Raw genomic sequence first — 72,089 nt, forward strand, 5'->3', positions numbered from 1 at the left:
TAAGGAGAAGGGGTTATACTTTTTTTCTGTAGTAAACATTTTCACTGAATTCTCCCACTTCTACAATAAATTCTTTTTTGACATGGATATAACAAATTTTCTATGGAATGTATTACAGTTATAACTGAATGTTCTCTCAATATAATCATCTTTTAAAACATTTTACCACTTGTTTTCTCCCCCAAACTGAATGAATGCCTACTCTATGAGATATTATCTTAGTGCTTGGGACATAATAGTGAACAATATAGACATAGTTATTGTCCTCATGGAGCTTAAATGGAAGAAAAATGTCATTATAAATTAATCACCTCTCTATTAAATGTACTTCTTATAATAGTAAAATAAAAAACATAATTTTAAAACAAATTTAATGTGATTTTTAGTCCCAATTTTTTTTTTCTAAATTATTATAACTCTACTCAATTAAAAGTCTGCATTGGTTAGCTGGGAATTTATTATTTGATTTGTCCATAGTAAAAGGATTGATTAGAGAAGAAAAAGTCATTGTATGATGAAAAAATTATTTAGAACTTTTGATTCAGTTAATCCCTGCTGAAATGTCCTTCTCCTGTTATTAGGAGTACCTAGCCCCTTCCATGACAGCAACGTCTTTGCCCATCTAAGCTTTTAATTACCATATTTGTGTTGTGAAATCTGATGTTGTATGCAACATGATTCAAATCAACTATGAATAAAATTAGAAATGTCATTCTTAATATAAGATTTAATGCAATTGATGAAAATAATGTTGGAGAAGAATTCTAATCAACTCCCATAAAGAAATGAAGATCTGGCAGAATTAGAATTGTTAAAAAATAAAGAAAAATATGTAAAAAAATCAGAACAAAATAGATTATTCAGAAGTGGGCTATTAAGGAAGGTGCTTCAGAAACCATATAAGCCCTCAAATATATTTCCAGAAATAACTCCTTATGGTCACTCCATGAAAGCCACATAGGAAGGCTGTCATGCGCTATAATTATTCTATATTGTTTTTGAGAAATACTATACCAAAAGAGTCTACTTGCTCTACTCTTTGTTCAACAAATTAGAGCATGATTGAAATTATAATCTAGATTTTGTTAAACATAAGACAGCACACTTATTTTTAGAATTTTAAGTTTCATTTTCCAAGAAAACACCCAGTCAACCTTGTTTATCGTTATTTATTACATATTTTTCTATTTTAAGGGGACTTTAAGATCCTTTCCCCTACCAATTATTTTCAGATAATAAGGATTTCCTGCACTGGTATTCTCCTAAACATATATCTAAAAAGTCACATTGACGTCTGGAGCCCTATTTTCTCAGTGAGTTCCTGATTCTGGTTTTGGAAATTAAGTTAGCTGACTTAACCATGTGTATGAGATTGTTAAAATATTGAACCTTTCATCTTTAATAGGATAGTGTTTGGGTCTACACACTATGCTCTTGATACCAGGGCAATGAAAGCAATGAGTTTCTGTGGTAGGCTGAATTCTGCCCCCCAAAGATGCCTATGTTCTAGTTCCTGGAACCTGTGGATACGTTACTTTACATGGTAAAAGGGACTTTGCAGATGTGTTTAAGTTCAGGAACTTAAAATGGGGAAATTATCCCAGATTACTCAGGTGGCCCCAATGTAATCACAAGGGTTCTTGGAAGACAGAACCAAGAAGGTCAGAACATATATTAAAAATGAAAGGACAGAAGCAGATATAAGGGAGAAGAGGTTAGGCTGTGGGTTTTAAAGATAGAGGAAGGGACCATGAGCCAAGGAATGTGAACAGCCTCTAATAGCTGGAAAAGACAAGGAGATAGAATCTCCTCCACAGTCACCCAATGATGTGTGGTTCTGTGGACCCATTTTAGACTTCCGACCCCCAGAATTTAAGATAATAAATCTGTATTGCTTTGAGCCACTAGTTTTGTGGTAATTTGTTCCAGCAGCAATAGGAAACTAATAATCTTGTTTGGAATTTTGCTGTTTTCTGCTCTGCAGAAAACTAAAGGGCAATTTAGTTTTCGCACTTCCAGTTTTCTTTCAGGAGGAGCTTGGCAAGGAACAGAGACATGGCTTTCCCTCTCTACCCCCGTTCTCTTTATGAGTTCGTTCACAACTCTTTTTTTCCATGAGGCCTTAAGTCCATCTTCTGGCCTCTCATGTCAGGTTGCTTTTATTTACAGGTCCATAGGTTTACTCTGACAGTGCAATGGGATGAAGTTAATAATTATGCTGGGACAAGGATAAACTGGAACTGTGCTTGGACAGATGATAAGAAATATCACCCTACTTATATTTCCACTACAGTACCCACTTCGTTTTGCCTTCAGTTACAATTAATTGCTTACATCTCTATTTCCCTATGGGTTTCCTCGTTGTCTCTATTTTTCATAATATATTCATCTTCATTAGCATCACCATCTCTATCATGAAGATTATACAGCTTCCATCACACTATTATGTGTTGGGCGCATCATGTACTTTACATTAATAACTCATTTAATCCTTGCATCAAGTGCAGGAGGATAGCACTAATATTATCCCCATTTTATAGAGGAATTATTGAGTTACGCAGAGGTTAAGTAACTCGCTCAAAGTCACATAATAGGAGGTGGCAGGGCCAGGATTTAGTTTCAGACAGTCTGGCTTCATCACTACTCCAGTGTTGCCTTCCTAAATTGAACTTTTTGCAGAGAAAGTGCTACATAGTTGTGTGAAAAATAAAGGACACCTAGGTCCACACACTTACACCCCAATCCTAAATATTAGTGGAAAAGGGGTTTAGGACACAAATGATGTCAGTGTAAGACTTTGTGTTCTATCCAAACCTCTGTGGCAAATAAAAAAAAAATGGTATTCACACAAAATGTTGTCCTTAGTTTTTTTAAACTTGAGTTAAAATTATTAGAATTGACTTCGGGAAATAAAAGTTATTGAAAGGAACATATATATTTTAAGTTGCTTTTTCATTAGCACTTAACCACAGTATCTATAAGTAGAGCTGGCACCTGTATTTTCCTTAACAGGTCATGCTTTCCAACTGTCCTTGACAGTAACTAAACAGAAAGGGCATTTTTGCTAAAGGTGCATGGAAAAGCGGGATAACATTTAATTAGAAAAGATGGAGCATTTACATGGCTTCTTAAATGAACTCTTTTGCTAAATTTAAGACATACCGTATTGAAAAACAGCTGGGCTCAGACTGCCAGCCAAGTGTTTGAAGTCTTCTGCTACTTAGTAAATGGAATAACCACTGACTTTGATTATTCAGACACTTAAGCCAAGAAAAATCACAGGCCTAAAAGATAAAGTGGGACTCAGAGACATTAGGTAGCAGGATTGATACTGCTTCTTTTCCATGGAAAGCTCTGCTTCCTATGTGAACAATGATGCATTTAGATAAAGGTAAATAATTCCACTAATTTAGTGATAGGAGGGGTAAAAATAAGTGGAATTGCCTGAATGATAGGACTTGTGTAAGTATGAGTATGATGATTTGATAAAGAACAAATTATTTTTTTCAAACAGGTTCTTTGATATAAAATAATATGGAATAAATTTGATATAAAATAATATGGATATATATTTACTTAAATCTTAATGTCTATTAGATACATAATTGTTTAGTCAAATGACAAGTTGATATAAAACCTAGTCTTTTTCTTCATAATTTTTAGAGCAACTTAAATCAGGTTTAATCATTTAGGTGCTTTCAAACTTAATAAAAAAGTAATAGGACATTCTTCTAAACTATGTCTTGACAATTTCAACTAATTACAAATGAAATTATTCACATATTCCAATATAGTTAAATTTATTTGATGCACATTGTGCCAAGAAGAATATCATCATAGTTCTCAGGGAGCAAGAGATACACATACACACACACTCACTATGGGCAAGAATAGCTAAAATATGCACATATGTTTAATAACCTTTCTCAGACTGATTCCATTAAACTAATAAACTCAAATCATGACAGAAGTTTGAGAATCCAGTAAGCTTCAATTATACAGATTAGCAGATATGATTTTATCAATGCTTAAAGAGCAAACCATTTTCAGTCTTTATCAAAAACAACATATGCTTCTAAGGCCTTGGAATATTTGATACTCTATCCTTATTGAAGTCCTGCAGCATATCAAATTCCTGTCCTCCTCCACAGCTCCAGGAAGCTACTCTTTCCAAAGAAAAGTTCAGAAGCTTTTTTAACGCATGACTGTGTTCAGCCCAGTCCTGTGGGAGGTGTAAAGGGAGAATGGAATTTGGCTGGGGGAATTGAAACATATTAAGAAACAAACCACAACACAATAACAACATTAGAAAAACGAATCTTGTGATTTGGCAAAAGAACACTGAAGAGCTGGGTTTTGAAACCAGGGTTTAGTAATTTTCCAGTGAGTGCCGTGATGGGTCTGCTCCTCCTCTGACTATTGGAACTAAAAATAAAGAGACTGCTAATTTTAAAACTGTTTTAGAGTATAGATTTTAAAATGTACACTTCTCTCTTCTATTACAGCTGACATTTATAAGCTGAAGTGAAAATGAGATGAATTTTTCACCTCAAAGGAAAGACCATATTACATCAAACCAAACCACGCATAGCATTGGAGAGCTGGAACAATCCAACCCTTCACTGAGGACTGCCATTTTCCAAGGGAGTCACTTAAGTAGTGATTTATTCAAGGCAACAAGATTCACATCTTCCACATTCAAATTTTTGCTTTCTATCCATAATACCTCTCTCTCTAAAACTTGTACTTTTCCATGGTATGCAAATAGTTGCTGTGGAATAAAAAAAAAGTGTTCCACTTCCCAAACAGAAATATAACCCAAGACACATGAGTAATTATTTGTTTAAGTCTTTGAACTCCCATGTGTATTTTTACAATATATAGCACATCTCAATTTGGACTAGCTATATTTCAGGTGCTCTATAGCCATATACGGGCAGTGGCTGCTGTGTTAGTGTAGCTCCAGTGTCTGAGAAACAGAGGGTTAATTAATACATATAGATTTCTTTACTGCAGGACTTTTCATAGCCATTGACATGCTAATGTACCTTATGCATATGTATTAACATCTGCTCAAGTACCACCACTGGACATGTTGCACTGCATCACATGGCATCCTTAGAACAAACTTCTTTATGCCACTGGAGTGTGAAGATATGGCTGACAAATGACATATAGACCTGGAATTTATTCCCAGCTCTGCCACTTATTATGTAGCCAATATTGCACAAAATACTAACCTCTCAAATTTGTCCTCTTATCTGGAAAATAGAAATTTTCCCAACTTTGCAGAACTGTTCTGATGACTACAAGATCATCAGTAAAGCACCCAAAAGGGTACCTGGTGCACTGCAGGCACTCAATAAATATATTATATATGCACTTTCTCTACATATTTATGATATTAGAAGGGACACAGTATATTCAAAACTATGTATGAGTTAATGGTTTTGAATGAATTCTACTGTATGAGTAAATTTTTCAGGGGACTTGATTTAGAACTATGTTGTTTCAAATTTGCACGTAGATGCCTTACATACATGAGATCAGAAGCCCACGTCAGACAGAAGAAAGGGCTCTTTATGCTGGCTCCAAGCTTTCCACTCCAGCCTCAGCCAGAAAAATTCTTTATTAGACTTTAGATAAGCAATCTTTTGAAGAAAAAGATCCACAGTTAAAATTAATTTGCAATCTACTATAACAGGGAATTTAAGAATGAGTAAAATCTACACCCAAGTCTGCAAAACAAGTTCTATTTATTAGAGGTAAATTGCCTTGTGAAGTAGGTCTCTAGGAGAACTGGTCACTTACATGGAAAGATACTTATATTTGTAAATAAGAGAAACACAGTTTACACTATAGCAGAGCACTGCAAAGTGAGTGCTATGCAAATCATGAATTTGCTGCTGGGACAGTCCAGATTCAACAAGCTACAAAATTGACAGTTCAGTACTATTTAAAGACAGAATTGTTTGGAAGTAGTTTTTTTTTTTTTTTTCTTCAGAAGTTTCTTTTATTAAAACTGGGTGAAACAGATAAGGAGGACAGTACAAAAAAATTTGGCCCATGAAAAAACATAATTTGGAGGAAGTAGCTTTGACTTCACTCTCTGGATTTTCACCAGTGAGGAGAGGATTAAAGCTGAAATTCTGTGAAGTTTCCACAGAAAATAATTAAAATGTTAAGAAGGCATAACAGAAAATCGCAGATAATATCCAATCTTTACAGTGGTTTATTTTGAAGACTAGCTTTACACTGAAATTGTACAAACACTTGTCAATTTAATAAAAATTAACTTCAAAACTGTAAATCTAATTCAGCAAAAACAGAAAATCCTGGTAAGATAGAGATAAATATATAGCATGTTTGTGCAAGGATAAAGTTAATTTGAAGAATCCCTTTATAGACACAGCAGTTGGAAAAGGAATTTATTTGGCCCTTAGGTGCTCGAGGGTTTTACTGTTAAGTATAGACAGTCTCGAACTCACAGTTTTTCAACTTAAGATTTTTCAACTTTATGAGATGGTCTGGAAATGACATGCATTCCATAGAAGCCAAACTTTGAGTACCCATACAACTATTGTTTTTTACTTTCAGTACAGTATTCAACACTTTATTACAAAATAGGCTTTGAATTAGATGATTTTGTCCAACTGTAGGCTAATGTTAAGTGCTTTGAGCTCGTTTAAGGTATGTTAAGCTAAGCTATGCTGTTTAGCAGCAGGTTAGGTGCATTAATGCATTTTTGACATGATAATCTCAGCTCACAATGCTTTCTTTTAGGCAATGCACTACAGCATTCAGGAAGAAACATCACCTTAAGTGGCACTCTCATCTGCTAAAATAGTCCCTGCCAGATTGATCTTTTATGCATGTTTTCCTCAACACTATTATCTCATTTTTAATCAATTACAATGCAGTCTTAATTTGAAGAACTATCTTTTTGCAAAACGATGTTTCCATTCATTTCACGAATGGAGATCCACAAAGATGGGCAGTAAAATCAAGGAAGCTGGAAATATCTGACCTCATACATGGTGCTTACAGTGGGGCTGCTCCAGTTCTGGCCTCATCGGCTCTGGCCCAGACAACTACAGCTGATTCCTAACTGGGCATATTTGGGTGCCTTTAGACTTGATGAAATGTTTCATAACTTTTAAAGTAACTAAGAAATCCAAGTAAATATTAGAAATCACAATAAATACCAAAGCAACCAGTTATTCGTTAAGTAAAAACATGCCTGGGAAACAGGCCAGTGGAGTTCGGAAATATAAAACATTTGATATAAATGCATTTCAGCTATTAAGGTAGGGCTTTGAAAAGCAACTAAAAGAAAAAAAATTCCCAAACTAACTTTAAAATAACAAATCTTTGATATTTTTGGTTACATTATCAGAGAAGTGTCCTGAAGTTGATTAAAGTGGATTTTCTCATTTACATTTTCCAGTATCAATATCAATGTGACACTCAGAATTTTTAACTATAAATTATGATAGCTGTTTTGTTTTTGAGGCATTCCATCGAAAGCTTGTATCAACTATGTTGGGTGCTGATTATGATTTTAAAGACACTCTAAAATTATTCTTTATAATCACATAACAGCAAAATTTGAGGGCTTATCACATGCCACACCCCCTTCTAAGTGCTTAACATGTACTGTGAATTTATTTAATGCTGACAACAACCATTAAGATTAATGGTCTGATTATTTAATCCCTATTTTTTTCAGATCATAAAAAGCAGGCAGAGCAAGATTAAACAACTTGTCCAAGTTAATAAAAGGAAGTTAATAAGAGGAAGAGCTGGGATTTGAACCCAGACTGGGTGCCAGAGCCTAGGATTTTCACCATCACTTTCTATTTCTCTCTAAAATAACATACTAAATAATGACAGTGCTAACACCTATAGTAGTGTGAAGGAAATGGTTAATGGACTTCTGTGGACAGCACCCAAGGACATGTTCACTTGGTCAGCTCGCAAACGAGTTAGCCAAGAAATGTCAAGGATTGCAAACAATCCTTGACAACGCTTGAAGTCGTGAGAACACTTTCTTGGGATGTTCCCAGGAGACACAATATAGATAACCAAGTGCTTCAGAAGGGAGGTAACGGCCTTCTGTTCTTGAGAATAGCATAGCAGAATTTATGCATTAATGCTTATCTTGCATGCACTAGCTTGCTAAATGTAATAAAAGCTGTAACAGCGGCTGGGTCGGTGCTATTTGCGTGAGAGAGCAGTAGCCCCCCGCTCTTCACCTGCATCTCGTCTGCTGCGTCTTCCTTCGCGTCTCTGATCATTTTAATCAACGGTAGTGATTACAGTATTGGCTAAATTCATTTATACAAGGCATCATGAGTGGTTAAGCAGACAATAAATGATGTAAAAATGCACATAACTGTGCCCTTAAGTAGTTTCAAATCTAAAAGGTGTTAAGGTGTTAAGATAACAAATAGCTTTGATTCAAGGCATAATATATATATATATATATATATATATTTTTTTTTAAATTTAAAAAAGCAAATTTTGGTTCAGAGAAACTCAGAAGGGTAGAGGTGATATGACTACTTAACACATTTTTGGGAAAGAAGGTAGCATTCTTTGGAGTCCTATGATAGACATGGGATCAGAAGTCCTAAGCTTGAAAGCTTGATCTGGTCTTGCTCAAGTTAACCTCTCTGAACCTTTTTCGATCTATCTCGCAGTTACTGCCGGCATTCAATAAGAACATATTCATTTTAGTCAGTACTTTTGCAGTAAAAGAATAAACCCAATTGAATTAGATAAAGCATAAAAGCAGTTTTTTTCAGAAGGGTATGAAATGAAGGGAATTTAAGGAACCACAGGGAGGGATTTGAGGAATGGGAACTGGGACTATGATTGACTCAGATTGGGTCACTTAACTGTCCATGGGGAATGAGGACTGGGCAGGTCTGAGCCAATAGCCAGGGGAGGGAGAAATGTGATTGGCAGCCCTACCAGAACCATCAAGTTCCCAAAAGGGCAGAATGAAGAATAGATAGATGCCAGTGGAATCTTTAAAAGGTATCACAAACAAAAGTGCTAATCAATACAGGATAAAAACATTAGCAGACACAAACGAACACTTCCCATGTTCCATGCACACGCAGTATGCACTATATTGCTTGCAGGAAAGCCCAGGCTATGCCCAGGTCACTATTTGTGTGTAGGGTGGGGTAGCAGAAGAGAAGGAGAGCAGTGAAGTGGGCCCAGATGATAAAGAGGCTTTATGGGAGCCTAAGTTATCACTGACAAGTTAAAATCAATGCAGGTAAATCACAGAAGGCAACAAAGCCACAGTTCTATGTTAGGATAACTAACCTGGATTAGAAGAGGGAGAAATAGGAAGTGAGGAATTTAATTAACAAGTCATTTCAAGTGGAAGTTCAGCAAAGACCTGAATTCAGTTGGTGGCAGTAGAAATGGAAAAGAAAACAAAACAAAAAAACAGATATGAAGCACTGGGAAAGTAGAACTACCAGTAAACAGAGATGGAGATGAGGGTTAAGAAGAGATCCAAATGGTTAAAATATTATCCATTGAAGGAGTAAATGATGATGGTACTTAGTAGCCAAAACGGCAAGGTTAGGGGTGAGAACTGGTTTAAGGTGAGAATGATGATGAATTTGGTTTTGGTCATACTGAGGTGGAACAGGCTATGAGTTGTCAGAAGCGGGTATCAAAGAGGCATCTGCAAATGGGCATTATCATATCTCAAGAGAAAACTTGGGACAGGGAAAACTCAAGCTTATGGTAGATGAAACTGCAAAAAGGGCATAGAGAAAGAAGAAATGAAGATATAATAGACTGATACTTAAATTCTAATGCAAAATGTATCTAACCAACAGGTTTGTAAAATTTTAAAAATTTAAATTTATTAGGATTTATTAGTAACACAATTACACAGAATAAAGTTCAGAAATTCATCAATGATGGTCACCAATATGTGCTTCTTTGTGGCTTTTAAAACCATATTTCTCATGATTCAAATTTATTCATATTACATTTAAGTTTCATACACAGCTTCACAATGTGTATATTACAGGTCTTCCATCAGTGAAATTAATGAAAACATATCTTTCATGAAAGGCACATAAAGAATCTAAACTAACACATTTAAGGGATTTTGATAGCTTTTAATTTCTTTACATTACAAAGAAAAAAAAATCCCCCAAATGAAACATACAAATGTAGTTTATGGTTACCTATACACACACACACATACACATACTTCAACAAAATGACCACACATAACTAAGAAACTACTCACCAGCAAACCTTACTGAAAGACTAATTGTTTCAAGATGAGTTAAACAAAAAAGGGGAGGTGGGGTGGGAATGCTGTTCATTTTGCGGAAAGTCACAGAGACATATCGTGAATAATCAAAAGAAAAATGATTCTATCAAAGTTCAATATCTGCTGATATGTAACACTTTTCCGAGCATACAATCACTGACCTTATTAAATTCTATTACTCATTTTCTAAGTATAATTGTCCATTTGGTTCTCAGAAATAATAGCATAACTTAAAAAGAAATATAAACTGAAGCAGGTGGAGGCAATTTGAATATCTAAGGGAAAATAATAACTTTAACATAGTGTGATAATTAAATTCAAAACAAGTTACATATATCAATTTAAAGATTGAATTATATCAGCAACAGAGTATTGAAAGATCTTTCTTGTTATTTTCCAAACAAGGAACTATCATGCATGCTAAGTACAAGGGATTTCTCAAAGGAAATACGCTAATGAATGTCTCAAAATTCATTATGCTGACATGTTTTTACCCACAAAAATGCTCTCAACAACCACCTAAACTTAGTTATAAATAAAAATGTAGTTATCTAAAGTGTATAAAAATTAATCTGGCACCACCTTTAAGGCAATGCATCAATACCATCCAAATATTAAAATTCAAAGTGAAAACAAACTGAATAAAAATTAGCACTTATAGTAAGTCCAAGATAGTATATCCTTAAAAATCTGAAATTTTAGTTTTTCAAACCAAATCTAATGTAGAATCTAATGTAAAATCAAATTATTTTATTTCCTTAAAATGAAACAATAATTAAAATGTTTAAATAATTGATCCAAAGGCAGTTATATTCATCCTTTTTAAGAACATTTCAGTAAAACACATTAAATTTAAGGAACAAATCATGTTATCAAAATAGTCTGTGCAATGTTTGTACAAATAACATTTTTATGAATACAAGTGCGCATATAATCAAAATAAAGGCTGCCAGATTTCCCAATATTACTTACTATACTTAAAAATTTACAGGACATGAACATAAATAAAGCCATTTTAAACCGGCAAACACAGTAATAGTCTGTCACTCAGTACAAGGTACTTAATATTTGTTATTTCCAATGCCATCATGCTAGAGTCATAAGTTGCCATTCTTAAAATGTAAACGTAATGTAATGTTGAAAACTAAAGTTATAAATACATGTATACATACATTTGCATATTTACACTTATTCCAAAATCATCAATATACTAGAGCCAAGCTTTGTCGTTCAGTTTCACACTGCAGGACCATCTTTCACATTAAGGAAAGGTCTTTCTATTACTTTCAGTTAAAAAAACAAAACAGAACAACTTGGGTCAAGTCCCAGATGCATTTGCCATATATTACATTCTGTGTTGCTGCAAGACTCTAGCCTAGACAGATCCATATACAAGCACTCTTTTGGTTTGAAAATGCATTTCATCATTAACTACAAAACTTAGAAAAGACCACAATCTTTTAGATTATTTTTTATGATGACATCTGTTACAGCATCAAAAACAAACTGCACATTCTTGGTATCTGTGGCACATGTAAAGTGGGTGTATATTTCCTTTGTGTCCTTTCTTTTATTGAGGTCTTCAAACTGACACTGAATATATGCAGCTGCCTCTTCATATGTGTTTGATCCTGAGATGGGAAAGAAAACATAATGCAAAAAGTTTAAATAAGTATACTGCAAAGCAAAATGGACCTTAAAATACTGAAATCAGTTTCATACACATAAAATATGTGGATTCCATAACTGCATTTTCCCTTCTAGAATGGGAGAAACTATTCTTCTAAATGAAGAAAACACCCCATGTTTACCTCTTAATGGCTATAAGTTATCCCTAAAAGAAAAAAGAAAACAAATCTTCCTTGCATGGCATTCCACCTTCACCATAACCTCTGTTCCTGCCTCAGTCTCCAAATGCCAGATCTCCTTTTTTCTCTTATCCCCTATCCTCTACACTGTTAACAATGAATTGCTCATTTGCCTGATGGTGGCATGCTATTTCAGTTCTAGCCCACTGGGGAATCAATAAATGTTGGTAGAATGCTGATCAGTATTTTTTATTTCCTTTTCTATATACACATTAATATATCTCACTCATTTTTCTTAATTCAAAAACTGAGTAAGTGTCTACAATGTGGTTTAGGGCTATGAGGGTATTAAAAAGTGAATGACACACTCCTGATTTCAAGTTACTAACTAAAGTCTTCCTCTGAGTACAAACACTCCAGAAATTGTTTGTCAGTATCTAAAGATAATCATAGGTGTACTCTGACTCAGCAAATCAGTTTCTAGGTGTACACTTGACAGAACTATATACATATTTCGCCAGAAGATATATAAAGAATGTTAACAGCAGCTCTAACTTCTACTTTAAGAAACAACCTAAAAGTTCATTAACTGTATCTGGCTAATAAACTCCAGTATTTTTATACAATGAGCTGCCATATGGTAAGTACTACTGCTACACACGGTAATAAGTATGAATCTCATAAACACATTGTTGAACAAAAGAAGCCAGACACAAACAGAGAGCATACTGTTTGATCCAACTGACATCTGAAAAATAATCCAAATGAATTGATGAGGACAAAAATCAAACTAATGATTACTCTGTGTGTGTTGGGGTTTGTGTGTGTGGGGGGGGAGTGGAAGGCTGGGTGTGTGGTGCAGGGTGGGTGGTTTGATTAGTTAAGACTGGAGGAGGCATGATGGGGCTTCTGGGGTCCTGGAAATATTCTATTTCTTGACCTGAGTGGTAGATACCAGTATGCTCACTTTTTAAAATTCAATGAGCTTCACACGTGCTGAGTGTGTGTGTGTGTGTACATACGTAACAAATAATAATATATATTAATGTAAATAATGCAATGATATATGTAGTACTGTAATAAAATGGTCATCTGAAAAAACTGCCAGGCTTTCAAGGTCGTCTAACTACCCAGCCATGAAGACCCAATATATAAACTGCCACCTGTGCTACTGCAACACTTCCTCTCTGCTGCACTCACTGGCTAACTCCTTGGACCGCCTTTACATTTGCTCAAAATTGGCACTCCACATAACTTTTCCTAATTAACCAAATCCAGATGGGTTCTCCACCGCTTAAAAACTTTTTTCCCCTCCTATACATTTTAGAAACACTCCACTTCAGTTTTTGTTATACTCTTTTACATGGTCTCAAATTCCTTTATGTCACTATCAGACTACCATGTACTTTTAGAAATCAAATTTTACTTTGTTTTATAATAAGGTTGGTGCTCTGAAATTCTAAAACAATAAACACTGTCTTGTTGGCCCACAGAAACTAATGCAACTCCTAAATTATGTTTTAGGGAAACAGCTTACACTGAGGGCATAGCTCAATTTGCTATATATATTCTGAGTAGCTAGCTTGATTACTGCACCCCAAGAGCAACAAGATATATGAATGGACTAATGAGCACATTCCTCAATCTGATTTTAGGTCTTAAGAAAAGAATGGCAAAGGGGAGGATGCGGGGAGAGGAAATGCGACAGACATTTTCTAACGTGATGGAATTGTCCCGAATAAAGGTAAGTATAAATGATAAGCTGGCTCCAGAATGGAAATTGGGAGGTCGATGATATAATCAAAAGAGAGAGAGAGATTTCAGGGGGGGAAAAAAAACCCAACATGAGTATAGTCTGAGTTTCAGGTGCTAAAAACACATGTACATGTTCAACAAGCAGTTAGTAATACAAGGCTCCCGGAAGAAATTAGAGTTGATGAGAGAATTTAGCATAGTTAACATATGACTATAAAAGGAGAGAGTGCTAAATGATTTCAGGACTGCAGATGGAATCTGGTGAAATGGCCACAGTCAGGAAAAAGAAGAGGAGGAGGAGGAGATAGAAGCAGACAGAGGCAGGAAGGATAAACCAAATGAGTAGTCGGAGTGCTACACAGGGTTCTTCTCTAGGAAGCAATAGCCACAGGACCCGAGAGTAGAGGTGGAAGCAAAAAGCAACTGTATCAATACTTAAGGCATGCAGTGGAGATTTTAAATTATAATCTTAACACTGGGCATGTGAAAGAATTATGTAATACTCATTTTTTGCAAAGATTCTGAGATCAGGAATCCTTATTATCTTGACAACATAAGCAAAAGTTCTTGAACACGCTATGTACCTGGCAAGAAAAGCGCAAATAGTTCCTGGTTGCTCTCAAATACCTGTAGGTATACACTATTTAAGGATGCATTTGGGGATTTTGGTAATGTAAAGTAGTAAAAAATGGCTATTTTATCAAAGAAAGTGATAAACTGAAAGACAGATTCAAGTAAGGGAAAAACTGAACCACCCTGATTCTGGATAACTTCAATCTCGGAATTAGAAAAATAAATGATTTTATTCCTAATAAGCATGAAAAATATTTCTGAATAAGGTGATTTAGGATCCTATGACTTTCACTAAAAATCAAAAGTTTTTAAGTGAGCAACTGTGTGAAATTATTTTGAACTGAAGTACAACTTCACAGTACCCAAAAAGGGCTGTAATGATGAGTAGCATGATAATACTTATCAAATAACTCTCCTTTTTTGGCTCCAAAATAAATTTAATTCAATGTAGCCTAATTGTTAACGGTGTGGGTGCAAGCATGCAATGGACTTGGGTCTGGATCTGTACTCTGTGGTGGCTTCATTAAGCCCCACTGTTCTCACCTGTATGTGGGGATATCCTAGTGCTGACATCACAGGATTGTCTCAACATGGCCTGTGAAAAGTTCATCATGCAATTGACTCAATACAAGACTGACTAAAATGTTGTTTATAATGAGACAAGTTCTTGAGATTTTTTTTTTTTAAACAGGAAGAATGGAGTGAGGGTAAGTAACCAAATCAACTAAACTCTTCAGAATATTTATATTTAGACATCATATAAACCATGGTAGTCGAATTCTTTTTTCTAAGCCACAGAGTTCTCTTCTCTAAAATAAAACCTTATTCACAGGCACAATATGTAAAACAGATGAAAGCTGAGTTACTCTGCTTTAAAGAAAGAGGAGTTTTTTTTGGGGGGGGGGGCAGAGGGAGTTTAGCAGCTCTGTCTCCCATACCTTACCCCACTTTCAGTGACAGCCCAGAAGGTGCTCCAAGGAACTAAAAGAAACTAAAACCAGTACTTTAGCCCAACTACTAATGTTCCTGATGGGGTACTGAGGCATAGGTAAAGGAACTGCCTTGAATTATGGAATAGCCAGGACTTTACCTTCAGTCTACTTTTCTCATTCCAGGGCATTTTCCACAGTAGTAAAAAGTACCATTAACAGTCTCAATACCAAAGTTTAGATTTCCTGGGAAACCTTCCTGGCTCTCTGGAGGGGTTAACTGCCTCACTGATTTCTTCTCCATTTTTCCCATTAAGATAACGAGCATGTTCATTTTTTGTAGAATGTTTTACTGCTATTGTACGTTGTTTGTTTATTAGTAGATTTGTCTTTGAGATTAGACAATAAGGAGAGACATGTCTTATTTAATGTGCATCATACAATATCTGACAATTATCTAACATCTTTTTCATAAAATGAATATGTTATTTTTAGTAATCTCATTCACATATTAAGGAACTATTTGTGCCAGAACAAAGTTTGATAAATAATGCTCCTTAAAGACATAAGAATTACTAAGCTAAGACAGTCAAATCAGCAACTAAAATCTTGTCTTAGGGGAAGCTGCACTTAGAAATATGTTTTGGTAAGTTATTTTCAGAAAGTAAAATACCTGCATATTCTGGATAGCATATAGTGAGAGGGCTCTTTTTGATTTTTTCTTCGAAGAGATCCTTCTTGTTTAGAAAAAGTATAATAGATGTATCTGTAAACCATTTGTTGTTACAAATGCTGTCAAACAACTTCATGCTTTCATGCATTCGATTCTGTAGTAGAAAAGAATAAAGCAAATTTGTCACTAACAGCAAGGATTTTGTGGAATATTTTAAAAAATAACAAGTGTTGTAATAAAACAGAGCTTATTAGTCAGTTGAACAATAGGTAATATACCACAAAAATACATCTCTGCCATGTCAGAACAAGCACACTTAAATGAGATAAATGTCTAATCATCCATCACTCATCCCTTTCAGCATTAGACCCATTACTTGCTGAATGGCCCGTGTGTGTCAGGCACTGTGCCAGGGAACATCCTTCTGCAGGACATTAAAATCTAGGGATGCCAAGTGTGAACATTTGAAAAGAAATGTCACTGTTATAGAGTTCACCTAAGTTCCCATTAAAAGATAAATAAAGGTTTTAAAGATTAAATTAAAGTTGAAGCTCAGTTAGTCCAACACTCTAAATATTAGGGGAGGAGACTTCCAATTCCTGTTCCCTATCCTTCCAGTATCTGGGTTCAATAAGGGCACTGATATTTACAGTGCTAAAATGAGAAAAATGAACGTGAGGTATCTACCACATTGCACCCGCTGCACTAAAACTGTACATACCTGATTTTAAAAATATGAAACTGATATTTCTATCTTTTTGTTTCCCACCTTGTTCTAAAGTTATTTTTAAATGACTGAGTTTAAGAATATTTCCCGCAGATTACCAGCACATTAAAACACATCTAGAAATTACATGGCATTAACAAAATGTAACATGTATCAAAGTTTACTAAACTAGCAGAAGTAACAAGTGAAGAAAAATGAGCCTTGGACTACTATGAAACTAATTTTATTTTCTTTCAGGTTGCAGACATCAGATGTAGGAATGCATAGTTAAACACACAGGGCTGGGGTGAGATTGAATCCATTTCTGCTTCTTTAATACTTTGATACTTCTCTTTTATTATGCAAACAGAGAGGTTAGAAGAAAGAACTTAAACTTCCAAATAATTCAGGCATTAGCAATAATTTCCCAAAAACTTTTCTGAGAAAAACATCTCCGGCTCTTCACAGTTCATGCTCAATCCTTAAAAGGGGTTCTACCTACCATCTCTTCATCTTCAGCTAGAACCAGATCATAGTCACTCAGTGCTACACAGAAGATGATCGCGGTCACTCCTTCGAAGCAATGAATCCACTTTTTCCGCTCAGATCTCTGACCTCCCACATCAAACATTCTGTAAAAGAAAAAATAATGAGGTGACAGTCACATTAATGTTCACAAGCACCAAGAAGTTCTGTAATGCCAACAGAAAAGCTCCAAATAGCTGGAAAAATGTGGGATGGGAAGAAAGGAGAAAAGGACTTCATGGGAGGAAAACAATGTCACAAATTGCTTTTCTCAAAGGGAAAAAATGTCTGCTTGGTTTTTCAAAGTTTTGATTGAAGAGAGGGTATCTCTAAAACAAAAGTAGAACCAAAAAACACCCTCAGAAAACAAGACATTCATTAACATGAGAACACTTAGAACATTAAAGCAAATACAAATAGAAGCGCTTTGTGCTAGTAAAACTGAGTAGTCCCATGAAGAAACTGGAGAGTGCAGAGATCAGAGTAGACATTCAATGTGCCACAGTCACAGGACATGGCTCCCTTCCTACTACAAAATACTCATTTCTCTCAGTCAATAAGCAGGACTCTGAGGAAAAGAAGAAACCATTCCAGGCTAAAAAGAAAAAAAATAATGCAGAGCAATTAAATCAAATTCAGATAGGGGCAAACAGGCTTGTCTAAATTAAAAAATAAAACCATGGTATAGAGAAAAAAATGAGGGGACTGAAATATAAAATAAATGGATGGCCCTACTGAATAGCTTTATAATTTAGAGTGAAAAAACGTTATTTTTACACAATATACAATTGTGAACCATTGTAGGTTAGTGGATGGGGTAGTAACACACACAAAAAATATAAAGATAATGGTCTTTTCCTCTTTTTTCTTAAACCAAGAGTATATAAAGTTAAGCAAAAGCTGAAATTCGCTTAGACTACATCAGGCAACCTAGAAATTACCACTTATGTAATGGAAACACTATAGGAACCAGTACATTTTTAAAGGCTCCATTTATCTAGACAGTGCACTAATTAAAATAGTCCCTATTTAATTCCCAGGCAAAAAGAATTTTCCCTACAGAGCAATATTGGCCTATAAACCAAATCTGAGTACATCAACTTGTATTGCTACTTTTATCATCATTCGAGTGGCCTTCTTTCTTTTGGTTTAGCTAGTAACCTGTTCATTAAATTTAAGAATGCTATATAACAAAATGGGTCCATCACATAATAAACCAAAATAATTAGGATACAAAAAGGACAGCTGGTAATAAAGATCAAACAAGAATAAAAGAAAATAAAATGATATGAATTGGGTAACCATTTGTTAAACTGCCTAGAAACAAAATTTAAAAATAACTTCATGAAAAAGATAATTTCTCTGATCATATGTCACATATTCCCTGTCCATTCAATATAAAATAACCCAACTCACTCCATCCCACATTTTGTCTCTGTGATGGTTAGTTTTGTGCATCAACTTGGCCAGGCTATCACACCAGTTATTTAAGCAAGCACTTAGATCAGGTGCTGCTGTAAAGTATTTTATAGATGTGGTTAACACCTATAATCAACTGGCTTTAAGTAATGAAGACCGTCTTCAATAATGTGGACAGGCCTCATTCAGATAGTCAAAAGACTTTAAGAACTAAAACGGAGGTTTCCCAGAAGATGAATTCTTCCTCAAGACCTCAATAACTCTCATGTCTAAGCCTGCTGGCCTGCCCTACCAACTTCAGATTTGTGAGCCTCCACAATCACATAAACCAATTCCTTGAAACAAACACAACCTACTGGTTCTCTTTGTCTGTAGAATACCGACTGACATAAATTTTATACCAAGAGTCAGGTGCTACTCTAATACATACCTAAAAATGTGGAAGTGGCTTTGGAACTGGGTAAAGGGTGGAAGCTGGAAGAATACTAAAGCACTTGACAGAAAAAGATCTAGATCACCTTGAAGAGATGCATGGTAGAATAATGGACATTAAAGGCAATTCTGGTAAGAGCTCAGATGGAAGCAAACAGTAGAAAAGCTTCTCTTGTCTTAGAAAATACATATATTGTCATGAACAGAATGTTAAAGGTGCTTTTAATGAGGACTCAGAAGGAAATGAAAAACATGTTATTAGGCAGTAGAGGTAAGGTAATCCTTGTTACAAAGTGGCAAACAGATGGCTGAACTGTGTCCCAATGTGGGGTGGAAGGTAGAACTTGTAAGCAATGAACTTGGATATTTGGCTGAGGAGATTTGCAAGCAAAGCGTGGAAAACTGCAGCCTAGTTTCTCCTTGCTGTTTATCACAAAATGAGAGTGAAAAGAGATACTGAGGAATTACCAATTAAGAAAAAGGAACCCCTCACACACAGGGTAGAAAGACATGCGACAACAGAGGTAGAGACTGGAGTAACACAGCTACAAGCCAAGTAACACTATGAACTGCCAGCGACCACCAGAAGCTAGGAAGAGGCAAGGAAGGATGCTCTTCTGAGCCTTCAGATGGAGCATGGCCTTGCTAACACACCCATCTCAGCTTCTAACCTCCAGAACTAAGAGAGGATACATTTCTACTGGTTTATGCACCCCGTTTGTGGTAATTTGTTACAGCACTCCTAGGAAATGAATATGTTCTTCTACCATAATTTTATATACATATATATTTTCTATATATTCTATTTTTCTGTACAGCAATTATCATCCCTTAATATTAAATAGTTATTTCATCTCCTCCACCTTAACCCTATTCTCCGCCAAGAATGTAAAGACACTTTGTTTCTTTTCCTTTTCTTTATGTCCCAAACAGTGGACACACTGCTAGTACTTCATAAACACTTATTGGATAGATGAATACAGAATATTTTCAAACACTTTGAAAAAATAATGGACTAACTTTGCCATGTTCAAGATCTAGATCTACCAGTTATGTTGTGGGTTTGTTAAATATAAAAGAGCTTTAATTGGATAATCAAATTATTTAAATACAGAAGAAATCTCTTCAATTTGTTTAAATTATGAACTATAAATGAATGAGGGCTGTTCATATACTGTTAACAAACAAAGAACATATGGTGTAAGCCAGTGGTTCTCAAACTATGGTGTGCATCAGTATTACCAGATGGAAGCAAAAATTACTTAACTGATACTATAAATGACCAGACTGTGCTTAACAATTTACTAGCATTTAGAGAGAGCTACGTGAAGATACTATCAAGCAGAAGAAACTCTAATTTTTATCACCACTTTCATATTTCATTAAAGGGTAGTTAAAAAAGAACAGAGCACTATTCATTGTTCCATGCACACATTAGAAACATCTTAATTACTTTATACTGTTCTTTAAATTCTAAACTTCTATTTTTCAAAGAATAAACACCAAAAATACCACCCCACAACAAAAAAATATATTATGTTCTCTTTCATATGAAAAGATGAGACTTTTGACTAGCATCAAATAGGGAATGAATTTGAGTTTTCCAAGAGGCTTTTTTGGAGAGTGAGGTGGAAGGGAATGCCAGAGATCCTGAGATGTGCTGACTTACCCTAGACTGTCATCTAATATCACTGTGACCAAGATTGATTAGTACACAGCTAGCTGACCATATATGGATAACAAACTCATAAATGGGACACCGTACTCCAAAATCTATTACACATTTATATTACTATAGAAAAAGAATAGAAATTTGTTTTATGATAATTTTATATAGAAGGGATGCTTTGTATCTGGCAAAAAATATCATAGTAAAATACAACTCTGATTCTTTAATTGAAGCAAAATAATCCACATAGACACTGGCCATAATGCCTAGTGATGGAGATGACAATATAAATTCTTAAATTATAATGCCCTATTGCCTCACTTTGAATTTGTTAAGAGCAATCATACACACACAAAAAAAATGGAACTGAAATTTTACTCAGCAGTTAAAATAACATAAAGAATTACAACACAAAATGCACACAGAACTACAAAATGATGACCACACTCAAGAATTTTCAGCAGAATGATTCTAAATGCATTTCTGCCCTCATTCGTCTGGTTTCATTTAACATATAAAAAGCAAAGTTGGAACCGACTGTTAGAAATGATAGTAATTTAACAAATTTCAACTCTAAAATAAGATAGTTTATCTGAAGTTCCTGACAAACCTATGTTTATCTTTAAGTAAGCAAATGAAAACAGTAACTATATACATCCTGTGAGGTTCTGCCTCACCCAATGAGCCTATAAATGGAGTAATAAGATAAATGGACTTCCTGGAAGGATCATGGAGAGAGTCAACTTTACTGAATTCCAGTACTTGCTGAATTTTGAAATAACTTTGAAAAACCCAGGTTGGAAGCGAAAAGTATGGTCTGGAAGTAAATGTTTAAGAGTGCATATAACCAAAGTTAAAAGTGAATTTTATATAGTCAGAGTGCCTTAAGTACCAGTAATTGATTTAACATTCGCTATTGCTGTTTCTCACCATTTACAGAGTTCTCACCTTTACAACATTGTTTTCTTATGGGAAATAGCTCCACTCTATCTTTAAGCCTCTGACAAAGGACAAGACTGTAATAGTCTCTCTGTTAAGAGAGTCTTAACCAAGTTTGCCCAGCTACTTAATAGGGGGAGCCTAGGTTTAGAGTCCTTTTGCTAGTCTCAACTCCATGCACTTTCTCCTCAGACTATATTGGGTAGAAATAGCCATTACCTGAACATAATGATATCAGTTTGCTTTAGAACATGGTTTTTAAAATAAGGTACACCAAAAAACAAAAAAATAAGAATCTAAGGTCCACTAGGTTTAAAAAACAAACAAATTTTAAAGTCTCATTCTAACAGTGAATTTTCTTGTAATTATAATCACTTCCCAGTTTTAAGACAAAAGTGAAAACAGTTCCTATATCAGACATATCACATTATTCAAAATCAGAGTACTGAGTCTGGTTATCTAATATTCTAGAAGTAATAATAATAAAAGAAGGTAAATGATTTCAATGCCAGCAGCAAAAAATGTCCCCCGAGGGCTTAAAAAAGAATGAAACAGAAAAAAACTAAAAGCATATGCAAAACCATGAAAAATTATTGTATTTTAGTATTAAAGCATAACATTAATATTGCCAGATAACTAATTATGATCTATATATTCATTTAAGAAAGCAGGGCAACATTTGAGTTTTTTGGGGGGGAGTGGCCATGGAAATTAAATTTTAGTTGTCTGGAAAATTCAATTACAAGAACCACTGACAAATTAGTGAAAAATGGTAGTAACAAATATATTATATTTAAAATACTTATGGAAACAATCAGAGTTAGCTGAATATATTTCACCGTGCTCACAACATATAATAGTGAGTTTATCAGGTAAACTAATAATTATTTGTTTTTTTATCTCTGAGTAGGAACCTTTTATTTAAGATGCTTTTAGAAATTCTGCTTTAGCTTTATTATCATTACCGTTTCAAAACATTAGAGTTAACTGAAGCATAGTCTAATCCTTAATTCATATGAAAGGCTTATTTACAATGATTATCTTGAATCATGACATTTTTAATCAAAGTAAAAGAGAAAAATTAATTTTAATAACAATATTGCAATACTCCATTTGCAAACCAAATGTATATACATTACTTCTTGACAAATTCAGACTGGTTACAGTTTGTTGCTTTTGTTTATCTTCGTCTTTTTTTTACTCTACTTCTTTGGTATAGTGGGGATGTAGTAGGGTAAAAGTTAAGGGAATATAGACACAGTATTGTGAAGTTTAATTTCTGCAAAGAAACCAAAAACCTCCACTAAACCTAATCTAAAAAAAAAATCACAAATCATTGATAACAAATCACTTACCTAATCCCTTTTAGTATTTAAAAAATTAAAACTTGGAGAAGTATAGAGTATAAAAATCATAAAAATTTTCATAAAGAATAAATATCTCATAAATGCCTTTTCTAATCGAATTTTCTCTAGGAACAACTGGAGTGTGTTCAATTTAAGTCAACATGTGTATAAAGCTCTGCAGGTGTGATCTGAAGGACACCCCTGACTGACCCCAGTTGCAATATGCCTTAAAATCAATTTTGATCTTGTTGGTTTAAAATACAAAAAAGACCTACCTGTTAAACTAAGAAAAATGAAAACGAAAAAACTACAAATCTACTACTCATTTAATTCTATCTAGCATTTTAAAATTTTTATTTCCAAGAACATTTATTAGTGAATATTCACATGGTGTAGGGAACGCATGGGTTTTAATATAGCGTGAATGATGTAATATAACGTATGACGTTGATATTATTAGGCACTGCCCCTTACAAGGGCCTCGCAAGCTGTTCAAGGGCTTTGTGTTCAGTGTTCCTCCTGCTGCATACTCAACTGGCACTTAGGAATTGTGACATTTCAAATGAATTTGAATTATGAGAAACTAGGAGTTTTTAAAAAAAGAACTTCTGCAAGCTCCTTTATTTAGCTTCAACATGCTAAAAAAATAAAATTAAAGGGAGAAAAAAGGAATATCTGTAAATATTATTTTAATCAGTATTTTTTAAGATCAAGTAACACTACAGTGGTCTGGGATTTCTATAAAAACACAGTTTTGTTTCAGTAGTAAATCCTGTGATGTTAAATTACCTTACTCATGTATATACTTTTACATAGGATATACAACCTCTTTTTTAATAAGGTGAACAGAAATGACGAATAACAATGCACAATATTCGATCAGGTGGATAACAGAATTAATAAGTGGAGCATTTAGAACAAGCAAGTCATGGCACCTTAAAATCAGGTAGCAGATGATCTGGAAAGGAAAAACAGATTAAAGCAACTGCAGCCAGGAAAGCTGGAAAGATAAAACAAGAATCTGTAAACTGAAATATCTCATTATGTTTAAGTCCAACAGTTTTTTTCATACCTTCAAAATTGTTATTTATTGGAAAAAGAGAAATACAGTTCTCTAAATGTGAATAATGTTTTACTGAACTTCTCTGAGCCTGGTTTCCCATTAAATGAGGGAAATGGAGAAAACGAACTCCAGAATCCCTTCTATTTCTAAAGGCAACACGTCAGTCCTTCTCTGCTCAGATCTCAGGAAGTTAATATTCAGTACACTTTAAATTAAATGAACACTTCTCATCATGATACAGCGCAAACATCGGTTCAGTATGAATAAAAATAGTTGTGAAAAAATTTTAAAAAGGTATCCTTTTTACCATTTTCATAAATAAGCATATAACCCATCAAAAAACTTTATCTCTTTTTTATCTAAAAATGGATGGCAACACATTTCTAAAATACACTATATTATAGCAGTGTTTTCTGAAATAAAAGCCAAAAACTATTTTGTTTAAATCACTACAAAACTATAGGCAAAAAACTATAAGCAAAATTTGGCTGGCAATTTTTCTTAAATCAAAAATAGTCTTTCTAAGAATGCCTTTTTGCCCACTGTCACCCCAAAATTCGTTTGTGCAATCATCTGAGAAAAGTGTTTTCCAACTGTAATTTCCAACTGTTAAAATGTCAGCTTTTATCATTGTACCTTTTATTACAAAAGCAATGTCTTTTATATCTAAATTTATAAATTACATGTTTCAAAGCTACTCACTTAAAATGAAGATCTTTGAAAGTAAAATGGGTTTCAACAATTCCAGTTGTTTTCACTCTAGTTCTGAGAACATCTTGTTGAGTTGGGATATAATTTGGTTGTGCTATTCTGTCCAAGTCATTCAAATAGCTGAAAAAATAAACAACACAACATGCTAATAGTAAATATAGCCAATAAAAATAATCTAAAACAAATAAAAACATATTTCTCAATGCATGCAATATTATGAAGTCACCAGAAGTCTCAAAATTTCTGTGCAATAATATTGGACAACCAATTCAAATTCTATCTTACATAATTCCCACTGAAATAAAAATGTTTATACTTCTCCAGGCCACAAGCCTCTTTTGGTATTTTTAAAATGTGTACTTTGTTTTTTGAGGACAGTAATTCGAAGGAAAGAAAATAATAACCTTTTAAAATTATTTTTAAAAACTAATGCACACCATGAGTTTCTTTCTTAAAATTATTTATTACACTCTTTTGATGTAGTACTGTGTTTATGTTCCAGACATCATTCTTTTGTTGAAGATTTTTAAAGTCTTAATTTTGGAACAAGTAGTGAGGAGACCTCTGGCCAAAGCCCAAATGAGATATTTCTTTTCAACCAGTATTTACCCACACAGGAAAATACAGCCCATGCTCATTTATTCTGCATTTTACTGCTCTCCTTCAATTTTAGCCACTCATCTAATAGTGTGCCAATAATGCCGAACATGTTGTGATATAACAGTGTAGTGGTATCATGCCATGCAATGTAAGAGAGTAAAATATTTTGTCAAGTCATATGGTAAAGTCAGTAATTCACAGAAAGTACAGGTATGAAGAGATTAACACAGACCTAGGTGATTAAAGAAGAATTCATGGATAACGACAATTGTAATTCTTAGAAACACAGACATGTGAATAATGGAACTGAAAAAAGGGAATGTCATTCCCATCAGAAGAAGCTGTAAATCAGTCTGGAGACAGGAACAGTCATGTCTTGCTTCTTGGAGAGTAAGCCCACTCGCAGGACATGTATGACCTTTAATGAGAAGTCTGGAAAGAATTCTAAGGTGAGCTGAACGTGGGGGCATATCACTGCAGTGCTTTGTGATACTATAATAGTTCAGGATAGAAACTTGGAAAATAAATCTATGTACAGAGGGGCACCAACTATTGCAACTTTAAATTGGTATTATCCTCTGAAACTGATGCTTAGCCATTTAGAATGTGGTCTTGCAAACAAAAGGAGCTCAATAAATGCTTGATTTGTCAGGAACAGAGTTGGAAAACTATTCAAACACTGAATTAGTAACAAAAATATTTTAGACAGTCAAGCATATGTATGCTGTGTTGACACTAGAACACGAGGAGAGATGACAATTTGGGTTACATATATTGTATTTACTGAATTTAACAGAATCTTATTATCACATTAGTGATAATTCCCCAGTACTTTATCTGTGCTTTTAATTCCACAAATATAATGTTATACTTTATTGTAGAAAAAATCTGGCTTAACAAACAAAAGAAGCCATAGTAAGATTTTACTAACTGCCCCTTTAAAATAGTGAGCTACTCTTATTTAAAGGTGCTCTCATTATTAAAAGATCCATTTCTTTGCTTAAAAATGCTATAGATAGTTCTAACAGTTTCTATAAATAATGCACATTTATATTTCAACAAGGCAAAAAAATACAGGCAGTGTAAAAAACTCCAATTGTTTCAAATGATCATGAGTTTAAAGTGTAAACTGGTAATTAGACAGTCCCAATGAGCAACTTGGCAGCATCCCACCATCTCCAGTCAAGAACTCAGAAATCAAGATGCCCTCTAAGCACTACGAAGAAAAAGGTTTCTGTGGCATTCTTCATCCTTGAAAAACAGCTGCATTATTGCTATCTTGCAGTCAGAATTATAAATAAAATAACGGAATGCCAAAGCAACACATTTTTCTCAATGCATGTTCAAGTAGGGTGCACAGGAGGATCTTGCTCAAGAGACATAGGGGATCTGAAAGTCCCCCTATATGGTGAGGCAAACGACTTCGACCTATCATCCCCAAGTAGCACTCCTTAACTACTGAAATATCTCCTTTTGTTGGGCTCAATTCAGATCAATCTTCTTACTGGTGATGCCAAAGCAAATATTATCATTTAACAGTTGTGTTCTTCCTCTTAAGTAATTTTTCTAATTTGTCTTCTAGTCTCTGTGAAATCTGTTTTATTAATTCACTTATTATTAAACAAGATCATGCTGAGTGATGACTATGTGTCAGGCTATGGGAATACAACGTTAGGCAAAAACAGACATTATTGAATTTACAGTGTAGTGACAGAGAAAATAATCAACAGTAACAACATAAATATAAATCAAATAACCCCAAAATAATTGTAAATCTGAAGGAATAGTACATCACATAATAAGTACCTATAACTGGGAAGCAAGGACCTACTTAGTTGGTCAAAGACTATTTCCTTGTAAAAGTGATGATACCAGTTGGAGAGATGGGCTATATATTCAACAAGAATATGTGCATACATATATAAACAATATACATAATAATATATATGTTTATATAAGTATAAAATATTAAAACAGATTAAGAAATACAGGATTATCAAGACTGCTATGGGTGATACAATGATGTGTATTATTTATTCACTCATACTAAATCATGCAACCCATACTGAGTACTCTGACATTCAGCAAATGATGTATTATAATAAGATAATTAGGTCCTCAGGAACCATACCCCATTTGTTGGTTTTTCTTTGTGGCAAAGTGCATGCATTTACCTAAATGTTCCAATACCTGTCATCTATTATCTAGTTCTTACTTGTGTCCCTAAGAGCCAATAACTGTCAAGAAAATGGAACAATACTAGAAAGTAAAATGAGTGCACATGTTTTAAAGACCAATTAATGCTACACATATCATATCTGACATTTTTGTGTATATGTGCCAAATTATGGAAACAAATACTTAATTTGTTTTTTATTCTATGTAGAGATCACCAAACAGAAAGCTCCCTGGTTAGCTTTTATCACAACTTGCTTTGTAAACTTTCTGGGGTCACTACCTAGAAAATGAGGGCAAATCTTTCTTTCAAAAAACTGTACTTAAATACCTGTAAACAGTGTCTAATGCAACAGAGCACAGACAATTGAAGATTTTCCAGTGTAGAGAGCTATTTTACTTAGTAAGAAAATATCTTTGTATCCCCATACACCCCTTCAAAAAGTCCCTACTTATGGTGACTGTCATTGAAAAAGTAACTCTTCTCAGCTACCATTAGTATAATAATGAAAAGAACCCAAATCAGATACCCTCTCCTTTGGCTAGCTCTGAGTAAACTAGAGATACACCCAAATTGAGAATGAATTTTGGGAAGTTCCAATTACTTTCTTGGAAACATACTGGAAACAGTCCCATTTTGCATGTTTCAATTAGAGTTACAAAAACATGAGTCCCTTGAAATACTATTGAACACATAGAAAATAACAGTATTGCTTATCTACCAACACACAGAAAAGACAGAGAAAATTTTAAAATGCTGTCAGCCTGAATATCCTGAATTGTAGAAGAATGCATCAGCTAATTCAGCAATAACATTGACTTGGAGGTATATTTGACTAGTGAGTAATTATTCATGATAGTTTAGTTCTGAAGTTATGATTACTTACTATGCTGCAGAATCATTAAGCTGGTACTCTCGGGATCTGTTGAAACAGGCTTGTACACCACTATCTTTCCATAATCTCTTTATAACTCCAGCAAGTTCTGCAGTCATAAAGCCTTCTTCAGCTGCTCCAGCAAGCACAAAGAGTTGTCGAGCATCATCCTGAACATTCAAAAACCATTTTTTAAAAAAGTATAAAGGAAGACATTACAGAAAAAAGTACATTAGAGAAAAAGGGGGCACTATAGATTTTTTTAAATGCAATAGTAAATTTCCTTTATGATTTTTAGAAGTGTCATACATAACTTTTCTTTCTTTAAAGTACCACTTAAAAACTTGGCTTAGCCAGAAGAGCATAATCATAAATCATAAGTCTATTATTAATATCCAGTAAGGCACTAGGAAGCGGGAAGAATGACTAAAGTTACAGCTCATGAAGGATACATTATCCAACTATTCACTGACAGTTTGTAGTGTACTGAAGATGATCATTTTTCAGAAAATAGAAGAATCTGAGTCTTATTCCTCCCTCTTCAAAATGCTTCTAATATAAGAAACACATAACATCTTTAAAGATAATTTTAAGGTAGAACCTAATTGTTAGCTTTCTGATATACTTTGTAGATGCAAAATAAGTTCAGAGAAGGAAGAAATCAATGTGCAGTAAGCAAGAATAGCTGTACACCATGGTCTGAGATTGTCAGGAGACCTTAAGGTATATATACATTAAAATTAATGCGGCAGGAGTCGGGAGCAGGTGTTTGCTAATCCAGGCATAGAAACCAAAATGAGCACAACTCTGGAGTAAGAAATACTCAAGACGTATATAGAAGATGGCATGCAAAAATTTCTAAATAAAGGAATACTGTACATATGATTAAATTTTGCCTAAATTTTACAGTTACTCTGATCCACAAGTAATCAACCACTCTTGACCAGCCCGGTCCAAGAGAAATATAATGTGAGTAACTAATGTAATCTCAGTTTTCTAAATAGCTGCATTAAAAAAAAAAAAAAGAGCCAGGTGAAATTAATTTTAACAATATTCCTAACTTAATCTATATATAAATGTAAAAGTAATATCGTTTTGACATGTAATCGATATAAAATTACTGAGATATTTCATATTCTTTTACAGTAAGATTTGAAATCTGTTATATTTTATACATATAGCACACTTCAATTCAGACTAGACACATTTTAAGTACTCAATATCCATATGTGGGTAGTAGCCACCATATTAGATAATATAACTCAAGTCCCCAGGTAAAAAAAAAAAAAAAAAAAAGGACAGTTGTGAAGTTGCTACCTTCACGGAAATTGTTTTTAGCATGAGACATACAGCTTCTTATTAACTGGATGGACAACTCCTAGTTACTCTCAAGGGGCATTCTTCCAAAGTACTGTAGTAGATGGTTATAAAGTGATAGCACACGTTATAAGGTGTAGAGAAAGGCTAACAGTATTAGCAGACAATATAAATTCATCCTGTGGCCAACCTGTGAAACAGCTTCTCTTCAGCTGGAACCCGTCATGAAAAATAATTAAGTCTCTCAGCATGGGAACATATTATTCAAGCATATGTTTCCCTTTTTAGTAAATCACAAGAGAAATGCATGCAAGCAGGCAACATGTGCACTGTATCTTTCACAAATCACAAATACCATGGTTTCAAGTCATTCTTAACCTAATTCCAGTAAAAAAGTATTTGATTTTCCTAATAATTGCCTACACATGAGAAATTTCTAAATTTGACTATTTTTATTTATCAAACATAAGTACTTTTCACTTACGTAGGTTTTTAAATGAGCTTTCATTATATCTTTATTCAATTTCAATAAAATTTTTTGACAGAAAAGACTAATAATGCCCTACAGTATGGGTCATAATATCACATTCTCTTCAAATTTTCTAGAAAGAAGCCTGAAGAAAAAACAGAAGAAACTTTTGGAAGATGTATTTATAAACTGCATTCTCTTTGTGGCATTCAAAAATGTCACTTATATGTAAGTGAGATCATGCGATATTTTTCTGTGTCTGGCTTATTTCACTTAGCATAATGTCCTCCAGGTCCGGGGGTCACTACAGGGGAGGTCAAATATACAGACAGAATAAAATAGTTGTTACCAGGGGCTTGGGGTCACGGGGAGGGGGCCTAGGAGAGGAGGTAGAGGAGGAAATGAGGAGATACAGCTCAAAGGATACACAGTAGCAGATATGTAGGATGAACAAGTCTAGAAATCTAATGCACAACATGAGGACTATAGGTAACAAAATTGTACTGTATTAGGAATCTTTGTTAAATAGATTCTAGCTGCTCTTGTTACAAAAAAAGGTAATTTATATGAGATGATGGATATGTTAATGTTTCACTATTGCTGTGAGTTAAATGTATCACTCAAAATTCATGGGTTGGAAACTTGACCCCCATTGTAACAGTGTTAAGAGAATGGAAAATCCAATGATGGTATTTGGAAGGTGGGGCCTTTAAGAGGTGATTAGATTGTGAGGACTGTACCCTCATGAATCCACTGATTCATTAGTAATGGGCATGCATCTGATGGCTTTAAAAGGAGAGCAAGTGTGAAGGTTCTTGCTCTTGCCACTCTCTTGCTCTTGCCCCTCATATGTGATAACCTCTGTTGCTTTAGAAAGTCACTACCAAGGGCAGGCCCCGTGGTGCACTCAGGAGAGTGCAACGCTTGAGAACGCAGTGGCGCTCCCACCGTGGGTTTGCATCCTATATAAGGATGGCTGGTGAGCTCACTGTCTGAGCGCGGTGCGGGTGACACCAAGCCAAGGGTTGCATCCCCTTACCGGTCACAAAAAAAAATGACAAAAAAAAAAAAAAAGAAAGTCACCACCAAGAAGGCCCTGCCCAGATACATCCTTTGGACTGTGAACACCCCAGCCTCCAAAACTGTAAAAAATACATTTTATTTCTTTATAAATTACCCAGTTTCAGGTATTCTGTTATAAGCAAAATAAACGGACTAATACAACTATAGTAACCATTTTAATCTATCTATATGTATCCTATAACATCAAGTTGTAAACCTGAAATATACATGATAAAATTTATTTTTTTTAAAAGTCTCTTCTTGGGCCGGCCCAGTGGCGCACTGCTACAGTGTGCCGCTTGGGAGCGCGGTGGCGCTCCCGCCGAGGGTTCGGATCCCACATACAGACCGGTTCCCGCTCACTGGCTGAGCGAGGTGTGGGAGCAACACCGAGGGTTGCGATCCCGTTGCCGGTCCCGGTTCGGTACGGGTGCAACACTGAGGGTTGCGATCCGTTGCCGGACACGAAAAAAGACAAAAAGGAAAAAAAAAAAAAAGTCTCTTCTTCACAAAATGTAAAATAGCCTCTTCTTCTTGAAAAACTAATTGGAATATTTCCCCTCCATGTCATTAGCAGGGCATTCAGATGTCCATAGATGAGCTTTCAGGTAATAAATTTGAGCAGGAAGGCATTGTAGAAATTATTTTACCTAATGTTTTGTTTTGCATTCAAAAAACCCAAAGCACGGACAGATTAAGCCATGTATTTAAAGTTTCATGGCTAATCAGTCACTCACTCATGTAAATTAGTAAATCAATTAGTAAGTAGCCATTGTTTAAAACATAATAAATTTAAAAACTGCAGAATGATGCAATGATTTTATCTTGCCATGGAATGACTGCAAGATTTATGTAAAACAAAACTACTTCAGAACACACAATATAAACGTGAATTTACCAAACAGTGTCAAGGGGTAGAAAAAGTATAGTGATTATTGAAGAGAAGACCAGAGTTTGGTCAAGACGGCTACAAGTTAATAAAGCAGTTTACAGGAATTCTTTCATGGTGTTAAAAAGAAAATGTTATTTTGCCAGGCAATTATTTTAGAGTAGCAATAAAAAAATCCTTGGATGTAGGTAGCCAAGTTAAAATGTTTTAAAATTACTGAGAACTAAATGAAAATAAAATGATTTAGAGAATGCAAATTCCAGTGCATATAATTGTGTGTTTTGGGAACTTGGAAAGGAGCAATGAGACTCCATTGGGTCAAGAGACACATAATAGGCCCTCTTTCCCCAGTAATGGTCAGGGAACACCTAGCAATCTGTAGTTATTTAGTAACAGCACATTTTATTTGAAGCTGTCATCTACTTTATGAGAATTCAGAAGAGTCTGCCCAAGATAGAGAAAAGACTGAGGGGCCATGATGACTATCTTCTGACATATTAAGGATCATAAAAGGTGAGAAAGAGCTGACTTCCTGTTTAGGCACAGTGCAGAAAAAGGAGCATTCTTAGGGCAAAGACATCAGATTTCAACTCAATAAGAGGAACACTTTTTAACAATCACAGCCATCTATAAAACAAAAAAGGGAGGGGGAGTGAGAGATGGAGGTTTTTAAGCAAAGGATAGATGACCATTTATTGTGATATACGCAGACAGAATTTATGAATGAGATTAAGAGTTTAGATAAAAAACATCAGAAAGAAAGCCCTTACAAGACAGACACTAAATAATATGATAAAGGAACGTTAAAAAATAGTGAGACCTTTGAATTTTTAGCCATAGCAATAATATATTGATGTCATGACTGACACATGTATGGAAATCCTATTTCGATGGCTTAGCTTAATTGTTTCATTAATAACATTAGCCAGCAATACTGAACATCACATACAATGAAAACTTCTCATATATTTAATCTACCACATTTTATAGCATGCATTATCATTCTTATAAATTCAAGACAGCTATATAGCACTTATCAGTTATTGTGCCTTTAATGAAACCCTAAGAACTTAAGTGGATTCATCACTCCATGGCTCATGCTGCCCATTTCAGGTGTTAAAGAGTTGCATTAAGAAATACATAAATGTGAGTTGTTATCAAGAATTATGCAAAGGAGGACTCTACTGCTCTTCTCTCCCACAATGACAGACTAAACAATGGATAAACAACTACACTTGGATGAAAATAACTAAAGGAAAGCACTGGAACACATCGATAAAGTAACAGAAAATGCTAGTGAGCACAGAAACTCAGAAAAGCCACATAAAGAACACCCAGCCTCCACCACCCCATCTCTCTGACAGAAGCAGCAGGGAACCAGGAGGAACTTCTCCTTGCAGGAAAAAATGTAAGTGAGAGGAACTTAGCAGCCCTCATCAACACCTTGGACACCTACTGTCCTCACCACTGGGGACCATGGCAGTCCTCACAGGCACTAAGACCAGCGGAAGGAACTGCCTGGAGGCAACACAGTTGTACTCCCCCAGAGGAGCAGACACTGTGCTCAGCATGCTGAGGCTGGCATGGCTACTGTGTTATCTTGGAATTGAAACTGTTGCTAGAGGGTGTCTTACCCTGGGGGTGAGTTGATGCCCTTTTATCCCAGAGACTAAGCTACCACTGAACTGACTACCCCAAGCCACCTGAGAGTAGCTGTTACACACTGCCTTGGGGGGGGGAGCTGCTCCACCCATCCCTCCCAGTTGCAGCTGTGCCCCATCCCCTCAGGCTTGAATTGAATCTGAGAAGCTGCACACTCCCTCTTGGTGAATCTTTAACTATCGCTCCCAGTCATGGCTGGGCCCCATCCTCTGGGACGGAGCTGAAGGGGCACATCATCCTGTGGGTAACTGCTATCTTGGCTGAGAAGTTGTTTGGCTGATAAGTTGTCTGGCTAAGAAGCTGCTTGGTGGAGCTGAGCAGCTATGCATGCCCAGGCTGAGGAGATGTAGTACCTTGCCTCCTTGGGAAAAAGAGCAGTGGCTGAGCTGAGATGCCCTACCCTAGGGGCCAAAAAGCTCTAATACTCTGCTTCCCTGAAGCTGAACTATTTCCCCTAGACACTGAGCTGCTGAAACACCCCTTCCCTGTGAGTGAAGTCGGCACTGTGTTGCTCTCTACCCCCGAAGGCCTAAACAACAGCTGCAGCGCACTAACCGCCTCCCCCCCCCATTCTGGGTTCTTGCAGCTGCTGCACCTGACCTCACAGAGACTGAGATACTGCCAAGTTCCATAGTTCCAGGGGCTAAAGGCACCACTATAAGGTACCTCATCCCTTAAGAATCAAGTGACAACTGAGCCACATTTGCTCTGGTTCCAGAATTGCAGCCATACTCTACTCCCCAGGCCCAAATCTCCAGAGCAATCCTTCTACCAAATCAGGCCAGTGCTGTGCTCAGGGTCAGAGTAACAGCTGTAACCTGGCCCACAGAGCCTGAGCTGCCTGGGGGCACTCAGAGGCACAGACCCTGGCACTGTGGGCAACTGACATGTAACCCTACCACAGAGTGAACCTGCACCCCAAGACCCAGGTGCCACAATAGGTTTATAAGACACTGAGCCCAGGATCCCAACTCCACAGCTGCTCCAAGGACCTGCACCTGGAACCTAGCACCACTGTAAATGCTTGTAGGTCAGGGAAGACCCAATACCAAGAAGAATCCTCTTGACCAAGTTGCCCCACTGTGGGAAAAACAAGAATAGAAGGATTCCAAAAGCCCTTGCCAATGAACACCTTAACAACCTATGCCACTGCCATTACCATAGCCTCAGACTTCTACAGCCTAGGGCACTGAGACACCCACAGTTAGTGGCAATGTTGACTACAGCTGAAGAACCTGTCCAAAGACTAAACCACTGCCTCTGTGTGGAAACAAAACCATCACATCCTTGTCAACCAACACATTAAGACAAACTGCAGGTAAAAGACTGTTTATGAAGGCCATTCTGTAAAGGCTGGAAGAGGCAATCATTTCACCATATGCACAGACATCAATGCAAGGACACAAGAAACATAAATAACCAAGAAAATATGAATCCACTAAAGGAACACAACATGTCAATGAAAGACCCCAAAGAAAAGGAAATCATTGTACTACCAGAAAAGGAATTCAAAGTAAAAATCTTAAGAAAATTCAGGTGAAAAAGAATACAGAGAGACAATTCAACAAAATCAAAAAACCAATTCATGATACTGACAAGAAATGTAACAAAGAGACCCCGTACAGCAAAAGCATCACACTTCCTGACTTCAAAATATGCTGTAAAGTTATAGTAACCAAAACAGCATGGTACTGGTATAAAAACACACACACAGACCAATGGAACAGAATAGAGAGTCCCAATATAAACCCATGCACTTACAGTCAACTGATTTTCAACAAAAGTGCCAAGAATATACATTTGGTAAAGGACAGCCCCTTCAATAAATGGTGCTGGGAAAACTGGATATTGACATGCAGAAGACTGAAACTAGACCCCCTATCTCTCACCATACACAAAAATCAACTCAAAATGGATTAAAGATCTAAATTTAAGACCCGAAACTGTGAGACTACTACAAGAAAGCATAGGGAAAATGCTACAAAAAATTGGAATTGGCAGTGTATCTTGGAACAAGATTACAATGGCACAGGAAAATAAAGCAAAAATACACAAAGGGGACTACATCAAACTAAAACTTCTTCTGCACAGCAAAAAACACAGTCAACCAAGTCAAGAAACAACCTACAGAATGGGACAAAGTATAGCAAACTAAACATCAGACAAGGGGCTATTATTCATAATATGTAAGTACCTCAAAAAACTCAACAGCAGAAAAACAAATAACCCAATTAAAAAATAGGCAAAGAAACCAAACAGACAATTCTCAAAAGAAGACATACAAATGGCCAACAGGCACATGAAAAAATGTTCAACAGCACTAATCATCAGGGAAATGCAAATCAAAACCACAGTGAGATATAACCTTAAGTAAGATAACCTTACTCTGGTTAGAATGGCTGTTATCAACAAGAGAGAAAATAACAAATGCTGATGAGAATGCGGAGAAAAGGAAACTCTCCTACATTGTTGGTTGGAGTGTAAACTGTTACAGCCATTGTGGAAAACAGTATGGAGGTTCCTCAGAAAACTAAAAATTGAGGGGCCGGCCCGGTGGCGCACTGCTACAGTGCGCCGCTTGGGAGCGTGGCGGTGCTCCCGCCGAGGGTTTAGATCCCACATACAGACCGGTTCCCACTCACTGGCTGAGCGAGGTGCGGGCGCAACACCGAGGGTTGTGATCCCGTTGCCGGTCCCGGTCCGGTACGGGTGCGACACTGAGGGTTGCGATCCTTTGCCGGACACGAAAAAAGACAAAAAAAAAAAAAAAAAAAGAAAACTAAAAATTGAATTACCCTATGACCCAGCAATCGCAGTACTGGGTATATTCCCAAAGGAAATGAAATGAATATATTGGAGACACCTGCACTCCAGGTTCACTGCAACACTACTTACAACAGCCAAGAGATGGAATCAACCTAAATGCCCATCAACAAGTGAACAGATAAGAAAACTGGCATATATACACAATGGAATAATACTATTTAGCTATTTAAAAAATAATGAAATACTGTCATTTACAGCAACATGGATGGAATGGGAGACCATCATGTTAAGTGAAGTAAGTCAGGCACAGAAAGACAAATACTGCATGATATCACTCACATGTGGTTCTCACAGAAGTAGAAAGTAGAATAACAGTTATGAGAGGCTTAGAGGGGAGGAGAAGTTGCGGATTAACAGGTACAAAGCTATGCTACTTACCGAAGTGAATCAATGCACAGTATATGTATATATTAAAACAACACACTGTACCCCACAAATATGTATAAATAAATGTTAAAATTAAAAAAGAAATACACAAGTGTAAAACACATTTCCTCTAAAAATACAAATGTAATCAAAGTAAAAATGACTTGAGGTAAGGAAATATGTCATTATTCTTTTTTCCTATATGATTGCTTAAAAGAGGGAAACAGACTAAAAATAAAATAATTTAAGTTAATTTTAACTAAATTGCAGTGAGCAAACATTTTGACTAAATTTCAGTGAACACAATTTAGCGTTAAGCATGTGCTTCTTTATGTCAAGGGAAATTACCATTACATGTATTATGGAAATATAACTTATGAATATATTTACAAATCTTATAAGTGTACAGATATGTTTTTCAAATTATTTAAATGAAGAAATACTGACATTTTAGTGTTCTTTGTATGGACAATAGAACCTGTTGTCAAAACAGAGAAATATAACTGATAAATGAATTGAGGTAAGTAGAAATATACTGTGCTAGAAACACATATTTCAAATGATAGATAATATTTTGCCACATACATCAATATTTCTCAGAATCAAAACAACAAAAAATCATAAGCTTCTTCATCTAGTTCTCAAACATAAACTAGAATACAACTGTAAATGATTCAAACATTCATGTGGAAAAATAACAAGTAAAAATAACTAGGAACATTTTGAAAAAGACTTGGGAAAGAGGACTGAAAGTTTTGAATATTAAAAGCCTACAATAAGCAGAACAGTCTGGTATCAATGTAGATCAATAAGAAAAAAATCCCAAATCTAAATATATTATATAATAAAGGTGGCAAGACAAAACAGTAGGAAAGTACACAATTATTCAAAATACCGGTGGATAATCAGATAGCCATCTGAAGAGAAATAAAATAATGTAGATCCTTACTCCATTCATACAATAAAACAATTTTCAGAGGGATTAAAGAACAAAACACAAACAAGTGTTAAAATTTACTCCTCTAAAAAAACTTTTAAAAATAGCATGAATAGGTAAACCTTTGGTTGAGAGAGGATGTTCTACATTTAAATGTAATGGAAAAAATACAAGAAAAAATTTTAAAAATTTAGAAAATATGTTACCATAAAATTAAAGGCAATAAGCAAAATATGAGAGAACATGTATATTAGTGGGCAAAGGGTTAATGCATATGTACATGCAAACAAGTAAATAATCAAAACACCAAGACTCCCACAGGTAAATGAATAAAGGACACAAGCCACAAATACAGAGAAATAAAAGTATGGTCAGTAATGATATGGAAAACTGTACAACTAAACTAAAAATTGAAAATTCAAATTAAATTGATATAAGATGTTTAACAAGTTAGCAAAGCTTTTTGTAAACATAAGACTCCTAAGTTTTGACTTCCCAGCACTCTCATAAACTGCTGCTAGGAAGATAAATTGATATAACCTTTCTCAAAAGCTATCTGTCAAATCTGACAGACACACAAAAACTGACTGACTGAGTAATGAAAATAAATCACAAAATTATTGAAACAGAGAAGTGGCCATTGTGCTGGAGCATACTGAGGCTTGGGGGAGAAAAGAAGGTTGTTTAAGTCAATTCAAGGTAAGGTTTCCTGTTCCTCAGAGCCTAAGGTATTCCAAGTAAGTGATTCTCCAACTATCTGTGACAAGAAACCAGTCTTGTGTTTTGTTTTATTTTCATTTGTTTTCTATCTATTTAAGAACTAATATTACTAGAAAAACAAAATTAAATGACGTATAAAAACTAAATCCATATTTTTAAAACTATCAGAATTAACATATAAATTACTCTGTCAATTGCTATAAATCTGTCTAAACCCTAACCCTTCATTTCTGCACTTATTTTGCACACATTCATGTAGACACACACTGGTTCATGGACCACATTTTGAGCAGTAATGCCCTAAACAAACTATGCCTAAGACATGCTAATAGGTCCCCAAAGAATGTTTGCCTAACTTTAAATTATTATTAGGAATGTTATAACCAAAATTATTAATATATTACCATACACAGATGGACTACCCTCATTCAGAGAAAGTTTTAAAAAGACATTAGGTATAAAATTTGATTGCTCTATGCCAGCCTTAAAAACAATTTTGTTTCCCCTACTTTTAAATAATGTGTAATCTGCTTTGCAAATCTGGTAACTGCCAAATATTAGTTAATTGCCAAGTTCATTTGCAAGAGAAATGAATGATAGATAGCCTTGATATTTGGTAAAAAAACAACAGAATGAGGTAATTTTACCCTACCAGACACCAGTTAATCCTAGAAAGCAACAGAAATCAAAATAATGTGATTCTGACAAGAATAATAATACCAATATAATACTAATTATAAAAATAACAATAACATCAATAAACACTTATGGGGCATCTATTATGACTAAGGCATGTAGTAAATGTTTGATATTCATTTTGTCATTACTTCTCACAACTCTACAAGGTAGATGTCATTGTTACTTTCATTTTATTATGGTGAAACAAGCTTAGAGAAGTAATTTAATTAGTGACTGATCTGGGGGGGGGAAAAGATTATATCAATGGAAAAAACAATGGAGTCCAGAAACACTCAATTTAATGCTTAGGGTGGCACTGTCAAGTAACTGAGGAATGAACTAATTATTTAATAAACAGCTGTAAGGCAAGAGATGATAGCAACAAACATAAATAACATTTCCAGGTGGATGAGGAGATAAATATAAAAAATAAAATTATAAGCATTCTAGAAAAATAGAAGTTTGAAAAATAATTGTAAGGTGAAGAATCCCTTTCTAACAAGACACAAACAGAGAAGAATCAATTGCAAAAAACTTAACAGTTCTGTAGCATGAAAAGTACTATTTCAAAAAAGTGAAATAAATATGCTGGGCAAAAATGCTTGCAGTATATATTGAAGGCTTAATATTCCTAATACTCAAAGAGAATCAATGTGAACAGAACAAGTAATTTAACAGAAATGAGTAAAGAATGAGGAATTCACAGGAGAAATACAAATGAACAAAATGTTCTAAAACTATTCTCAACCTCACTAAAAATCAGACAAATAAGAATAAATAAAAAGAAGAGACATTCATAAGCTATTAAAAATTAAAATGATAATATCAAAGTTGGTGAGACTGAGAAAACACACATTGTTGCACAGTTGCTAGAAAAGATTATTCATATGGCTTTTCTTTGGAAAGCAAATCTTTGGTAGCTATCAGAATTAATATCTGGTTTGCCTTCAACTCAGGACTAATATTTCAGGAACTGATACTCCAGAAATAGAAATATATTCAGACTGCCTTTGCCTATACTGTTTCTATTCATAGAATGCTATTTCTTCGATTTTGTCTAGAAAACTCTTACTCATGTTTCAATACTCAGTTCAAATGTCCCTTCCTCATGTTCAGGCCAGGTTTAATTCCTCTTTGTATTCTTTAGCACAATCCAAGAGCCTAGCAGTATTTTAAAACTTACATAGAGGCAAGGCAACACAAATCACAGAGTAGGCCAATCAGAAGCAATGTGAGAACATAAAGACATCTGTGTGGACGGCTAAAGCAGACACAAGTAATGGTCTGAAGGTAGGAAGAAAACAGTTACTGGGATATAGCCAGAGAGAGTCTAAAAAGTGGGTCCTACTAGTGAAACAAAATGAGCAAACCAGGCCCATACATACATTCCAAAGCAAAACTGATTTAAAAAAGAAAAGCTTGTGGTGGGAGAGTAGTTATTACCAGTCAGCCAGTCAGTTCTGAAACTAAGCCCAAGTTATATTTTGCTTTTTTTTTTTTAAAGCAAAAAATGACATTCCTTGAGAGAAAAATATGAAAACAGACTCCATAAAAAGCTGCTTGTATTGACCTTTCATTATTTCCTAAAATGGAAACTACAAAACCTTTCTCTTTTACAACCACATATAAGACCTGAAAGCAGAATACTGTACACGTGAATTTGATAAAAGGTTTAAATTACAGTAATCAGAATTGGTGTAAAGTACAATTTTAATTCCTTCTTAATCTAAGGGTGGTTCCCTTCCATATAGTTCTTTTAAACAAAGATTAAAAAGCTTCTTAGTGTGACTGATCAACATTTCCAAGTAGACTTCAAGATTGTTTTTAAAAATAATTCAACCATTGTTCTAAACTGTCTTTTCTGAAACAAGATTTGATCATATCCTGAACATTTTTTTGCCCTATCTACTATCCATTCACTCAGCAATACACATTTAAGATTTATTTATTCAACACTTTTGAGTTCAGAAAGTGCTTGTTGATGAATAAATGCATAAATTATTTAAAATGATCTTGAAATCTACTTGAAAAATTTAATCACACTATGCTTTTAAATCATTGTTTAAAAACCTTAGTAAAGGGCCGGCCCGGTGGCGCACTGGATAGGTGCGCTGCTTGGGAAGCACGGCGGCGCTCCCGCCCGAGGGTTCGGATCCCACGTACAGACCGGGTCCTGCTCACTGGCTGAGCGAGGCGCGGGAGCAACCCCGAGGGTTGTGATCCCGTTGCCGGTCCCCGGTCCGGTACGGGGGCAACACTGAGGGTTGTGATCCGTTGCCGGACACGGAAAAAGACAAAAAAAAAAAAAAAAAAACCTTAGTAAATTATTATGGCCCAGTAACTTATAAGAAAATCTTAAAGTAACTAATAAAAATAAACAGGTTTATTTTATAGATTTCTCCAAGGCATATTCCCTAATGTTGCTTTCATTAATTTTTCTTTCCTATTAAGCATAAATTGAGCCTGTGTGCTTAAAAAAAAAGAAAGAAAAAAATTATATTCTCTATACACCAATTCGTCATATTCTTAGCAGGGAGACAGCACGCACATACATATTGAGTACACAAAAATTCAAAGGAACTATAAAAATCAACAGTAGTAATAATATAATAATACATCTATATTGTACTAAAAATTAACCTAGGTTTTCAGTTAAAGGCTTCTGGTCAGGTCAAATTTTACGTGAATTATTACAAAAAGAACCGGTGAAGTATGAATTATATATACAAATAAAAAACTTGAAACAAACAGATAAAGCAATCAAACGGGGCTGGAGGAAAAGAAGAAAAAGAAAGTGTCCTATTAGACCAGGGCTGCTTCCAATCAAACAGAAAACAAGTTACTGGACCAAATAAGGAAGCACAGGCATAGTGGCCTGGTTACCATTAACTGTGTGGTAATCTATCATGTATTTCCTGGGTTCCAGATTCTTTACAGGTAAAATTAAGGGGTGGAACTTGATTTTCTCCAAAGGTCCTCTTTAGCTCTAAAATTCTGGTACATGTTTTTTAATAGCCAGTATTTTCCTATTCCAAAGATAGGCAAATCTTTATACTGTTTTCATTATTCGAAATTAGATCACTTTTTCATCTGGGCACAGATACAAATAACAAGATCATTTCAGTATCCCAAATTACAAAAACAGATTTTGAAGAGTGCCAGTGTAAGCAGTTCACTCAGTACTAACTACTAAAAATTATTACAGGGATACAAGGGTACCTGATATAAACATGTTATATATTTCTGTATATATTATACAGAAAATATTGTAGTAATTATTGAGTTGTCCAAATCATGTGATAGATAAGAAAAGTATAGCTATAAAGGGAAGATTATATAATCCTGTATATTCTTATTTCACTCACTTATAAAACTCCTGACTCACTTCACTCACTTCTATCACTTTGACTGCTTTTATAAAACAGTCCTGAAGGTGGCAAGCCTATGTGATATAGCATGGGATCATTATGCAAGTTACCCTTTTTACTCATCAGGCCTGCTCCAACACATTTATAACTTACCGCCCGAGCTGAGTCACCAAAGTCTATCTTCAACCTCCCCATGGCCCTAATGATAGCAATGATTGACTGGATGGTGTTACTGTAGACCACTGCTTTGTACTGTTTACATTCCTCTTCTGAATAACCAGCTTCATGGATAATTCTAACGAGATGAAAGGAAAAAAAGAACACTTACTTCCTTTGATAGAAGGGCACACTTGTACATAAAAAAGAATTTAATATTTTAAATCTACTTACTTCATCTGCTTCACAATTGTACTTTTCCCAGATTCACCAGCACCTAAAAAAAAATAAATAAAATAAAATAAGGGATTTATAACTTCATCATCACTTAAGTATATCCAACTCCCAATACACACACACACACACACACACACACTCTCTTTTACAGCTGAATTCTGTTTTATATTAAAACGAGATACAAAGCAGCAAATATGTAGGATAAACAAGTCTAAATGTCTAATGTACAATATGAGGACTATAGTTAATAGTGTATGTACTTAGGACTTTGCTAAATGAGTAGATTATAGCTGTTCTTGCCACAAGGGAAAAGAAGAAGTAAATATGTGAGATGATAAATATCAATTTTTTCCACTGTAGTAACCATTTTACTATACACATGAATCTTACAAGATCATACTGTATACCTTAAATATATACAATAAAATTTATTTAAAAAATTAAAAAGATAAATAAAATGAGCTTTACTGGTTTCCAAACACAGAAAAATTCTCAGAAATAAGTCCATCTGCCTATTACTTCATAATACTTTCAATTCAATAAACTCAACTGAAAAAAAAATGCTTTCAATGTTGTTTGTGTATATTCCCTGAAGTATTAAAAAATTCATTCTTTAACTTAAAGTAAAGCACTATAAGTTAGTTTTATTCAAACTTTCTCTCCCCATTGTAAGATGTTTTAACTGCTTGACCAATTACCTTAACTGTAACCTTTGGCTCATGTGAAATAGACAGCAGTGGTGCCAAGAAGCCACACGAAAAATAATTTTAAAATATTATATGTTAAAATAGCTATGTCTCATGCAATACATGTTCAATTACCATTCTTAAACACCTAACACATAGGCAACATGGTATGCTAGCACTGAAGATGCGACTGTGTGCTGAATAAAAATGTCTCCTTCCGAGTATTTTCATCTTCTTTTTCATGCAAGTCATAAAGCCATCCTCAGAATTCTGCATTTTATTCTCTACATATGCAGGGTCTCCTGCTGACTAGAGTCCCTAGCATTATACTACCCAAACATGAAAATATTACTCACAAAATGACCACGTATAAAATTGGGGGCTTCTTAAATACCATTCCCACTTAACACTAGCTGCTATCTTTATATCAAATTAGGTTGATTATTTGTCAGGCTCCTCTTGATTGCTGGATATTGAGAACATTTGAGCATAGGACAAAAGACAAGGAAGATATGACAAATCTATCATTTGGCTTCACATTCTTTTTGGTCAGGCCTACATATCCTGGAAGAATTTATTACTGCTTTACAGAGACAGGCCCCAGGATTTTCATTACCTAGGCGCCATAATCCCATTTTCTCAGGGCTATAAAGCACTTTATGGGCCAGCCTGCGGCTCACTCGGGAGAGTGTGGTGCTGATAACACCAAGGCCACGGGTTCGGATCCCATATAGGGATGGCCAGTTTGCTCACCGGGTGAGCATGGTGCTGACAACACCAAGTCAAGGGTTAAAATCCCCTTACCGGTCATCTTTTAAAAAAATAAAAATAAAAAAATAAAAAAAATAAAGCACTTTATGCTTAACATCACTGAACAACTTACGGTTCCAAGAACACCTGCTGCTGATCATGTCACACATCTTCAAACACATTGTTTTCCCTGTGAAAATGCAATTTGCTCTGCTTCCTCTGGCAACCCTCATGATTCTCTATTACACATCAAACTTATCTCCTTTGTCATCCTCTCCTGACCTACTTCGCATATGATTCCTACGTCCTGTCCTCTCACTTTGCATATGTTTCTGTTTAAATTCTCAGCAGCTAGCTATGCTACAAACACAGTCAACTAACCAGAATTTCAATTGAATTTATTTAAGCGAATTGTGACAGATACAACTAGATGGTCAACTTCTGGGCTTCATCTCTTTTCACCCCTTTCTCCCTCCAGCCAAACGTGGACAGACACACACCCACATCCAAATCATCAGAGGCAACTGAAAACATGTTGTAGTCAAATGGCCTATTTAAAAATCTAGGGAGAAAACTGCCTAAATTTTACTTGTGGTTTGATATTCAAGAAATTTTCTCAAGATACCCTTATATTAAATAGAAAAGCAGGAACTGAATAAACAACGAGGGCATTCTTCATTTACACACAGCCTTTGAATCTCTCAGAGCATCTGCCAATAAAAACAATTCTATGATAAACCATCCATTATTTATTAATCAGCAACAGTGTATTTGGCTCTGTCTAAGCACAATTACAGGCATTATGGCTCACACATCTCTGTAATGCAGGGGCGGTCCACCCAAGTAACACACCCTAGGCAGTTTTCAGCAGGGCTGACTTTACAAGGCAACTCTGGATTTCTAGAGTACAGCAAGTTGAGTTAGCCGCTGCCACGCTGTGATGATGGGGCATTCCAGATCCCAGTATCTATACACAGGGGTGGTGATTCCACAGGCATAGTGAGCTTCAGCCAATGGTCCATTCTGTTAGTGAAACAACTTAAAGGCTCAGAGAAGGGTTCAAAGTGATATAAGGTAGTTAGGTTTGAGAGCCATGCAAGGAGAAAATTCAGAAGTAGTAAAGGGTAAGACCGCTCCCAGCTGAACTATGTGCGTGTTGAACAAGATGAGATTTTTTTCAAACCTTAGTGAGGAAAATGCACACAGACACACACATTTTCCTGATGTTAGAAGTTATCTTTAAAATTGTAATTCACTTTATATCTCTTAAAATAATTGGTGAGGTGGGATACTTAGCTTACTTTGCAAAGAATATCTAGTCAATGGCTCATGGTTCAAAAAATCCTTAAATCTGTTTAACATTCAAGAGTGGGATGGCAGTCTTATTAAATGAATTTCTATTTTCTTTACTAGTCACAAGATACTCTTTGTGGAATAGATATCTAGGGGCAGAAACCCTACACAAATCTTTCAAAGCTCAGCAATTTATGTAATTAGTTCTCAATTCTTACTTCCATGCAGAGAGATTCCTAAGAAGAAAATTTAAATGCTACATGGTTAAGATTTCAACATTCTAAATATTGATATTCTTCACACACACACACACACACACACACACACACACACTCACACACACACACACACACACACACGGGTAGTGGAGGGGCAGGAACAGGGAGAAAAGGACAAAGTTTCCTAGCAGTACTCAGCCCGGCAGCTATTACTTTTCACTTACATCCAGAGTGGGATAAACAGTACTCCTTGTCTACCAACAGCAGCCTGGATACATCATGTATCAGTCAGGAAAGATCCAAGTCTGTGACCACTTACAAGGCCTGGCTGCTCAAGGTGACCAAGTGACCTGTAAAGTAACCGTCAACAAGGTGGTCACTGTGAAGTGAGACTTTAGAGCAGTGGGAAGGGAGAATGTGACTCTCACCCTGGTCATGGTGGGTCTGTGGCTATAAAGCAAAGATGGGACCACTGAGAGGAGTCCTCCCTCAGTTCTCCTTTAAGGAAGAAGTAGCTGACGGAAACTGCCTCTCTGAGAGCAAATGTGGAGCCCAGCTGGTGCACAGAGCGGAGCACCATGCAGATGCTGTAAGGACAGAGGAGCACCACTGCAACGACACTGCTGCGAAGGAGGAGGACATGGACATTTTGGGGTGGCAGACGTGCAGCAACTTACTGATGGGATTTTTGGAAGGGAAATGCATAGAGTGAGGACAAGGAAAGGGAGGGGGAGGGAAAAACTAAAAGCAAATCAAGATCTAAGTAAAATGACCCTTGGCTAGATTCTAATTCCTTGAATAGAATTATGTAATTCACTACTATAAAAATAATCAGTGTCTGCCCCTGATTTTGTTGAGGGTCAGTATAGGAAATTTTAAAGTTTCAACTGCTAGCAAAGTTTTAAAAAACAAAGAAACCTTTGACCTCAGAAAACAAAAACCATTTTTTTTAAAAAAAGAAAATCCTTTGTTCACATTTATAGGGTCACATTTATTTCGTTTATTTCCTAGCTTCAGGGTTGTAAGCTGCCCAACATCACAGGCTGTTCAGCTATTAACGAATATGGTGATTTAGTCAAGATATCTAGCACTGAATTCTTGACACTATACTCTCCTTTTACAAAATCCTAATTTTTATGTGCAATTTAAAATGTTAACACCGAATAAAACTAAGCTATGACTTAGTTTAAAATGGAATAAAACTAAATTACAAGTGTACTTAAAAATCACTTCTGCTTATTGTAGTGCTACTATAAGTTTAACAAGATTAAGTTCCTTATATTTAAGATAGGGGCAAATAAGTGGGGTATAAGAGCAAATACAAATTAAAAATAAGAGGCTTAATTCTTCCTATTGAAGGTAAGGGAAAAGATTTCCCTCCCCTCCTTTTTCTTAGAGCATTTACTTTAGGAAAACTATAACTGGAAATACTTTCCCCTCTCTTTGAAATCTTAACTCCTTATAAAACTACTCCCCAAGCCAATCATACCTGAGATAGGCGTCATACTATTATAATGAACAAGAATGAATGGACACAAAGGAAATCAAATCAATACGTTGAGGAGATATCTGCACTCTCATTTCATCGCAGCTTTGTTCACAATAGCCAAAATATGGAATTACGCAAATGTCTGTGGACGAACGAATCGACAAAGAAAATGTGAGATGTATATACAACTCTGTGTACACACACACACACACACACAATGGAATACTGTTCAACATTAAAAAGAAGGAAATCCTGCCATTTGCGACATATGGATGAATCTTGAGGACATCGTGCTAAGAAAAATAAGCCAGGCACAGAAAAAACAAATACCACGTGATCTCACTTATATGTGGAACCTAAAAAAAGGTGAACTCATAGAAACTGAGAGTAGAACTGTGATCACCAGAGGCTGGGAAAGTGGAAATATTGGTCAAAGGGTACAAAGTTTCAGTTAGACAAGATGAATAAGTTCTGGAGATCTACTGAACAGCACAGCAACTATACTTAATACTTGAAAATTGCTAAGACAATCTTAAATGTTTTCTCCACAAAAAAATGAAAAACATGTGAGGTGATAGATGTGTTAATTATTTATGTGTACATATACTAAAACATCATGTTCTGAATGTAAATACATATATATATACATATATATGTATATGTATATATATATATATATATATATATATATATAACTTTTATACTTTAAAAAACTAGTGGAAAAATAGAATTAAAAGACAATACAAATCTTTCTCTGAAGTTTTGAAGCACCCTCATATGTCAGGGGGTGGGGGCGGAGGAAAGAACCAACTCTGCTGACACTTTGATTTTGGACCTTTATCCTCCAGAACTGTGATAAAATAAATTTATGTGGTTAAAATAAAATTAGAAAAAAAAAGAATGAATACACACACAAGGCTATGCTGTAAAGGTAGAACAAAAGAAAGGAGAATTGCGTGCAGTCCATGAAGCTCTTTCCTGGCAGCCCAGTCAAAGAGAACACAGACCAATGTTTCCACAATTCAGGTTTACAGACCCACGAGTGAGTGTGAGGAATGGTGGAAGACTGAAGGCCACAAGCATATTCTTCGGGGTCCCAAAATTTTCCACAATAATTTTTAATACAGTGCTTTTATTTATATAATGAAAAAAAATAACAAGAAATTCTACGTCACTTGAATGACTCCATATTTCTGAACAGAGTCATATATTTCATTTGAATTTGTGTTTATAAGTGCCTAAGATACTTAAGCAAGTGTTAAATATTGTGGCTTGGGGACCCTTCCATACACCACTCCCTCTAGTTTGGCTGTCAATTACCCCGACCCCTTACCACAAAAGAAGGGGCACTGGCTTATCAGAGTTGTGTCACTGGGAGTAAAATTCCTTATGCTCATAGGTCTTATACTAAGTTTAAACAAAATATTTAAAAATTAATGTATGTGAAAATATTTATATATAACATACATTATATATATAAAAACTTATAAAACAAATCACCCTGGATACAGTGCTTCCCACCCCCACCACCACCAAGAAAGGAATGAGATCTAGGCACCAGATTCCTTCCTTGGCCTTTTATATAAAAGCTGCCAAGAAAGAGCACAGCATTGAAAGGATGATGTGAAATCTGGCCCACAAGCCATTTTCCATGATCACATCATCAAAGACACCATTAAAGGAGGAGGCCAAAACAGAGGAGAACAGCACTGAGAGACTGGGAGAAAGCTAAGACTGGAGAAAACCTGGCAGCACTGCTCGAACCTTTAAGTCATGGTTAGGGAGAACATACAATTTACCATCCAAATCGGGATGCTATAGAGCAGACACAAGGTAAACCAGGACTGAGCTGGGCAATGCAGGAAATGTATCACTCTGGTCATAACTGAGGACAAGTCCATCTTTATTTCCAAACTATGAGAGCGAGTTATGAATGTGCTTTCTGTCACGTGGACCCAGAGTTTAGACTAACCCTGTGCCAAGTAGCATTACTTTAATTATCTTGAGCTGATGAAGGAAAAACAAAGGAGGTTAATGATGCATTTGCACCAAGTGAAGGTCAAATAATAATCTCTGTGTGCTGTACAAAAGAAAGTTACAGAAGTTTAGATAGAAAAAGATGTGGGAAAATTAGTCATTATACAGCCCACTGTAGAAGACGTATGCTAAATCAATAGAATCATGTATCAAGTGCAGTTTATTGTAGCTAACATATTATTTGTCATTAAATTAATAATGACGTTTTAAATTTATATGTTAGTTTGTAATAATGTTCTTATTTTATAGTTGATATAAGACATGTAAGCACTGGGAATTTTACTCCCTATGACAGTTATATACATTTATGAAAATAATTGAGAACCACATAAGGGGAGAACGTTTTACTTCATCAGGGAACCATACACTGCTTTGTCTAATGCCCAAGTCTAATTGCTCCTGTTTTTGCTTTTTACTGCTAAGGACTGGTAAATAATAAACATATACAAACTTTCTCAACTTTGTCTAAGTCAAGCTATAATTGTTCATGGGCCTCTCTAGCATTCCTTAATATTTGTGAGCAAAGACAACTACTACCAAAGACAACAACTACTATACTATCTTTTCAAATATAATTGTATAGAGAAAAGCCTCAGTACATAAGAGATAATATCTTCCTCTGGAGCAGAGGGAAAGTGTGTTTATTGTCAAACATAATAAATATAATGTATCCTCTCGGACAAAAGTTAGGCAGAATTACTATATTGTACAAAAAAATAAAAATCGGGAATCCCTAATACAGGGATTCTTTTACTCTACCATAACCCACTGCTTGTATAGCCATCACCTGGCCCTGTTCATGTTGTCCTTAGGAATCTGGGGTTTGGTCAACCATCACAATTTCTAATTCCCTGGCATAACTGCAGTAATGAAGTCCTTTTTCATCTCTGAATTAGGAATCTCACGTTTTTTGCCAGCATCCTTGAAATTGTGGTAGGCTAACTTGTTAGCTTCTAAGAAGGGTAAGCCTCAGACACAGAACAGTTCTTGATAAACTGCTCTGCTTAATTTTGTATTAATTCCCAAATTTTTGGCAACCAAGGACACTTCCAACCATTGTCTTTATAACTGTATTACTTATTTTTTTAAATTTCTGACCTTTTTCCTCTCCCAAATGGAAGTTTGCCCATTAAATCCAAGGAAATAGAATAGTGGTCCTCGAAGCATGACAGCAGGATCCATATCACCTGGGAATCTATTACATTCTCAGGCCCTACCCAGGGTTTACTGAATCAGAAACTCTGGGAATGAGGTCCATCAATATGCCTTAACAATCTAAGTGATTCGAATGCATGCTAAAGATTAAGAACCAATGAGGTAGAAAAAGATTACCTCATTTTTTTTGTTGTTAATAATAATAATAATTATAGTTATTAAGTTGCTGACTAGATATTCAAAATACATTATTTTTATGAAATAATTATATTCTTTCTTCCCACCCCCCAAAATAGTAAGACAAGAAGCATCATTTTATATTTCTGCAAATAGTACAACGGATTACAATAAACAGATGGATTCTCATATCTACTTCTGCATTTAATATACTACAATATATTACGTTGTTTGAAATATATTAAGAAAACTAATTTTCACATAATTATGCAGTTAGAAAAGGGAAGGATATTCAATAATCTTTATAGATAATTGTAGATAGTCTCTTTTTATTCTACACTAAAATTTGAAAAGATGTAACTTCTTAAAGTTTGGTTACAATGTGGAATCTGAAATCATTTCTATAAACCTTTCATACAAAAAGTTTAATGGTACATTAAATCCATCAGTCTATCTTGTACTTGGAATGGATCTTTTACCCATGTCTGGTTTGGAAATCAGTTCACTGAATTATGCATAACTGAATGTTGACATATTTTATTATTTTTACACAAACATAGGTGTACACACACACACACACACACACACACACACAGAAATACACATGTATGTTTTTATAAATCTCTTTTTAATATTACCAATAATTTCATAAGAAAAAGCTTTAAGTCTTGGGAAAATGTCAAGATATCACTAGTGGGGACAAGATTTTTAATATTTTTAATTATTTATCTTTTTTTGCTTGAAAGCTCAAATTTTATTTGGCAACAAATATTATTAGCTGTCTTCCTTGAAGTGAAAGGTTAACTCTGCCAAATCCCCAAGCTGGACTAACCATAATTTGTCTATCAATTAAAAAAGATTTTCCAAGAAAACAACAACTAGTTCAGTTCACAACTCAATCCAACAACTCCTTTTCCTCGAGATAACCAAGCATCACACTTTGGTATACAGCAGAAGTGCTCTGGCTGTACTTCCTATCTGGTCACACAACATGAAAGAGGTGTATATCTACAGGTCAAGGTTTAATAAAGTAGTAATTTTTGCAATTTTTACTTCTTTACTTTTTTTTTTTTTTTAATCACAAGTGCATGGTAATGAAGTATACAACGACTACTTGTACTTGGATCTCTGAATGACCATGTGAGGCAGAGCACTCCAGCACTATTTAACTTTTGATTTGGTACATGAGAGAAACAAACGTCTATCTTCTTTAAGCCATGGTCAGGTGAGGTTTCTCTGATACAAGAGCTTGGTCTTTATGCTGCCAAATTTTTTAAAAGTTAGCTAGATTTAAATATATAAACAAATATATAAATATACAAACATAACATATAAACAAACTAAAAGGCCCCCAAACCTAGTTTTTTTAAAAAAAAAATCACCATAAATGAACTGGACAGGCAAACTACAGAATAAGGAAAAAGACTGATAATTAATGAATATCACATTATAGATTTCTTTAATATATAATGAACTAACTTTAATTGACAAGAAAATATCAATATTCTAAAACAACAGCAAAAGACACAGAAACAATTCATAAAGGAAAAACAAACAAGCATATGAGGGGTCTTCAAAAACCTCATGGAAGGATTCGTACTATCTTTTAATTCAATTTTTCCACATACTACCTGAAATAACCTCGTATATAGTAGTTTAAAGTTATATATAAACATACATATATTCATGGAACAAGAAAAGTACATTAAAAAAATACATTGAAAAGATATGTGCTTATATCTGGGTAATGTGATTTTATTCCTCAAGCACTTTTGTAATTTCCAAATTTTATAGTAAATTAAAATTATGTAATTTATTTAGAAAAATTTGATATCTCTCCTATGCTTAAAGTTGAATAAAATCATTTTCCTTCCTCTCATTTACATCAACCCACCTTCCCATCTCATCACTCCTGCGTAAATCTCATATTCCGGTCGCAGCAAATTACTTTTACTCTCAAAGTTTCATGATCATCCCTGCCTCCACTCCTCCCCTGCACTTTCTCCCAAGTTGAGCCCCTTATTAACATGGACCCTAAAAAGGACTACACCTTGCTTAGGCAGGAGAGCCTCTGGGATTGACATTTCCCAGTCAAGTCACCTCCAATTTTCAGAGCATGGTCACTGTGTTGACAGACACTGGGCTGCTACCTGGCCCAATATGGCAACAGGAAGGAGGACCACCAAGAGCAGAGCCCTTAGGTGAGGGATCTGAGGCCCGCACTGAGAGCGAGCACAAGCAGCAGGCTCTGCACAAGCCGTGAGTTAGTTATAGCAACAGAGACTTCAACTGTGATGCCAGAACTTCAACTGTGATACCTAGGTGAGGGCCACCACCTCCAAGACCAGAGGAGGCAGAACACATTACATCTAAGGGACTAGACTGTCCTTGCTGCAATGAGTTCAAGTAAGCCACTCTTCCCTCCCCTCTGACCCACCCACGGTCCCCCACAGCAGAAGGGGAATATGGCAAGTGATGTAACATGTTTATTTGAACACTACATGTTTAAATGATCAGATAGGACTAATTCTTAAGCATTTTGCAGTTTCTGAACATTTTGTATCTTTTCCTTACTAATCAGCACGTAGAGGCTCAGCAGGATGCAGGTTTGATTTTAGGATAAATTAAAATGATTTTTTTCCTCCACATCTAAGCTATAGTGTGAAGTAATTCTTATAGCCCTCACTATTAATACCTAAGTAATAGGTTTTTAAGCATATTTAGAAAGGGACTTGAATGTTATACTTCTGTTCTGCCATCTTCATGACATGGCTTCCATCTCAGATGTAAGATATCTGTTCATGATCCCACGTGCACCTGACTTTGCAGTCAGTGGGAGGGAGAGAACAAGTAGGAAAGTGGAGAGAATGCCACAAGGCACAATACACACAGAAAAAAGTGTACCCATCACTTCCACTCCATCCCCATGGCCACGAACTCGTCTTCTGACCGCATTCATCTATATGTAAGGTTGAGAAACACAGTCACTACCTGTGTGAACTTGTGCCCAGAAACAGACATTGAGTAACACTGGATATTGGGAGATAACCAGAAGTCTCTGCTGTACTCCATAAGCCTCTACTTTTCTTCTTTTGCCCTGTGTTCCACCTTAAAGTTAAAAATTTTTTAAAAATTAAATATTATGCAAATCAACATACGCAAAATGAAAATCATTTGAGTTGTTTGTTTTTAATTTGTTTTGGCTTTCTTCCTGAAAACTAAGCGGAATGCCTTGGAAGGACAAGAAATAAGGCAAGCTGCTACTGAATTAGGTAAGAGTGAGAGATTATGTAGGGAGGGAAAAGAGCTTTGAAATCTGGAAGGATTATTTCATTCAGACCGTCTTGAAAGTATCTTTACATTCTCACATGAAAGAAACAGAAACTGGAAAGAAGAGGTCCAGTACGGAAAAAGAAAACTCTGAACTACAATCAGTGAACATACTCCAAAAAAAAAAAAAAAGCTGTGACCCTACATCGAAAGATTGCTGAATAAAAGTATACTTATTGATTATGACTAAAATAAAATACTCAAGGTATTTTTGCAATTTTTAAAAATTTTATTTTATTTTTAGGACTTCCTCTTAAGACGGATTGTTTTTAACAAATAAATTATGATCCCAACATTACAGAGGAAACTTCCTCCTGAATACCAACATATTCAAGATGTAATTTCCTCCATCTCCTAATTTTGTACTCCTCTCAGAACTATTTTTCTAAAATGTTTCAATGCGTATCAACTTTTTAATGCAAACTTCTCAGCATGGCATTACAAGCACTCTAGGATTGGATCCAGAGGCCTTTCAGCCTCCCCTCTTTTTACAACATACCTCTATCCATTCTCTAGCCATATAAATCTTCAAAATAAACTATCTACTCCACACAGCCAGGACCATGTTAAACACTCAAGTCAAAGTTGAATAAGATATGGGTCCTGATTCTAGAGAGTTCAGCGAGACTATAAGAAGAGAGTCTTTCAGGGCCGGCCCGGTGGCTCACTGGATAGTGCCCCGCTTGGGAAGCGCAGTGGCGCTCCCGCCCGAGGGTTCGGATCCCACATACGGACCAGTTCCCGCTCACTGGCTGAGCGAGGCGCGGGAGCAACGCCGAGGGTTGCAATCCCATTGCTGGTCCCCGGTCCGGTACGGGGGCAGCACTGAGGGTTGCGATCCGTTGCCGGACACAGAAAAAGACAAAAGACAAAAAAAAAAAAGAAGAGAGTCTTTCAAAGGAACAACCACAATATCTATTTTTTCATTAAAAAACATGTTATTAAGTACCCATGATATGGCAGGCACAATGCTGGACACTGAGGACACAGTCAGTGGGAGTAAGAGTTGCCATTCCTGTTAACATGAGGGGGCAGAACAGATGGCAGGAAACACTTCAGATTGTGTGGCAAGGAAAGGAAGTAATTAATGCATGTAGACAGTTTACCGAAAATACCAACCCCTGCTAGTAAGGTAGCTTAACAACAAATTAATGTATCTAGTAACTCACTGTAAAGACTAAATTAATGACAAAGAAAATGACAGTAAGAGACTGCAGAAAAATTGATACAGAAAAACCATGGGCACGTACATATAACCCCAAAGTACGGGAACTACGGCTCTCTTAGACTTTTCTTTGGTCTACTAACATTTCAAACACCATTTCTAAAATCACTATTTGACATTGATAAATAGGATTATGTTCAGAAAGGTGGTTCAGAAAACTATAAAACTACTTCGTTTTGAGAAAGGTTGAATGGGGGAGGAATGTTTAGGGAAGAAAAAAACTAGGGGGAAAATAAGGTACCTAATAAATAGCTGAAGAGCCCTCTTCAGCTTGTGGTAAGAGAAGTTATATGATAAGAGACAAGAATTCAGATCAATGGCAAGCTACATAGAAACAAATTTGGCTCTGGAAAAAGAGTAATCTATTAATAATATGATGCCAGAGTCTATAACACTATATCATCTGTCAATAGGAATGTCACCCGCCTACCCCAGTTCTCTGCTGCAGGAAGCACAACAGCATATAGTATCACTAGATGCCATTTTACATCAAGATATAAATTAAAAAGAAATGGGGCAAAACTCCACTGGATTACACTACTGGAAATCATTAAAAGTACCTGTACTATACTGATTCATGCAGTTGTGTTAAAATGTAGGTTTCATATAGACAGCAATAATAAAAGACTACACTGAGTTCATACATTATGGCTAGCCAGTTTCTGCAGAGGGTCAAAGTCCAGTGGAGATGAATAAAAGATAAGCCTTCACTACTACTTTTCATCAGCTGTCTCTAACAGACAAGAGTGAGTCTAACAATGATAAATGATGGTACAGCTTTAACTAAGTCCCTGCACTCCTTCATGGACACTGACACACAGACCTCGAGTTTATAAAGAAGAATACAGCAAACAGTCTTGAGTTTTTATGAACCAATTCATGTTTTGTTTTATTTTAACAAGGAAACGGAATTGTTCTTTTTTTAAAAAATGAATATAAATAATGCATCAAATCCCTCATGACTGGTTAGGATATGATAAAATAGGTTGGCAATTACTGGTACCCTAATCAGAAAACGTTTATGTAGGTAGAAAAATTATGATATAGCCATATATAACGTATTCCTATATAAGCATGAAAAATGTGATGGCTATACACAAGTCAGTATAGGAAACCATACAGGATACATTGTGTGGAAAAAAAGCAGGCTATGAAAGTGAATAGATTAAGGAAATATGTATGTATGTATATCTATAATCAATCAGTATCTGGAATGCTGTACAGCAAATTATTACCTCTGTAAACTGAAATTATGAGTGTTTTTCATTTTCTAATTTATATACCTTTCTTGGTGATTTCTTTTTATAATAATCATATATTACTTTATATTAGAATAGTTATCTTACAATGGGAAAATAGCATTCAAAGTCAATCATATATCTATTAGGCAACCTTTCTTTAACCATCATATGTCACATGAGACATATGATGGTTAAAGATAAGAAAGGTTGAAAAAGACAAAGCTAAAACAACTGAAGACATTCAAAAAAATAAAATGCACACATTTAAGAATAAAAAATGAATGCATAACACAAATTAGAAAATCTGTAGGATAATTTAAAAAATAAATAGAAAAACATTACATGTAACAAGGGGATTAAGACATTACAATGGTAAGATAGCTAACTCTATAAATGACAATTTTCAAAATTAAAAGTTAAAAGTTAAAAATCTATGCAAAAAAGGAAGCAGGACCCTTACACCATGTACAAAAATTAACTTAAAATGGACCCAAAACCTAAACATGAGAGATAAAACTTATTAAATTCTCAGAAGAAAACGGGAAAAGCTTTATGACATGGGATGTGACAATCAATGATTTCTTCGATATAACACCAGAAGCACAAGCAACAAAAGGAAAAATAACTAAACTGAACTTCAAAATTAAAAACTTGTACATCAAAAGACACTAAAAAGAAAATGAAAAGGCAACCTACACAATGAGATAAAATATTTGCAAATCAGATATCTGATAAGAGATTAACATACAGAATAAATATAGAATTCCTATAGCTCATCAACAAAAAGACAAACAACCCAGTTATAAAATGGACAAAGGACTTGAATAGACATCTCCAAAGAAGATATACAAATGGTCAATGAACACGTGAAAAGATACTCAGCATCACTAATCATTAGGGAAATGAAAGTCAAAACTATAGAAAGATACCACCTCATACCTATTAGGATGGCTGTTATGGGGGAGAGCAAAATAACAAATGTTGGCGAGAATATGGAGAAATTGGAAAGCTTGTGAACTGTCAGTGGGAATGTGAAATGGTACACATGCTATGGAAAATAGTATGGAAATTTAAAATAAAAAATAGAATTTTTTATCCTAAAAATAAAAAGGAATTAGCACATGATCCATCAATTCTACTTCTGTGTATATACCCAAAAGAGTTAAAAAAGCAGGGTCTTGAAGAGGTATTTGTACACTCATGTTCACTGCAGCACTATTCACAATAGACAAAAGATGAAAACAACCCAAATGTCCACCAATTGCTCGATGGATATATGTGAAAATGGAATATTATTCAGACTTAAAAAGAAAAAAATTTTGATACATGCAACAACATGGATGAACCTTGAAGACACTATGCTAAGTGAAACAAGCCAGACACAATAGGACAAATATTTTTGTACAATTCCACTTATACGAGGTATATGGAATAGTCAAATTCATAGAAACACAAAGTGGAATGGTGGATGCCAGGAGCTGGGAGGACGATGCAATGGGGAGTCACTCTGTTTAATGGGTACTGAGTTTCAGTTCGGGATGACGTGAGAGTTCTGGAGATGGACACTGGTGATGGTTGAACAACAACGTGATTATACTCAATACACAGAGTTGGGGCCGGCCTGGTGGCGCACTGGAGAGTGCGCCGATGGGAGCGCGGCGGGAGCACCGCCGAGGGTTCGGATCCCATGTGGAGACCGGTTCCCGCTCACTGGCTGAGCGCAGTGCAGGCGCAACACCGAGGGTTGCGATCCCGTTGCCGGTCAGTAAAAAAGACAAAAAGGAAAAAAAAAATACACAGAGTTGTATACTTAAAAATGGTTAAATGGTGACTTTCATATTACGTACATTTTGCCACAATTTCAAAAAAAGTGAATTTGGTGTACTAGGTGTGGCCTTTGTGTGCATGAGGGCTTGTTTCTAATAAATTTCAGTAATCTTTAAAAAAAATCTAGGAAGTTAGTGAAAAGAGGGTTAAATGCATGACTGCAGATTTCTAGGGCACTTCTCAAATGCACAGGTTCATGTAAGTTCTCTGGCTTGAGGTAGCTCCTAGGGCCTAAAGTTGCTGGGTGAAGTTCTAGTGTAGTCAGCACAGGGCAGTGATTCTCAAAAAGGATGGTTCCACCCACCTCATGGGCAATGTAATAGAAATTTGTAAGAGCATTTTTGGTTACTGAAGTGGTTGGGTATACTAACTACAGCAATATACAGAACAATCCCGTCAATGAAGTACTGTTCTGTGTCCAGCACAATTTTCTAGTAAAACTCTGGATATCCCGTTGGTAAAAAAAAAATGTTTATAACATCTGAATCTATAACCTAATTAATTTTCCACATAAAAACAAAGAACTTTTTGCATGGTTTTAATACATCCTCAATTTTTTCAGGAATGTAACTACTAAATAAACAGAGAAAAGGTTGTATCCTTATCATATGGAAATTTCAGAAAAGCTGTGTGCCACTTCTGCAAGCTATATTCTCAGTGGCATACGTACTGCAGTTTGCATGTATAGCAAACTACAAATGATTCTATGTATAGAAACAATAACCATGACTTTTTAATGATTTGTAGTTATGGCTGGGCATTTACGTACTGAAAAACATAAATTACTCTTTTATTTCTCTAATACATTACAGTTAAGGCATTTTATATTTCTAGTGGACTGAATTATGTTCCCCCAAAACTCACTGGTGCTTGAATTGTCTCCAAAGTTTTATGTATTAGAAACTTAGCCCCCACTGTGACTGTTAAGAGGATGGGAAATCCTATTATGGTATTTGAAAGGTGGAGCCTTGAAGCAGTGATTAGATTGTAGGATTGTGCCCTAGTGAATCGATTAAAAATGGTGGTCAGGGACATGGTTCTGAGGGCTTTAAAAGGAGAGTCTGCGCACTCTGCTCTGCTTCCACCATCTTGCAATGTGGGACTCCTGGGTTACTGTCGCCACCACCAAATGGACCTTGGACTTCCCAGCCTCAGAAACTGTAAGCAATAAATTTTGTTTTTCTTTATAGATTGCCCAGTTCCAGGTATTTTGTTATAAGCAACAAAAGTGGACTAACACAATACTGATTGGTTTTTAGTAAATATATAAAGATAGGTTATTATTATCAACAAATTCTGTTTCAGGATATGATAGGGGCACTAAAATTATTGTTATAATAGGGGACATTGAGTCTGATAGAATGACTGCTCTAGGGCAAGTAAAATACGAACTTCTTTTCCTTTGCCAGACTTCTGACTGTCTTCGCTTTAGTGACACTGATCACCATCTTAAGCACAGAAAAGTGAAACTAACTCCATATGCCTCTTGCTATGCATCACAGACACTGCAAATGTCTGTCCTTCACAGAATGGTAAACACTACCAGGAAAACTTTCTTCTCTTTCTTCCATCCACCCATGTACAGTGCTTGGAGGACGGATGCCCACCAATCAGAGATGCAGAATGACAAAGGTCATTCTTACATTAGCTGTCAGGCTGGACTAGGCTCAACTCCAAGATTCTTTCCAACTCTAAAAACTCTAAGAAAATACCAATGGTTCCCAGGTAACTTTGGGTTATAAAACACTACGAGGAAATAGCAATCCATTAACCTACTCACTCTCACTGGGTATTATTTATTTATAATGATGTCATCCACCTCATCAGTTCTCAAGGCAACATGACACCCCAGGTAATATACCCTAATGATAACAAATAAACCTGTCATGACAAAAATACGTTATAGACCTTGTCAACTTATAAACCTGATAACTAAAAAGGAAAAGAGCACCTGGAACCTCCTGGGGTACTGGAGCAAATCACTCTTAAGTATCTGTGGTTCTTAAAAGTGATTATGTGTAGAAAAAGATTCATTTGGAACATTTCATCCCCCAATACATGACATTAGGATTATGGGGGCAAAAACAAAACTTAAAGTAACTTTATAAATACAGATATTACTGTCAAAACTCCCAGGTAATTCATAGGGACTAAAATTAAGTTGTAGTATGTAGAGTTAAAGAAACAAAATTAGAATGAAAATTCAATGAGCAATCCTAAAGTTAACCTAGAATATTAAATTAATATCAATGGTAAATATTCCTAACGGAACTGGGAGAGTCTCCACTTCCTCCAACAGTGCTCATTTGTACTCAAATGAAAACTTTTTCACTAACTTTACAATTATTTATAAAAGCAATGTATCACATTGCTATTCTGCACAAAGAAAAACAATCTAAAGAAATAGTACCCTCTCTTTTTTTAAAAAAACAATTTGGAAGTTCTTTTTTCCCCAATGATCAATCTAAAATATTTTCAAGCCCTCCTTTCTGACTGCATTTCGATGCTCACTCTTTTATCACAACCATTTTTTTTCTACCTGTTTCCCATGCAAGCTTGAGAGCTCCCCCAGAGCAAGAACTATTTTCATTTTTACATGCTCAGTGCCTAGCATAATATCTAGTGAACAATCATAAGCAAACTACATGTTTTTGTTAATGCACAAAATAATTACCTTTATAGCTCTTACTGAGTGACGAGAAGTATGCTAAGCATTTTGCATTCATTTTTTCACCACTCTTAACAAGTGCTGTGTTATCAATCATTTTATTATATTATAAATGGTAAAAGTGAGGCTTAACAAAGATTTGGAAACTTGCCCAAAGTCACACCATTTGTAAGCAGAGATCCAGGAGTCAAAGATTTTATACTAATTTACCTTTGCTGTTTTTAATCCTCAATGAAGTACAAAGTAACAAAGGTCAAATGCGACCATGCTATCCAAATGGTGCAATAGCTGTTAGGGAAATATTTTACACATTTACTTTAATATTTTGTTTATAGCTATAATTTACTTTATTTCCAAATCAGAAACTTTCAGAGATGATATTCCAAATAGCATTTGTTCTTTTGGGATAGATAATATGACCTGACTGGTAGAAATTAAGTTTTTAAAAAGTATTATAGTGAAAAATATCTCCAGTTACAGAATTTTTTTTTTTTTTTTTTTTTTTTTTTTTTTTTTTTTTCCTTCAAGCATTTAATTACTAGTTAGTTTTTTCAGCTAAAATATTCTGTACCCGGGCCGGCCCGGGTACAGAATATTTTAGCTGAAAAAACTAACTAGTAATTAAATGCTTGAAGGAAAAAAAAAAAAAAATTTTGTAACTGGAGAATTTTTTCCTTAAAAAATTTTTTAAGGAAAAAATTCTCCAGTTACAAAATTTTTTTTTTTTTTTGTCTTTTTTCCGTGTCCGGCAACGGATCACACCCCTCAGTGTTGCCCCCGTACCAGACCGGGGACCGGCGACGGGATCGCAAGCCTCGGCGTTGCTCCCGCGCCTCGCTCAGCCAGTGAGCGGGAGCCGGTCTGTACGTGGGATCCGAACCCTCGGACGGGAGCGCTGCCGCGCTTCCCAAGCGGCGCACTATCCAGTGCGCCACCGGGCCGGCCCGGTTACAGAATATTTTAGCTGAAAAAACTAACTAGTAATTAAATGCTTGAAGGAAAAAATAAAAATGAATGCACAGCATGTTTAATTTCACAATACAAATAAAAGATGCTCTGCCCAAAACTCTTAAGATAGATTGAAAAAAACATGGTCTTTAAAAATAATTTATCAACTATCTTACACTTTTTAAATTACTAAAATATTGCATGAAGTATTGATATTTTATATAAACATACAAAGTAGAGTTTTATTTCTATACTGAGAATACCACACTCAACTCCCCGGTCACCTTTCCATTAGCAGATTCATGATGGAACATTAACAGCACTTGAAATGACAGAAAGAGAGAAACCAAAGTGAATCTAATGCAACAGACCTCTAGCTGTGAGGTGAGATTTGTGAAAAGACAGAATCACGGAGCAAGACAGACTTATAAAGGTCACTTAGTATCTCTCTTCGCCTCTGGGAGCACTGTTAGACTACAACATTACTGAGGGATGAAAAGCTAAGTTGTTTTCAGAGATTTTGGAGGGGAGAAAAATCACAACTTCCTCCAAAAAGTCACTCCAGAGATGAACAATATTTAGAACATAAACTTCCTGTTTATATACTCAACATAAATCCTTGAATAATATAGCTTACATTCATTTCTGTGTGTTTGGTCTTTGTGGAATGTGCAAAATAGCTGACCATTACAATATTTCCTCACACATAAAGTCTTCAGTTGTCTCTTTTGGGGGAACAAATAGCCACCTTTAGCTTTTTCTCATAGGCTTTATTTTCTAAACTTTTATAAACCCTTTTTCTGTGATGCTTCTCCATTACTGTTAAGAGGCTGAGTAAAAAGCAGGTAGTACTCTAATGCTCTGAAATGTCAACCAGCCATTAAGCCATCATCCTGGCTGTTTCAATTACTGGTATTTTTGTAAATTTTCAAATAGAGTCATGAGAAATCATAGAGAATGTTAGAGAAGAGAAGAGATGGACAATAACCCAAAACTAAAAGGGGGAGTGGGAAAATCAGGTAAAGCCTAGAGTCAATTTCTGACAATTCTGAAGATAATTCATTAAATGGTAAATTGTGAACATGCAGAAAACAAAACACTGGTATGAGAAAGTAGCACATGTTCACTAAAAAATTCAGTACTGTTTTGATTGGATTATTAGACAGAGAAAAAGGCAGGACTCGGATATATCCAAGACCTGGATTAGCCTAATTTCAGCAAGGCTTTAACAATATGTCCCATGATACTCTTGTGTTCAATAAAAGAATACAGTGCTAGACTCTAGTTCATTTAGGTGGGTTTTTACCTGGTGGGACAACTCTATTTGAAAAACACTGATTAATGAATTAGTATCAACATGTGGATAATGTGTGTACTTTGAATATGAGATGGGCAGAAAGATGGAAAGAAAACTAGCATCTCTAGATAGTTCAAAATTCAGTATTAATGGGCTAAAACAATTTTCACACATGTTAAAATTAATGTGTAATATAGTACTTAGACTTGAAATATACAATTTCTCAAATATGTGTCACTGAATTGAGCTAAATAGTTACTTAAGTAAATTTCAGTTGAATACAATTAACATGCCAACACTGAAGAGTTTGCTAAACACAAAACGGAGTAATGGAGAATCTACTCTATATTAACCCATATTACTCATATATACATATACATATATATATATGTATATATATATATACACACACACATATATCTCCTCATTATACTAAGAGGACATGTAGCGATCAAGCAATGTTTAAGTACTTGCTGTTATTCAGAATACTTCTGGATTTTGCAAATACAAGGGTACTTCAAAAAATAGTAGATAAGTAAAATTAAAAGATAATATGAATCTTTCCATGAAATTTTTGAAGTACCCTTGTAGGCATGCGTTTGCCCACAGAAAGGCTAGCAGGATGCTGAGGTGTCTGGGGGTAATGTGGTAAAGATGATTACAGAACTAAAGCTATTCAGCTTAAATCAAGGGGTTCTGTCAAACACCTAAAACCTTTCAGATGCTATATATATGAGGGTAGTTCAAAAAGTTCATGGAAAATTTGCATTCTTTTTTAACTTTATTTTTCCATGAACTTTTTGAAGTACCCTCATAAAGAGAACTGCCACATATACTGCCAGAGGGAAATAAACACAGTCCTAGAGAGACAAATGAAACCTCGATGTCAGCCTCCCTTGGGTGGCCTCAGCAAGTCCTGTAAGCCTCCTCTGAAGCTGTAGTTAGTACTTGGCCACATTCCCTAAACAAATCCAGCTTTACAAATTATTTTTAAAAACAAATGTTTAATAGAGATTTTGTGGGGAGACAAAGAATAAGATTTACCGCACACAATGCAGAGAAGAAACTTCTCAATATTCCCACACACAGGCATTCTTCCTTCCCTTGTTCCTTTTCATTGAAAGCCACCTTCCCGCTCTCTAATCTCTTCCCACACCATGTCTCAGAACCCACCCACCACGCTCAGCTACACCAGATCCTAGCATGTGAGTAAGTAAGGACCATCTATTATTTCTCCCAGGTAAATGTCTTAAATATCCCTCCCTCAACCTCAAGGAGCTGTTCATAGTATTCATTCAACACAAGAAGAGTTTCTTTCTAGGTGGAGAGATTTTCCGCTGCTATTGAACTGGTAGCTCCAAGAGCAAAACTTTCCATTTGAAAACATGAAACTGAAAAGAATTCAGCTAATTTTGCTTGTGCATCAACAAAGCCAAACCATAAAGATGAAGGATAGTTCTTTTCCTGCTGCTTGTACGAGTATTAACCTTGGTGTACAGCTGTCCACCTTCACTCTGAGAAGCATGAGAGTAGAAGAGTGTTTGTTTCCTCGTCTATAAAATGAGTATAATAATACAAATTTCCTCAGTAAGTTCTTGTTGAATTTAATAATATTTAGATAAAGAACCAGGCAAACAATCTGACACATCAGCAGACTTTCTTAGTCAGTTTGGGCTGCTACAAAAGAATACCATAGAATGGGTGGCTTAAACCACAAGCATTTATGAGTATTTCTCACAGTTCTGGAGGCTGGATATCGAGGATCTGACTACCAGCATGGTCAGATTCTTGGTAAGGGCCCTTTTCCTGGTTCACAGAGGGCTACATTCTTGCTATATCCTCACATGGTAGAGAGAACTTTGGTCCCTTCATCCCCTTATAAGGTCACGGTCCCATCATGGGGGCTCCACTCCAAGACCTCATTCAAACCCAATTACCTTCCAAAGGTCCACCTCCAAATGCCATCACGTTGTGGGTTAGGACTTCAACATAGAATTTGGGGGAAGAAGGGGACACATAAACATTCAGTCCATAGCACACATACTCAACAACTATTATTAAATAATCTGATATGTATAGATATCTTAGTACACTGCCTGGCAAATGGTAACCTCTGTATAAGTATCTGTTAATAAATAAAACAATTGCACATCCTTCCACTGATTTTCAATGATGCTATATACAATTCCATGATCCAGCAGTTGCAGGGATAATTTCACTTTCTGAATAGGAGGGTGGATGAAAGGATGGCAAAAATCTCTTTGGATGCCACTTCCTATCAGCCTACGAATAAGAGTATTTTGGATGGCAGAGCTCCTACACTAGAAACAAACACAGACTTAATAATCTTACAGATTAATGTATATTTAAATTTAATTTAACAAGAACTCAGAGTGTTTATGTTGCAGAGCCATAATGAACCTCTAAAAATATATGACATTTAAAGAAATTCTTTCTTGTCGACACAAACATAATTAAGGAGTGGAAAATTTCACTAGCATGCCCAGTAATAAATACTCGACATTCTTAAATTCTCATTTTCTAAATCAACGTCTTCTCACAGATTTCTCTTTAATCACCAAAGCTTTACTCAATTAACTTCTCAAATACTTCTCAAAACAACCTACTGTTGCTGATTTAAGATCTAATTTCCTTCTCAACACAGACTAATCTCCAAGGAAATAAGTTTGAGCCTTCATAATGTAGCTACAATTTCTCAGAAGTACCTGATGTACGTAACTGACCAGTAAAACAACACCTAACTGGAGCACCACATTTGAAAAGTCTGTTAACTTTCTTTAACTCAGCACTTCTTAGATGTAATTAACTAGTAAGGCACTTTACTGATTTGTGGAAGTTCTGTGTTCTGAACAAGAGTGAAAGATGATATAGTACACATTATTGACTTTTACATTAGATATAAGAATAAGAATAAGGATAAGGATAAGAATAAGAATAAGAAAAAGAATAAGAATAAGAATTTTTTTCTAAAAATTAGAATTATTACTAAATGGAAAGAATATAAAAAATACACTTCCTGTCTTCCTTAGGAAATAATCAAACTATTTTTCTAAAATATCTTCCTTAACCACATTTTCACATTGCTCTGAAGAATATGATTGCTGTAACAATTCAATGTAATATTCTTCTTCTTAAAACTTATAACTGATAAAATCACTACATTGGCAAATAGCTTAAAATGAAGACTTTGACTTGTAAATGGATATCCCAAGTTTCATTTTTTAAATGCTAAGAAAATCTTTGAAGGCCACAACCAAAAGGGGCTAAAAACTGTCTGGTTAACTTCCAAACTCTGATTTATACTAAATTTCTCCTAGACACTTGCTTATTCCATGATGGAAATACCAGAATACTCTAGTTATATTCAAACCACCTGTCTAAAATGCAAAGTTGAGCACAGTAGATCTTGTCTTACGGAATAACAAATTTATTTTCAATACAGAAAAGTTCATTCCTCCCATTTTTCCTAACAACAAAACTGAGGTCCAGAGGACTTAAATAGAAGCTAGGCTCTGGAGGATATTGTTTCTTTTAATCTACACTCTGCTGACTGTTGCATGCTCACATTATATGAAAACAGTTCTGTGTCCCTCTCATTTTGAAAGGGAAACTGTCTTCAATGACCTCACTTAAGAGAGGCTACCTATATAGTATGCAAAAGTCACTTGTGGGGTGTTCGTGTGATCATTTAAAGGAGAAGCAGTCATCTTCCCAGAGAGGCTTAAGGGAACTGATTTGCAATATGGCTGCCTCTAAGCACAGATCTATAAAGCAAAGTAACAGAAGAAATTTATTGACTGATGATTAATGAGTGATCCAACCAACTCAGAAAGGTCAACATTAGTACCACATGGTGAGCATCTAGCATGTGCCCATCACTCAATACATATCTCTAATCCCAGTACAATCCTATGAGACTGGTTGGTGATTTCTGCCAATTACACAGGTGAAGAGATTGAATCCCCAGAAATTTAGTAATGTGTCACGATCACCCCACCAGTTAGTGAGGAAGTGGAGATTCAAACTAAATTCTGCCTGCTTGAATACACTAGGCTCTTTTAGCACAGAAAAGTGAAATGAAGAAAATCTCCCTGGAAATAACCATAACTAAATATTCTCCACCAACCTAACAAAAAAAAAAAAAAGAGTATTTTAAAATGTTGGCATTTTGCTGAAAAAGATGACAGTAAATAGAAATGTTTAAAGTGCCTTCTATGGGCTTAGTATACTGCTTGAACCTGAGCTGAATCAAGCTTTTCTAGACATATCTCAGGAGAAAGGGCAGGAGAGTGGGGTGGGTGTCAATCCTCAGAGTCTGGCTCAAAAACAAAGGGCCAACCTCTGAACTATGTTCTGAGTGTGGTGTCACTCAGCCCAGCCTATGGGAACTAGAACCAGAACAGGGCACAAGGGTACTGCAATAAAAGAGCAAGTGAAACCTAAAAAGAACTATTTCTCAAAAGTCTCTGTGGGACTGTGAATGCACAAGGCACAGAAACACAAGATTTATTTACTTATTCTGCAACTCTCAGCTTGACAAGGAGAACATCACAAGGGACTTCGCAAGGCTACAAGACAAACATGGCAAACTCAAGCCTGGGCACCAGCGGTCTCAGTGCGTCTACAGTGGGCAGTGGCAGAAACTACACCACCCCTAACCTCAACAGCTTTAGAAGACATCACCACTATGAACCATAGCAAGGGAGGAGGAAAATGACAGAGTCCATGTGGAAACCACGAGCCCTAACTCAACAATTACAGCTCAGAGATCCTCCCTGCCAAATCCCAGGATGGAATTTGAAAAGGGATGTATTTCCTGAGGCTGGCAAGAGGTAGCTCAGTGCAAATTGAGAAAATAGTATTTTGCCATTTGTATTGTGGCTTTTTATCTAAAGGTCACCCTTTAGAGAAAAAACCAGAATTTAATAAACATAGAGAAATACTGTATAATATTAGCATACTGATTAAACAACTATCTCATTAAGAATTATGGAATTAGCGAGCAAGTTATTTTGTGAATATCAACAAACTGACTCTAAAGTTTATATCAAGAGGCAAAAGATCCAGAGTTGCCAACACAATATTGCAGGAGAACAAAACTGGACTATCTGTCCTTAAGACACTGTAAAGCTATAGTAATTAAGACAGTGTGGTACTGGTGAAAGGACAGACAGGTAGATCAGTGGATAAGAACAGAGAACCCAAAATAAACCCACATAAATATAAAATACGTGATCTTTGACAAAGGAGCAAAGACAATACAATGGAGAAAAGATAGTCTTTTCAACAAATAGTGCTAAAACTAGAAATCCACATGCAAAAAACTGAAGCCAGACACAGAACTTACATCCTTCACAAAACTTAACTCAAATGGATTGTAGATCCAAATGTAAAATTCAAACTATAAAACTCCTAAAAGATAACAGAAGAAAATCTAGATGATGTAGGGTTTGGCAGTGACTTTTTAAATACAACACTGAAGGCAAGATACATGAAAGAAAAAATTGATAAGCTGGGCTTCATTAAAATATTCTTCTCTGTCAAGAGAATGAAAAGCCAGACTGGGAAAAACATATTTGCAAAGACATACTGTTAAAGGACTGTTATCCAAAATATACAAATTTTTATTTGTCAATTTAAAAAATAATAATCTTAAGCAAACACAAAATATATAAAGAACTCTTAAAACTCGACAATTAATAAACAACCTAATTAACAAAATGGGCCAAAGATCTTAACCGATGCCTCACCAAAGAAGATACACAGATGGCAAATAAGCACATGAAAAGATGTCTACCTCATATGTCATCAGGGAAATGCAAATTAAAACAACAATGAGATACTACTACCTACCTGTTAGAATGGCCAAAATCCAGAACACTGATAACCCCAAATGCTGGTGAGAATGTGGAGCAACGGAACTCTCATTCATTGCTGGGGGGAATGCAAAATGGTACATCCACTTTGGAAAACAGTTTGGCAGTTTCTTAGAAAACTAAACATACTCTTACTATACAATCCAGCAATCACACTCCTTGGTATTTACTCAAAGGAAATGAAAACATGTCCACCCAAAAACCTGCATACAGATGTTTATAGCAGCTTTATTCATAATTGCCACAACCTGGAAGCAACCAAGATGTCCTTCAGTAGGTGAATGGATAAACTGTGCTACATCCAGACAATGAAATATTATTCAATGCTAAAAAGAAATGAGTTATCAAGCCAAGAACAGACATGAAGGAGCCTTAAATACATATTACTAAGCAAAAGAAGCCCATCCAAAAAGCCTACATACTGTATGATTCCAACTATATAACATTCTGGAAAAGGCAAAATTAATAAGATAAAAAAGTTCAGTGGTTGCCAAGGGTTAGGTGAGATAAATAGGAGGAGCACAGAGGATTTTTAGGGCAGTGTGATTCTATAATGGTGGTGTATGATGTCATTATACATTTATCCAAATCCATAGAATATACACCACCAAGGGTGAACCTCAATGTAATCTACGAACTTTGAATGATAATGATGTGTCACTATAGGTTCATCGACCGTAACAAATGAACCACTCTGGTGGGGAATGTTGATAATGGGGGAGGCTATGTGTGTGTCCAGGCTGAGGAGGGGAAATATATGGGAAATATCTGTACCTTCTCCTCAGTATTTCTGTGAACCTAAAACTGCTCAAAACAATAAAGTCTGTTGAAAATAAGTTATAAAATTAAAAAGCAATTATTTCATTTCAATACTCAAAAACCATCCTTTATAATAAGTGGACATATAGCATATACTTGAGTATTCGTTTCACCTTCCAAAAGGATTTCTTAAATCTCTCACTCACTGCTAGATCCAGAGTACAACAATCTTCTCTTTCCTTGTTTGCTTTCACTTCTTCTAAGGGGACACATTGTACATGATAAGCACACAATAAATGCTTAATGAATACAGTATTTTTTTTTTAAGACAGGGGAAATTGTTTGGGAAGATTATGAAAATAAATACAGATTCCTGAGACAACTAAAGCCCTCTCCAACAACTTTATTTTAATGTCATAGGGAAGAGAGGCAGACTTGCCTACTGATATGTACTTAGCTTTCTAATAGTCTGCTCAGTGACACTCTGAATTTGTTTTTTCTTAAACATCTAACTGCATAACTGCTATCATTCCTACTGGAATTCCACTGCTACTTAAAATTTCAAAACCTCAATTATAATCACTGATCTTTAATAATAAAGACACCAGCCTACTCACTGACTTTGACACCTTAATGACTAAGAGTGCAAAATCTTGAAAACTAGACTACATAAAATACATTTAAAGAAGATAAGCACATAGGAATTTTTGTTTCATCTCAATGAAATCATGTGATTTCAGAATAAATAAAAACAAAATCTCTAACAAGCGAACTCTGAATCACTACAACCCTTAATTACAGACTTTGCACACACCAGAAAAATCATTTTTTATGCATTACACACGTATTATCTGAAATACAAAATTAGAAATTATTTGAAATTGAAAATATATCAAAGGAAATTTTACTTTTTATGTAAGAAAAACAGTACAATTATGATTAAAATACCCCAAAAAACAAAATAATTCATGTATTTGATTAAAATCAACTCAGAATGTTTTATCTTTATTTACATAAGGAGACTATAAAAAAGCATTGAACTTTTCATTTTACCAAGAAAAGCTCAATAATTCAAAAGTTGCACAATCCCACATATTGAGTCAATAATTATGAAAAAATCTCTGCATTTCAGAAATACAACACATAACATAAACAATACATTTAACAATAAATTCAAAAGCAGGCTAAAATGAAATAAAGAATAACCAACATGTTATTTTACTTTTTCTATAGTATGTAAAAGATATCTTTCCTGCAGTTCATATCTCATTAGAGATGAACCTAGACTTACAGAAATTTTAAAAATATGTCTAACCTAGTAAATTGTAAACCCAAGTCTTTCGCAATTGTACCCCTCATGAGATTCTGGAACACAGCCCAGAAAGCTATTGCTGAGCCCAAAAGTTCCAGTTATAATAACTGAAATCTTTCTACATTCTTGCAACTCAGGAAAAATACTATTTTCAAATGATACAGCTTTCTCTTAAATGTAAAATGTAATCATTTCCTTTAACACAGGTAAAGAAAATCAACCCTAAAAACTGATGCAATAACTGAACTGTATCATTTGTCAACTACGCACTGAAAGATTCTCTAGTAAAGAATCAAAATTATCCTAGAAGCTTGTTTTATATAAGAAACACCCAAATAAAAACTGAAAGTCCCAGATAACTTGAGTTTGGAAATTTATGTATATACAGTGTTCAGAGAATCGCACTGTCATCCCACCTCTACCACTCTTTCCAGGGCAAACCCCCAAGAACTTGGGGAATAATAGGGCTTTATTTCTGAAGTCCCCGTGCACCAACTTCAATTGTAGTTTTCCATAACTGCATCAATACAAAACTCACCAAATTCACACAGAGGCTTAAAACCCTTAACAAAATATTTAC

At 35.4% G+C, this 72,089-nt stretch overlaps 1 protein-coding gene across 1 annotated transcript; it reads right to left on the minus strand.

Moving 5' to 3' along the window:
- Positions 1–9,871: 9,871 nt before the first annotated feature.
- Positions 9,872–43,257, minus strand: GNAI1 (guanine nucleotide binding protein (G protein), alpha inhibiting activity polypeptide 1). The gene is made up of 7 exons (XM_008570007.1): positions 43,198–43,257; positions 42,961–43,102; positions 28,526–28,683; positions 24,855–24,983; positions 17,262–17,391; positions 16,054–16,207; positions 9,872–11,946 (listed from the first exon to the last, which is right to left on the minus strand). The coding sequence occupies exons 1-7, from the start codon at positions 43,200–43,202 to the stop codon at positions 11,756–11,758; spliced, it is 909 nt and encodes a 302-aa protein (XP_008568229.1). The 5' UTR covers positions 43,203–43,257; the 3' UTR covers positions 9,872–11,755.
- Between the last annotated feature and the right edge of the window lie 28,832 nt (positions 43,258–72,089).

This window comes from Galeopterus variegatus, unplaced genomic scaffold (genome assembly GCF_000696425.1).
Source record: "Galeopterus variegatus unplaced genomic scaffold, G_variegatus-3.0.2 Scaffold30, whole genome shotgun sequence".
In the NCBI taxonomy this organism is placed as follows: Eukaryota; Metazoa; Chordata; class Mammalia; order Dermoptera; family Cynocephalidae; genus Galeopterus; species Galeopterus variegatus.

Excerpts from the sequence above, each read along its gene's own strand:
- GNAI1 (XM_008570007.1), bottom strand. Across the intron at positions 28,684-42,960 it reads TTGGTGACTCAGCTCGGGCG|GATGATGCTCGACAACTCTT; the intron begins GTAAGTTATAAA and ends TTGAATGTTCAG. Across the intron at positions 16,208-17,261 it reads TAGCTGAAGATGAAGAGATG|AATCGAATGCATGAAAGCAT; the intron begins GTAGGTAGAACC and ends TTTCTACTACAG.